The 72,089-nt window shown below is 39.3% G+C and overlaps 1 protein-coding gene and 2 pseudogenes across 1 annotated transcript; 1 reads left to right on the top strand and 2 right to left on the bottom strand.

Moving 5' to 3' along the window:
• Positions 1-757: 757 nt before the first annotated feature.
• Positions 758-1,716, bottom strand: LOC116480018 (heterogeneous nuclear ribonucleoprotein A1-like; annotated as a pseudogene).
• A 36,724-nt stretch (positions 1,717-38,440) lies between these two features.
• On the bottom strand, positions 38,441-38,684 carry LOC116481061 (V-type proton ATPase subunit e 1-like; annotated as a pseudogene).
• Positions 38,685-41,369: 2,685 nt separating this feature from the next.
• FAM98A (family with sequence similarity 98 member A) lies at positions 41,370-57,380 on the top strand. The gene is made up of 8 exons (XM_032172654.2): positions 41,370-41,536; positions 45,547-45,695; positions 48,840-48,974; positions 52,532-52,716; positions 53,728-53,808; positions 54,370-54,486; positions 55,347-55,514; positions 55,600-57,380. The coding sequence occupies exons 1-8, from the start codon at positions 41,484-41,486 to the stop codon at positions 56,263-56,265; spliced, it is 1,554 nt and encodes a 517-aa protein (XP_032028545.1). The 5' UTR covers positions 41,370-41,483; the 3' UTR covers positions 56,266-57,380.
• Positions 57,381-72,089: the final 14,709 nt, after the last annotated feature.

The raw sequence follows: 72,089 nt of genomic DNA, 5'->3' as shown, positions 1-72,089 counted from the left end.
AAAAAAAAAGAAAACGAAAAATTCACGGAGTTCTAAAAGAAGCATAGATGAAAGATATGGGTTGGGTTGGTACCAGTAAGGATGATTTCAGCTGCAAATAATAGAAAACCTATTTTTAGCTGGCTTTAACAATAATTGAATTATTGATTCAATTATTCAATTGATTTATTGTCTTACATATCAAGTAGTCTTGAGGAATGACATTTCCAGGGCGATTAAGTCAGTAACTCAATGTTAATTTCAAAGTTCCAATTATTTCCATCTTTCTGTTCTTCCATTTCAGCCCTTTGGCCTTTCTCTTAGGCGTGTCCCCTCATGATCACAAGAGGGCTGCCATAGCTCTACATGTCACCTCCTCACCAATAACATCCACAAACTAGAAAAGAGATATTTTTCTTAGGCTCCCTCAAAAAGGAAAACAGACACATTTATTCAGTGCCATGATCAGACTGTTACATTTAGCAATCAACAGCATGGATGCAAATAGAAAAAAAATCTTCATTAAAACCCTTTGTTGGAATGCTTTACACTTTCCACAGAACAGAAACTAAAATAACTTGTTATACAATTAGTCACAAATACAGTCCTCAAGTTTTTTGCCCACACACATGAGTATCTGTCGAAAACATGTCTTCTTTGTAGCAGCTAGGTCCTGCCACCACTGCATTTGGCTGAGTTCACAATCTGTTGTAACTTGTAGCTTCCCTGTCACTTCTCTAGCTCTCCTCTCCTGCTAAGCTTTGTTTCCTGGCAGTAATTAAAATTTTCTGACACTGCCATAGCTACTACTGCTACCAGAATGGCCATATCCACCTTGGTTTCATGGTTTGGCACATTATTGGCCTCCACCACCATAGGGGCCAGAGTTTCTGCTTGCAAAGTTTCCTCCCTTCATGGGTCCAAAATTTGAAGACTGATTGTTATAATTGCCAAATCACTGTAGCTTTTACCACCTCCAAAATTGCTTCCATCATTACCAAATCCATTATAGCCATCCCCACTGCTGCCATATCCAACACCACCAGGGCTGCCACCAAAGCCACCACAACCACTGAAGTTTCCTACATGACCAAATTTGTCATTCCCACCAAAACCATCTCCACAACCACCACAAAAGTTTCCAAAACCACTTTGACCTCTTTGGCTGGATGAAGCACTAGCCATCTCTTGCTTTGAAAGGGCTTTCCTAACTTAACAGCTGTGGCCATTCACAGTATGGTATTTTTGAATGACAATCTTATCTACAGACTCCTGGTTGTCAAAGGTTGCAAAGGCAAAGCGCCTTTTCTTGCCACTGCCTCGGTCAGTCATGATTTCAGTCACTTCAATTTTTCCATACTACTCAAAATAATTTCTTAGGTGATTTCTTCAGTGCCTTCTTTAATGCTGCCAGCATATATCTTTTTCACAGTTAAGTGGGCACCTGGTCTTTGAGAATCTTCTCTTGAGACAGCTCTTTGGTTCCACAACTCTTCCATCCACCTTGTGTGGCCTTGCATTTATGGCTGCATCCACCTCCTCCACAGTGGCATATGTGACAAACCCAAAGCCCCTGGAGCACTTGGTGTTTGGATCTCTCATGACCACGCAGTCCATGAGCATTCCCCATTGCTCAGAATGGCTCCTCAGGCTCTCATCAGTTGTTTCAAAGCTCAGCTGTCCAATGAAGAGCTTCTGCAGCTGTTCAGGCTCTTTTGGAGACTCTGACTTTGACATGAGGGCAGTGGAAAGAGAGACTTTAATGATGCTTCCTTGGTGGCGTCCACAAGCAGAAAGCTAAGCTTCCTTTTTAAGGTAAGAAACACTTTCCCAGAATCTCCCAGCAGATTTCCCTGTGTTAGTAATTAGAATTACATCACATGATTATTTCTAACACAGTCACTGGCAAGGGAAACAGAATTATTACAATTGGCTTAAATCAGTCAAGATTCAACCCCTAGGTCCAGGAAGAGGCCCCTGCTACTTCCGACGCATGGCACCACTAAAAATATCAGTGTTGTTAAGTGGAAAGAAGAGAGGATATGGGGAGGCAGCTGAGGTCTGCCATGGTGTGAAACAAGGAAGAGGCCCTAGATAAGGCAATCCTTGAGCTAAATTTTAACATGCTAGTAGAGATATGCCAGATTAAGTGAACATATGAAGGAGTGGCTTGAAGAGCAGGCAAGGCAGAGAGAGGGGCATTCTAGACAAGGAGACAACATGAACAGAAGCATAAAGGCTAAGGAGAGAGTGAAAAACTATAAGCTATTTGCTGAGTTATAAAATGATAAAAGATGAGATTATTGAGCTAGCAAGTCGAGTCAGCTAGGTTTGTCTGTCTGCAAGCACAATTGTATGAAACTAGAAGAGATAGGTCAAACCTTCTTTGGATTTCTGTCAGTCAGATTTTCAACAAATGGCCAGTTTCCCTAAGAGATCAAACCGAAAAATTTAAAAACTCACAAGTTCAGATAATAGCTTTAAACCAACTCTCCTGTTTTTCCAAAGCAACTCCTTTTACCCATCTAGTAGCCAAATTTCCACATTCTCCCTCTCTTTCTCTCCTTTAGGCAGCACAGTTCTGTAAGACAGGGGCCAGATCTTTCAATAACCTGTGGACACTGGACTGACCACTTCATGGAGTGGCTTGGGATAAAGTGGAAGGTCTTGCCATAAGACATCCCAGTATGTGTGAGCCTCTTTTCCTTGAAAGCTTTTTTCGTGTAAGCTTTTCTGGCATACCTGTATGTTCTCTTACTTTCACTGAATATTTTTGACTGGGAAATTGGAAATAGCTTAGAGAAATTGAAAAGGGAGACATGAGGCTGCCTACTAGTAGAATCAAGGCCCTTTCCTAATTGACTTTCTCCTCCTGCTGGGCAACCTTTGGACTCATGGTGCTCTTATGGAATCATACCTGCCCTAAAATTCATGACTTCAAGAGTGATCTCCAGCTGCCCTCCCCACAACACCTATGTAATGGAATAATTTGGGCTTTGACTGTAATCACAAATTCTCTCCCTCTATTGGGACCCACTATGGTCTGAATGTATCTCCAAAAATTCATGTTGAAACTTCATTGCCAAAAGAGGTAGGGCTGGCCAGGCATGGTGGCTCATGCCTGTAATCCCAACACTTTGGGAGGATGAGGTGGGCAGATCACTTGAGGTCAGGAATTCAAGGCCAGCCTGGCCAACATGGCAAAACCCCGTCTCCACTAAAAATACAAAAATTAGCCAGGGGCGGTGTGGGTGCCCGTAATTCCAGCTACTCGGGGGGCTGAGGCAAGAGAATCACTTGAACTTGGGAGGCGGAGGTTGCAGTGAGCTGAGATGGTGCCACTGCACTCCAGCCTGGGTGACAGAGCAAGACTCCATCAAGAAAAAAGAAAAGAGGTGGGGCCTCTAGGGGGTGATTAAGGCATGACAGCAGAGCCCTCATGGATCGTATTAGGGCCCTTATTTTTAAAAACTTGAGGAAGTGGATTTGCTGTCTTCCATTCTTCCACCATGTAAGGACAGCTAAACAGGGTCATCTATGAGGAATGAGCCCTCACCAGACACCAAACCTGCTAGCGCCTTGATGTTAGACTTCCCAGTCTCCAGGACTGTCAGAAAATAAATTTCTGTTCTTTGTAAATTACCCAGTGTCAGGCATTTTGTTCTAGAAGCACAAATAGACTAAGACAGGACCATAGCTATGAACACCATTCCATAAACTGCCTGATAGCAAACTGCGTGATTCTTACATCAGGATCTATGAAGACAGAGTGCAGTTAGGGTCCACAAATGCATACCCTCTGTGTTCCTGCTCCTGAACCTGGGGAGGAGTCTCTAACCAACTGTAGATGGTGAAAGGTCTGTTTAATATTGAGTCTACATGTCACCTTATCATCTTATATAGGTTCAATGCTCCACAAAGCCAAAAACTATTTATCAGACATGGTATGAAAAAGATCAATTTTCTGTTCTATACTAGTTAGGCAGTCCCATCTGTAGGGATAAAAGGAATGAAGGGCCTGGGAATAGGCCATGTTATTACACAAGGTGCTCAAATAAAAGGAACTTGGTTTATGAAGTGCTGACAAGAAGGGACCGAGTAGCACCAAGACAGAAGAACTCTTTTCTGGTTGGGGTGATCAGGAATCACTGTTTTGGCTATGGTAAGGATGACAAATCTTGGGATTCTGAGCCAAAACGCCATTTACACCAATAATAATAATATGCTGAAACTAGTTAATACTATATTCCAAGTCACTCCAGGCATCTAAATAATAGGAAAGATCGATTTTTAAAATTATTTCCAAATTCCCCACAAGAGAAGTAAAAACCTATAATCACTGAAAATTTCTAATTTAATAAGAACAGAAAGCAGATGAAAACACGTTTATAGCTCATGTCTGCCAAAGAGAATTAACTACCATGCACTTTAAAACTCTTCTTTCACTGGGAGATTAGGTGCAATAAAGCCCAGCACATCTTGTCTCAACCATGAAATAAAATGATCATCTGCTTATCTATCATTTACTTCACACAGAGGGCTCACACCAATAAAACTGAAATTTTATAGAGCTATGAAGGAAGACAAAATCCATAAAACGTTCCATACACTTTTATAGCTTAAAGATGTCTCTCAGAAAGGTGAACCACATATTTACAAACAAGCCTACCTCATTGTCCTTTCTTTCTTCAGACTGCCTTTTTTTCACAGTACAGTAATTCCCCAGGTATTCGGAGGTCAGATTCCAGCAGCTCTTTAGGTATCTGAGCATGATCATTGTGATTGGAATTTTCTTATTAGGAGGAAAATATTCTCAGCAGTGTTGTCTAATGTCTGCTGAGTAGAGGCAGCCCTGAGCTGAGAGTAGGTAAAATTGCCACCCCGAGGGAAACTCTTTGAATCTGCTGTGATTCTGGAGGCTGCCCGATTCAAAACAATAAAAATAAATGTGCTATAAACGTGTTTTAAATTGCCAAACCCCTTACTCACTGAAGCAGGAGAAAAAGAGATAGGACCAGAGATCATAAGCAAGAGTTGGGAGGTTTTTCTTCCCAAACAGACAAGCAGGCTCTCTTCTGGAATCAGCACACACTTCAGGGCCTTCTTTTGCTGAATCTTTGATCTTTTGGCCTCTGAACTGTGTCTGTTCAATTCGATGGAAATGTATTTAACAACACTATAATCCAGGCATTGGAGAGATAATGAGGCCCCTCAGGAGCTTATTGAATGGAAGAGAAACAGACAAGCAAACAGATGATTCCAATGCTGTCTATTATGAGTCAAATACAAGCAGGCACCAGCTGTGGTGGAGGATGGGGATGAGGTTAACCCTGTTAGAGAGTGAAGAGGTTGTGGAGATATTATGGAAGGGTTCTCAGAAGAGCTGATGCTTCAACATAATTGAATTGATGTATTATGATTTGTTAAATACTAACATTTCATATCTATTAATGAGATTAAAATATATATAGACTACTTAATTTAAAAAAACATAATGCCTGTTTTCTCATAAAATCATATAAGAAAATACTACATACAAGAAACCACACACTTTGACCCTATTGTCACCATGGACAGGTCTCCGATTACTTCTTTTTTTGTTGTTGTTTTTGTTTTTGTTTTTGAGACAGAGTCTTGCTCTGTCGCCCGGGCTGGAGTGCAGTGGCACAATCTCGGCTCACTGCAAGCTCCGCCTCCCGGGTTCACGCCATTCTCCTGCCTCAGCCTCTCCGAGTAGCTGGGACTACAGGCGCCCACCACCACGCCCGGCTAATTTTTTGTATTTTTAGTAGAGAGGGGTTTTCATCGTGGTCTCGATTTCCTGACCTCGTGATCCGCCCGCCTTGGCCTCCCAAAGTGCTGGGATTATAAGCGTGAGCCACCGCGCCCAGCCTCTGATTACTTCTTTTACCCCTTCAAAGGATTCCTGCCCTGGAGGGGAGAGAGATCAGAAAATGCGATTAGAATAATGTGGGAGATAAAATAAAACAAAGTTCCAGGTAACAAGAAGAAAAGAAGCAGAATATACTTTTTTGTGACTTCAGACTTTCCATCTGCAGCAACATAAGCTGGAGAAAGAAAGATGATTTCACTTAAAACCAACATGAAATATTTGACTATGACATGGAACTGGAAAGCATCTTTGGTTATCTGAAAATGATGAGAAAAGCTAGGGGAATGGCATTAAATTTTATATAAGGGCAAGGAAAGGACTAGCTGCTGACTGGGTACAGCAGCTCATGTCTGTAATTCCGTCACTTTGTGAGGCCGAAGTGGGAGGACGTTTGAGGCCAGGAGTTCCAGATAGGCCTGGTCAACATAATGAGACCCTGTCTTTATTTAAAAATAAAAATTAAAAGAACTAGTGCCACAGAATAATAAAAAGGGAATAGTAAACATGATTAAATTGCCTCATAAACTCCAAAGCAGTGCTTGTTCAACATAAGAAATGCAGGCTAAGTCAAGGAGAAGGAGAAGTTGAAGAAGGGGAAGAGGGAAGAAGAAGGAGGAGGAGGAGCTGGTGGTGGTGGAGGAGGAGGAGGAGGAGAAGGAGAAGAAACAAGACATAATGACACCGTGCTAAGTGAAATAAGCCAGACGCAACTGGAGAAATAGTGTATAATTCCACTTATGTGAGTATGATGGTTAAATATTTTGTTTACCTTTTGTTTCTGTAGAGACGGGTCTCATATTATTGCCCAGGCTGGTCTCAAACTCCTGGCCTCAAGCAATCCTTCTGCCTCAGCCTCCTGAGTCACAGGGATTATAGGATGAGGATGATTAATTGTATATGTTGACATCAGTTCTTCCCTGGGTCTCCAGCCTGCTGGCCTTGCCATTCCTGAAAATAAATCAATCTCTCTCTCAATCAATCTCTGTCTCTATATGTGTATGTGTGTGTGTATAATGTATGTATATGCACACATACACACACACATGCACACACACACACACACACACATACACACATCCTATTGGTTCTGTTTCTCTAGAAAACCCTAACTACTATAATGAGGTACCTAGAGTGGTCAAAATCAAGGAAAAAGAATGTTAAATAGTGATTGCCAATGGCTAGGGGAAGGGGGAATACAGAGTTATTGTTTAATGGTCAGAGTTTCAGTTTTGCAAAACGGAAAGAGTTCTGGGGATGCATAGTAGTGATGGCAGCGCAACAATATTAATGTACTTAATGCCACTGAACTGTACACTTAAAAATGGTTAAGGCAGTAAATTTTATATTACATGCAGTTTACCACAGTTTAAAAAACAAACAAAACACACACACACACACACACACACACACACAAACAGGTGAGAGGACATTGTTACACTTAAGTACATGAAGCCAGAGACTGGAAAAGACTACCAAAAGCAGAACAGGGAATGAGAAAAGACCCACAACCCAGTCATATAATTATGAAATTCCACAACACCAAGGTTACAGAGGAGGGTGTGAAAGCTTTCAGGAAGAAAAAAACATAAACATGTAAAAGGTCATTTATAAAGGTTTGAAAAAACACAGAAAGAAAACAGAGAAACAGAGAGATTTAGTATCCATGAAACACGGATCCAAAGGTGTGACAAAGAATATTCCCGGAGGATAGCTGTACAACAGGCCAAGAATGCCCACTTTCACGACTGTTATTCAACAAAATACTGGAAGTCCTAGCTAGAGCAATCAGACAAGAGAAAGAAAGAAAGGGCATCCAAATTGGAAAGGAAGAAGTCAAATGATCCTTGTTTACAAAGAACATAATCTTATATTTGGAAAAACCTAAGGACTCCACAAAAAAACTTAGAACTATAAATAAATTCAGTAAAGTTACAAGATACAAAATCAACATACAAAAATCAGTATCATTTCTATATGCCAACAGTGAACGATCTGAAAAAGAACCAAAAAAGCAATCTCATTTATAATAACCACAAATAAAATTAATACCCAGGAAGCAACCAAAGAAATGAAAGATTTCTACAATGAAATTCATAAAACATTGATGAAATAAATTGAGGAGGACACAAAAAAATGAAAGATATTCTATGTTCATGGATTGGAAGAATCAATATTGTTAAAATGTCCATACCACCCAAAGCAATCTACAGATTCAATATAATCCCTATCAAAATACCTATGAGATTCTCCACAGAAATAGAAAAAACAATCCTAAATTCTAGCCAGGGACCCGGCCATCTCCTTCCAGCACTTCCCGCCCCCTCTCGTATCATTTTTACCACAAAAAAAATGCAAAAAGAAAATGTGCACAAATTCAGATTACTATTATAACATAAGAATATAATAATCTAATTTTCAAAAGCATATCATAAAAGGAAATTACATAGAAACTACTCTAACAGTAGTCTACATGTAGTGAAACATAAGCAAGTAGAGCTAGTATGGAATCACAGAAAAAACACTGACATGGGGAGTTCTGGTTCCAGCTTTGAGTCTGCATCTGAGTGATCTTGGACACGTCAATGACCTCTTATGGGTTCCATTTTCTTCCACTGAATCACTAAGGAGTTGTGCTAGATCAGCACTTGCCCAAGAATGATGAAACGTGAGCCCCACAAAATTATATATTGGGAGGAAAAATGAATTTGTGGTCCAATCATCTTGGGAAGCAAAACATTGCCTGACACTACACTCTATATTAGCATTTTAAATGCTATATGGATATGTGAAATATTATAATAAATAAAACTTTATGTGTTTAACCTGCCTCATAAATCTATTGGGTCAGGTTTTCTCCTCATCATTTTTTTCCTTTGAACCAACTGGCAGTTCTCTGAATCATTGTTTCGTGGAAAACATAGGTTATTAGTTCGTTCTAGCACTGCTATAAAGTTCCTGAAACTGGATAATTTATTTTTTTTAAAAAGGTTTAATTGGCTCACCATTCTGTGGGCTATACAGGCTTCTGCTTCTGGGGAGGCCTTAGGAAACTTATGATCATGGCAGAAGGCAAAGGGGAATCTGGCATGTCTAATATGGCAGGGGCAAGAGGAAAACAGAGTGAAGGGGAAGGTGCTACACACTTTCAAACAACCATATCTCATGAGTACTCTAACACAGGACAGCACTAGAGGGATGGTGCTTAAGCATTAGACACCACCCCCCACCGATTCAATCACCTCCCAGGCACCTCTTTCAACACTGGGGATTACAATTCAACATGAGATTTGGGTAGGGACAGAGAGCCAAAGCATATCAATAGGGAAACACTAACCTAAAATAATTTCTAAGATAAACATTCTAAGATTCTTTCATTATACAAGACTCCACAGCAATACCCATATAATGGCCCTTGGATCAAACAGTGATAGATTTGGGAAATGCATATATTTACATCATTTATTTCCATGATTCCTTTTTTCAGTGCTATGAAATAACTTCACAAGAAGTCATTTAATATTAGATTATGAATGTCATTTCAGAAATAAAATTATCATAAAGTGAAATGATAGTTTCAAAGCATAGCTTGGATCTAGAATTATTTCCACTTAGAAATAATTCTAAAATAGAATTATTATATCTACAACTTTTTGTATGACATAAACTACATAACAGATAAATGTCTTCTTATCTTCTTATAAAATGAATAAACACACACAGAGACACTGACTCAACCCACCCTTACTAAGCAAATAGCAAATCTTCCTCTTTTGACAGAAGCTAATCTGGACAAGGAAAACGCAATGTATTATTTCATAACTATAAACTAATTTTCTTATGAATTTATGAAAAGAGCTGGTGAGAGCCTCTGTATGTCAATGCTACAACACGCAAAACACTTCTCCTTAGGAGCAGAGAAGAAAGAACCTGATTAAAATGCAGTTGATAAGAACTGTCCATCGTACATCATACAGAGCAGAGAGGAGCTCTCGCTTTAATGCCCTGGCAAACCGTGGGAGCAGATGCTGTCACTGGCTCAGGGGAGTCATCGAGGAAACATTAATATAAAAGAGCAGTTTTGCAGGAATGTTTAGAGGCCTTGTTGTAGCAGAGGGAGAATGGGTCTTCAAAGCATATCTACCAAGATAAGACACGAGGGAGAAGTCTGGATTTATAACAGTCATCAGCCATGGAAGAAGCCGGAGACCTTGACATCATTAGCAACAACTCTTTGTAGATTTTTCCTCTGTGGGAAGTATTTATAGGTGAATTTTCAGTCATTATTCCCAGTTCTTCCAATTAAGGTTACATGAAAAATCTAACCTGCCAGTATTAACATTCTGTGGAGGCTTGTCTTCCTGAAATCAGCACCATAGCCAAGGTAGAAAAAAAAAGTATTTCTGTCTAGGCCAATTTAAAAATAAATTGCCATCTGCCATCAGCAGGGAAACTTCACTGGCCACATAACAAAGACACTATTCCAAGGCCATTGTTGAGTATCTGCTGCAGTATAGAATTAAAAAACTAAGTGTCCCCATAGGTTATGGACCCATAGTTATTTAAACAAAATACAGATATTTTCTACTTCATTAGGGCTTAGTCAACTAATCTTTAGTCTTCTCTAGATTCATAGGCACACAGTTTACTTGAAAATGATATTTTCTCTAAATTTTATCTTTCTAGTTAAAAGTAACAATAATGTAATCCAGTCTTCAGTAGACATTAGAATAAACCAATCTGGGCTGGGCATGGTGGCTCCCACCTGTAATCTCAGCACCTTGGGAGGCAGAGGTGGGCAGATCATCTGAGGTCAGGAGTATGAGACCAACCTGGCCAACATGGTGAAACCCCATATCTACTAAAAATACAAAAAATTAGCTGGGCATGGTGGCACAGGCCTGTAGTTCCAGTTACTCGGGAGGCTGAGGCAGGAGAATCACTTGAACCCAGGAGGCAGGGGTTGCAGCAAGCCAAGATCACACCACTGCACTCCAGCCTGGGCAACAGAGTGAGACTCCATCTCAAAAAAAGAAAAAAAAAAAAAGGATAAACCTATCTGATGAGCCATCATGCAGCCATAAACATGTCAAGCAGGAAAGAAAATTGTTAAGATTTTAGCAAGTAAACACTTAAATCTAAAGATCAGAAAAATTAAAAGCATGAAGCCAAGATTTCTTCATGTGAGTTAATTGCATTTGCCCATCTTATACCAATGTACCACATGGGCTACCAGTGCTCTCTCCCATCCCATGCTAGGAGGCACCATGGAACTGACCAATGAGAGACACCTGTCAAGGTACATTGACATAAGAATTTATTCCTGCTATTGGCTAAGGCTTCAAAGTAAAGGGAATTCCAAGATCACAAAGCTCGTTTGTCCATGATCTAATTGGAATGAGCATATATGTAGGGTTAAAATTACTTGTGGTTAGCTATCTAGGGAGATTGGGGGTATTTAGATTTTTTACATTGAATTTTAAAGTGAATTGTATGTCAAAAGAAATAGGAGATAAACTATTTTCTGTACATTTTTAGAATTTGTTGTATTTTATAATGTTCAAATAATTTGGTCCTTTGTGAAGGGGACCAAAATATGACACTTCAAAATATGCCATTGTGTCATAAAAATTATTTTGAGATGAAGGTATTTTAGCTCTGGAAATCCTTTATCTGCCCAAAAGTAGAGCCTCCCAAAAGAACTAATTGTCATAAATCCTCTCTCCAGAAGCAACTCTAATCTCAGAGACTAGGAGTGAGTTTGACACCACATCTAAACAGACATTAACACAAGATTCAGATCTCCTATCTATTCTCCATAGAGCTCATTTATGCTTCTAAAAAGTTATTTGTTTTCCCATAGCACCTTTCTATTCCTCCCCTTTATCTATTAAAATGGTATATAAGCCCCAAATTCTAACCACCCCTTTGAGTTACTCAGCACTGAATACTCTCATGTGTATGTACTTTGCAAGAATAAATAAACTGGGTTTTTTTCTCTTGGTAATCTGTCTTTTGTCAATTTCATTCACAAGCCCCCAGTTACTAACCCTGAATGAGTAAAGGAAAAGTTTTTTCCTCTTCTATAGTTCTCAGACAGAGGCCTAATTTGTTTTGGTACACACAGAGCTTTCTACTCAACAATATGAACACAAACAGATCTAAAAACCCATAACTTCTTTCGTATGTCCAGGCCTCAAATCCTTCCTTCTATTGGCCTTATTATTGGTAACATATGGCCTTCAATAGGTGTTTAGAGTCTCCAATTTAAAAAATTTAAAAATTTATATAAATTTTTAAAATAATTGAATTTATAATGGATTTATGATCATTTATGATCATAAACCATCAATCCATTTATGATGGATTTATTATGAATTTATGATCTTGGAATTCCCTTTACTTTGAAGCCTCAGCCAATAGCAGGAATAAATTCTTATGTCAATGTACCTTGACAGGTGTCTCTCATTGGTCACTTCCATGGTGCCTCCTAGCATGGGATGGGAGAGAGGACTGGTAGCCCATGTGGTACATTGGTATAAGATGGGAAAATGCAATTAACTCGCATGAAGAAATCTTGGCTTCATTTTATTCATAAATTGAAAAAAAAATTTTTTTAAATCATAGCTGCCTCTGGTGCCAAAGTTGAGGCACAATTTACCTAGGAATAGATTGTCTTGTTATGTGAGCTATCTCTTGAATGATAGCTCATTTAGTGATGCAGGTATAAGGCAGACAGACATACAGTCATTGTCCTGGGAGAAGATGTAACAGAATCCTGTGGGCGTGATAAAGGAGCCTCCACCTAAGACCCCTTTGAACGCACTACTCAAAAGGAGAAATTGACCACTTTGCTTAAGGATCCCAAGACCCAAAGGGGTCGGGGGAGGTGTGGATACTGAAGCCTCATTTGACCCAGGTGGACCTGGGTGGCTTAGACAGTGGTCCACTAGTTTAAAAAGATGTCATGAGCCTCAAAGTGGAAGAACTGCAAGGAAACAGGGAGTTTTGGCTGGTAGCATGGGCTCAACTGAAAGGCAAAGCGTGGAGGTTGACCCTGGTACAGGGTGGACCTGAGTCTGGAGCCCCTGTAGATCTGTCAGGCGAAGGGGTTGAGCACGTAAATGTAACGTTGGAGCCCAACTCCAGGTCATTAATAGCAGCTTTTGCCAGGATCTGTGCCATGAAAGGTATCAGTGAAATAACGGACAAAAGTTCATCCGGCTGTCCAAGATATTCAGTAGCGTAACTGAGTGACAGCATCCAAAGCAACCATTGACTAATGGGCTGGTTGGACTTCCCACCTTGCACTCTGCCTGATGTGTGGAAGCACTCAAGCTTCAGTCCAAAGATTCTTGGGCAACTGGGAAGAGCAGAAGAAAATCAAAGTGGGAGATATTTAAGTTCTTGCCAAGTAAGGTGTGTGGAGATCAAAATATGAAGTAAGTTTTCCCCGAAGCTGGTGAAACAGATCATATCAAATACACAAAGGAAATCATTTAAGTAATTTGAGCTTAAAAGTATATCTCCCAATTGTTTATTTAAATGAGATTGTTAATCATTTTTAAATGATGAAGTCTAGCAGTCATACAACTCCCCCCTCCATTCACACCAGAAGGGGAAAAGGTTAACTGATTTAAGAAAAACAACTCATAAATATATTTTTTCTTTTTAGGAATATAGAGATGTCAATTTCAACATGATTATCAGAACAAAAAAAAAAAAAAGTAAGAAAACTAATCAGAATTACATGTTTCTCTTTGAAGGTTATTTTCATGGGATATAGCGCCATTTTCTAAAGTCTCTGCGATTTTACAAGTTCTCTTTGTTTAAGTTTTGCTTTCAAGGGCAGATTAATATAAGCAAGAAACAAGTTAGAAACAGTTATAAATATTCACAGAAATCTCTTTTATTGCACAGAAAAGCAAGATTAGGAGTCTAATGAATGTTTCTAGTGCTTTATCAAATTAGATTATTCAAATGCTTTCAATGATACAGAAAGCACTCTCACCCAAAAGCTGCAAAACAGAGAAGATATCTCTTTTTCTTCATCCTGAGCCTCTTTCCTTAAATAGAAATATTTGTACTCACTAGAAATGTAAGCAAAAAGAAGGTTGTAGAGGTCAATTTTGTTATTAAAAAGGGGGTAAGAAATGAATGAAGTTTTACTTGGTAACAGTGAAATAAAGGGAATATAGTGTATGGGAGAAAAAAAAACTTTTCCTCTACCTCCTTAGGTTTAGTAACTGAGATCTGTAAATTAAACTGACAAAATACAAGTTAACAGGAGAAAAGGTATACAAATTTTATTGATGTTAATATTTTTATATGCACAGGGGCTTCACAGAAAAGAAGTGAAAACCCAAAGAAGGAGTTAAGACTCAAGGTTTATATACCATTTTAGCCAAGGGCAATAATTATGGAGAAATGATGAGTCAAAGGAAAAGAGGTTTGGGCTTCCAGGGCCAATACATGTGGAAAAGTGACTAGGAAATATATGGGGGAGACTAGAAGAAGATAGGGGTTATTTTAGTAAGATTCGTTTATGCAGACTCATCTCAGTGCCAGCTGTCTCATCTTCAATGATAAGGGCTGCTCCCTTCAACCTGGTACAAGAGATGGGGGACATTTATGCCCCGCTTTTAGGCAGTAAAAGGGAGGGCAGAGAGTTCTTGTGTTTGCTGTATCTCAACTGCCTTCAGCTCAAAATCAATATGCCAAAGTGTTATTATATTTAGGGTGGCTTACTCTGATACCTTTCAATACCATTAATCTTTCAATTTACTAGGTTAGAAATTTTAAAATTACCTTAGGTGACATGCAAATTGGATAACCCATAAAAATATGGGTACATGGCCTCTAAGTATTTTGAGTGAAAGATCATAGGCAGAGACAGAGAATCCGCTACTAGGATTTTATTTCATTAGTACTACCCAAGTTATTGTTGTTTTTTGACTTTTATATGAAGAAAAAGATTATAAGAGAAAGTTGTGGATATAATTAACCTTTATTAGTTCTGCATAATAATCAGAACTATCACAAAAACTCTGCAAATACCACAACCTTGTGCAAAAAAAAAATTCTGCAGGCCGGGCGCATTGGCTCATGCCTGTAATCCCAGCACTTTGGGAGGCCAAAGCAGGTGGATCACCTGAGGTCAAGAGTTAGAGACCAGCCTGGCCAACATGGTGAAACCCCGTGTCTACTAAAAATACAAAAATTAGCTGGGCGTGGTGGTGGGCACCTGTAATCCCAGTGCCACTTGGGAGACTGGGGCAGGAGAGTCGCTTGAACCTGGGGGGCAGAGGTTGCAGCAAGCTGAGATTGCACGATTGCACTCCAGCCTGGCAACAAGAGCAAAACTCCATCTCACAAAAAAAAAAAAAAAATACTTCTGCAAGGACATCTGCCCAGCAACTGCCTGCCAACTTCAGACTGGCCCTGCCCTTGTTATTGATCATTGTAACCAATAATCAATGTTAATTATCACAAAACAATCATTTAACCATTCTCACTTTTCCTTTAAAACTTTATCTTCCTTTACCTCCCTGAATATGCATATAGTTTCGTGTAGCACACATATTCCCATTACAATGCCCGTTCCTAAATGAGTATCATTTTCTTTTTTCTTTTTTTTTTTTTGAGATGGAGTCTCGCTCTGTCGCCCAGGCTAGAGTGCAGTGGCCCTATCTGGGCTCACTGCAAGCTCTGCCTCCCGGGTTCACACCATTCTCCTGCCTCAGCCTCCCAAGTAGCTAGGACTACAGGCACTCGCCCCACGCCTGGCCAATTTTTTTTTTTTTGTATTTTTAGTAGAGAATTTTTAGTAGAGATGAGGTTTCACCGTGTTAGCCAGGATGGTCTCGATCTCCTGAACTCATGATCTGCCCACCTCGGCCTCCCAAAGTACTGGGTTTACAAGCCTGAGCCACCGCGCCCGGCCAATATCATTTTCTTTTAGAGAGTCTTTCTATGTATGTTATTTAGGATGACACCCCCATTATCAACACTCCCCACCAGAGTAGCACATTTATTACAACTGATGAACCTACTTAAAGAACTTTTTAATTGGCACATTTTTTTAACAAGTAATTGGCCAACTGAATGATCCATGTTATTTGAGAGGAATAACTCTTACTATAAATTTCTATTTTAGGAAGGCTTAGTAATGGCACCCCGAGTAAATATAAAACAATAACTCTGGCCAGGCATGGTGGCTCACACCTGTAATCCCAGCACTTTGGGAGGCTGAGGAGGGCAGATCATGAGGTCAGGAGATCAAGACCATCCTGCCTAACACGGTGAAACCCTATCTCTACTAAAAATACAAAAACAAAATTAGCCAAGCATGGTGGGCTGTGCCTGTAGTCCCAGCTACTCGGGAGGCTGAGGCGGGAGAATGGCGTGAACCTGGGAGGTGGTGGTTGCAGTGAGCCAAGATCGTGCCACTGCACTCCAGCCTGGGTGATAGAGTGAGACTCCATCTCAAAAAAACAAACAAACAAAACAAAAACCAATAACTCATTGAGCTTCAATTTCTTAACTGTAAAAAGGAGCCATGTTTTTCTTACTCATATGCACAGCTTATAGAAAAGAGTTATAAGCTTTTTTTTAACATATCTGGAAAATAATAAAAACTAACATTTACTGAGAGCTTACTATATGCCAGGCACTGTTCTAAATACACTGCATAGATTGCCTCATTCAATCCTCAAAACAGCACTATGAAGTAGATTCTATTATGGCAGCAATTGTACAGATGAGGAGGCTGAGGCATGAAACAATCTTCTAAATTTCCTAAAATTACACAGATAATAGATGAGACAGCCAGGGAGTCTGTTGCTAGAACCTAGTCTTTTAACTACTCTATCTACTCTATTATATGTAAAAAGAGAACAGTTAATACTACTTTGCTTTTAGGAACTTCACATGTAGAAATAAAGAAAAGTCATATTTTGCATACTGCTGTTAATTGTGGTTTAGAGCTTGGTACATACTTAGTAAAAAGTATAATGTTGAAATTCCTGGTATTTAATTCCTTTATTAATTAAACATCTATTGAACACTAACATTGTGCCTGACCCTGTTCTAAGTATTTAGAATGGTGAACAGGCACTTGAAATTATAAGCTATCAGGGAAGTAAAAATTAAAACCACAAAGAGATAAAATCATGACCACCTACCAGAATGGCAAACATGAAGAAGACAATCATGAGAGTTGACAAGGATGTAGAACAACTGGAATTTTCATTTACTCCTAGTAGGGGTGCAAAATGCTACAACTTCTTTAGGAAATTCAGTAGTCAAAAAATTAAACAGGGCCAGGTATGGTGGCTCAAACCTGTAATCCCAGCACTTTGAGGCAGGAGGATCGCTTGAGTCCAAGAGTTTGAGATCAGCCTAAGCAACACAGGGAGACACTATCTCTACAAAAATTTTTAAAAATGGCTGGGCATGGCAGTGTGCATCTATAGTCCCAGCTACTTGGGAAGCTGAGGTGGGAAGATTGCTTGTGCCCAGGAGATCAAGCAGTGAGCTGTGATGGTGCTACTGACCGCACTTCAGCCTAGGTGACAGAGTGAAACCCTGTCTCAAAAAAAAAAAAAAAAATTAAACATAGCCTATGACCTTATAGCCCTACTTATAGGTAATTATCTAAAAGAAATGAAGATATAGAAATAATAGATATAGATCCACCCACAAAGACTTATACAAAAATATTAATAGTATAGCATACATACCAAAAAGTGCACAAGTCATAAGTGTAAAGATGGATGCATTTTTAGAGAATGACAATGTAAACAACACTAAGATCAAGAGAAGGAACAATACAACCATTCTCAGAAATCCCATATTTCTTCCCTTCTCAATTACTAGCCCCCCAATGGTTACCTATCTTGACTTCAATGATGATAAACTAGTTTTGCCTGTTTTTAATGATTACATAAATGGAATCATACACTATGTACTCTTTTGTATCTTGCTTTTGTTATTCAACTTTATGTTTGCGAAACTCATCAATATTGCTGTGTGAAGTTGTGGTTTGTTCATTCTCATTTATGTAGAGTATTATTCCAATGTGTAGGTGCATATTTGGCCATTTTCCAGAATAACTGTTCACAGAGCAGAGGGAATACTCACGACTGTGAGATACAGAGTCTGAGCTGACACAGGTATTAAGGGAACCAAAATACCATCATGCCTACCACACTTTAGCATGGGAGCATATGGAGACCAAAGAATAAAGGAAGTTATAAATCAAGTCCATCCCACCGTTAGTCACATAGACACACTCTCTGCTCTTTTCTCCAGCCCCTAAGTATATGATAGCCACCCCTAAGGATGGTTATACTCAGTAGCTGAAAAAAATGCCTCCCATTGGCTCTCTGACCATTAAACAACAGCCTTTCTGGTGGGAAAGGCACAGAAGAAGCCTCTGAAACTGGCACCTTGACCTTTGGCTTCACCCTCTGGGAGGTTCTTCCTTTTCTGTCACCCTCCTTGGCCACACTTGAAGTGGAATTGTATAGAAGCTTCTCCTTGAGTACCAAGAAGCTTTCTCAGGCTACTTCCTGCCCATAGCAGGTTGACGACCCAGGATCATTGTTAGGTCTCAGTTAGTCATGGGCTTCTGGTTGACCATGTGGTTCTTTTGCCAGATCACTCCTTTATTTTTTTAATTTTTTATGTATTTCACTTTTTTTTTTTTTTTGAGATGGAGTTATTCTTGTTGCCCAGGCTGGAGTGCAATGGCACTATCTCAGCTCACTGCAACGTCTGCCTCCCAGGTTCAAGCGAGTCTCCTGCCTCAGCCTCCCAAGTAGCTGGAACTACAGGCGCACACCACCACGCCCGGCTAATTTTGTATTTTCAGTAGACACAGGGTTTCACCACGTTGGCCAGGCTGGTCTCAAACTCCTAACCTCAGGTGATCTGCCCACCTTGGCCTCCCAAAGTGCTGGGATTACAGGCATAAGCCACAGCCCGTGGCCTATGTATTTATTTTTATTAGAGACAGGGTCTTGTCCTATCACCCAGGCTGGAGTACAGTGACACAATCTTGGCTCACTGCAGCCTCGACCTTCTGGGCTAAAGCAATCCTCCCACATCAGCCTCCCAAGTAGCTAGAACTACAGGGGTACCCACCACGGACAGCTTTTTTTGTGGGGGTGGGGGTCTTCCTATGTTGCCCAGGCTTGTCTCAAATTCCTGGGCTCAAGTAATTCTCCTGGAGGGATTGCTCAAAGTCGGATTAAAAGTGTGAGCCACCATGCCCAGCTTATCAACTCCTTTAAACAAGCCCCTTATGTTCTGACTCCTGTCAGTTCTGTGTCCCTAGGTTTTATTTTTCTCCTTAGACAGGGTACTCAGAATGCCTATGTATTTGCTTTTTTGTGTGTGTGTGTGTGGCGGAGTCTTGCTCTGTCACCCAGGCTGGAGTGCAGTGGCGCCATCTCGGCTCACTGCAAGCTCTGCCTCCCAGGTTCATGCCATTTTCCTCCCTCAGCCTCTCGAGTAGCTGGGACTACAGGCGCCTGCCACCATGCCTGGCTAATTTTTTGTATTTTTAGTAGAGACGGAGTTTCACCGTGTTCGCCAGGATGGTCTTGATCTCCTGACCTCGTGATCTGCCCGCCTCGGCCTCCCAAAGTGCTGGGATTACAGGCGTGAGCCACCGCACCTGGCCCCATATTTGCTTTCTTACATTCAAAATGCTCTCTCACAAATTAATTGTGCATACCTGCTGTTTATAAGGCTGCACAGGGATTGCCTCACATTTAATCTCTTTTTTCTGAGTCACTAAAGGTATTTATTTACTGGGCTGGACAAATCTGGCCGGATGCTTACTCTGAAACATCTTATTTCATTCAGTTGTTTTAATGTCAGCGAGTTTGACCCTTGACACAAAGCTTAGTTTTAATCATCTTTTGTTATTCGAAAGCCTTCTTAGTATTAGCTTTTTCTAGTTGAAGTTGAAAAGCCATCGCTTCTTCCAAGAATAAGTCCCTGAATTTCATAATTTTCTGTCTTCCTTTTCATTCCTGATTCCAAGCGTAGTAATTATTTTCTGAGTTCATCTCTTTCTAATAATGTCTGGCAAATACATCCAATAGAAACCCACATAAGCTTCTAATATTCTATTTTTCCGTCTTGTCGTCTAAAGCTAAACTTTATTAGATACACGATACTTCTCCGAAGTTTTTGCAGGAGATAGTTTTATCCACTGTTTCACCACTGCATATCATGGATTACCATCCTTCCAGCCTCTAAACCTTATCCATACCCTAATATTTTGGATCCTCTACACTGCCAACCTTTATAAAATATCATTTTATGATATTAAGTCCCACCCTTATGGAGGTAACTCACAGATTTACAGACCTTGCCACTCAATTCCAGACTTTTATCCAATGGCTTTTTTTTTTTCTTTGAGACAGGGTCTTGCCCTGTCACTCAGCCTGGAGTGCCATGGTGCGATCTTGGCTCAGTGCAACCTCCACCTCCCGGGTCCATTCTCCCACCTCAGCCTCTTGAGTAGCTGAGACTACAGGTGTGTGCCACCACACCCAGCTAATCTTTGCATTTTTTGTGGAGATAGGGCTTCTTCATGTTTCCCAAGCTGGTCTCAAACTCCTGGGCTCAAGCAATCCACCTGCCTTAGCCTCCCAAAGTGCTTGGATTACAGGCATGAGTCACCGTACCTGGCCCCAGTTGGTTATTTGATAGCTCCATTTGAATTTCTCAAAGAAATGTTTCAAAATGCGTCCACATATCCAAAATTCATCTCATGATCTAGTTCCACAAATCTGTTCCATGGCTCCATGTAGCAACTGAAAGGCATCACCCTCCATTCAGTCACATAAAAGTCATCCTAGGGGGTCATTCTTCACACTCAATCTTGCTCAGTTATCATATCCAAGTGATGTCAGTGTCACCATGATGTTGTACAAGCTTATCAATGGCAAAATAGTGACCTAGAAGAATCTTTAGACTTTAAATGTATAAAAGGATTAAATACAAACCTTAATTGTGATCCTGTAGTACATAGTATTTTTTAATGTGAAAAAGAAATGTGCATGCATGTCATGCAGTTTTTTTGTTTCCCCAAAATCTGTTATTATATTGATAGAGTATCTTATGATCAATTGTACAACCAATTCAATGCAATCAAAGAAGTATTTTTACATACAGAAAACCCCCTTGATAAAAAAACAATAAACAACAATAATGCACACACAAAAAGTGAGAATCAGAAACTATGGATTCGGGTGTTGAAAACCGCCCAATTGTCCCATAGAAATGATATTTAAGGCTTCTTGAATAAACATAGAAATTGATCCTCCTGGTGCTTAAAACTTGAAACTTACATTTGTCACATCTGAGTTCCTTCCTCAGGAACTGAAACCCATCAGCTCTCCAGATCCAGACAGTGAGGCACCAGATTCTTCACTCATCACGATTGCTTCCTAACCCTCTCTAATTCCTTCCCCTATGTAGCTACATCACTTCCTCCACTATATAAAGGCCCCAAATTTTAGTCAGTCAGAGAGACAGATTTGAGAATGATCTTCCTTCTCCTTGGCTGCAGCAACCAATTAAAGCCTTCTTCCCTGTCAATACTTGTTGTCTCAGTGATTGGCTTTCTGTGTGGCAAGTAATGGGACCTTGATTGAACCCCTGGCATTTCAATAACAGTATCAGTTCATCACCTCTCATGGACTGAAGCAGGTCAGTTCACACAAATCAGAAACTCTCTTTCCTAAGTAACTATACTGCCCAAGACATATTAGCCTGATGAACAATTACAGATGGTGAATTACCCCAAACAAATTATCAGTCTTCAGACAGTCCTCATTAGTGAATCCTGAAGTCAATCTGTTCCCATCTCTTAGCATGGCTCCTGACATCACTTCTGGAGTAAATGTGGTGCCCATCCTACCGACATTTTCATCCATAGTTTTCCCATTTCCGAGGCCACTACAATAACATGAGCCTTTTCTCCCTGATTATCACCTCCCCCTATCCCCCCCTCCAGGCCTTTGGGTCATTAAAGGCTTCCTTGTAGTCTAAATGTCTGTCATACACTTATAGTGGTAATTCTTTTTTCCCTATAGTTCTTTATCCTCAATTTTCCTTCTTTATGAATCAGGCCTGGTTTTCCTTTGAACTAGGCTGAAAGTCCACTTAAATGTCATTGCCTTATAATATGCTCAGAATCCTTCCTCTGTAAAAATAAGCCATTTAAAATTTAAGCTGTTGGAACTTTAAAACATCTGAGCCTTAAGGGAATGTGATTATAGTACCTGAGTCAACATAAGCAGGCAGCTGTCACCTAGGCCAATGTGATTTTTATTTCTCTGTTATAGATTAACTTTTTTCATTACCTACATTGTTTTGTAAAAGACAGTAATTAACTGAAGGGCACCAGAGAAGACCCCTATTGATCTTCATTATAGATTATCTTTTCTTCTTCTTTTCTTACACAAAGACTTCATGAATATCACATTGTCTAAGATGGAGGGTTAAACACACTCCTTTAAATTAGAAAGGAAAAAAAAACAAACAGTACAGAAAAGAAAACAAACTGTAACTAATTAAATTGTTGTAGTGAGGGTAGGTGTTGACCCCAAGGGGAGGAGAGTAGAACTGCTTTGCAACTGTCCAAGCATACTCACGCAGGCCTGGCTGGGGTTTCAAGGCTTGCGTGACAAAGATGTTAGTGTTGTTCTCTATACTAATGCCTTTCAGTACAGCATTTAAGTGGACAGTGTCCTATAAGGTAAATAATGAGTTCTAGGATAAAAAGTGCAATTCCCATTTTTAAAAGTAAAGATTTCAAAACATTATTTAGGGACTTGTAGCCCACAAAAAAATTAGGATTTAATCTAAATTGCAGAAAAAAAGAAAAACTTAAGAACATCTAACAACAGGTATACTATAGTTTTTCAAACATGATTTTTCTCTCTCCAGTTTTTCATTTTTACTAAAGAAAAAAAATCATGGTAAGACCAATTTGCTTTATTATACTTGGCCTGATTATTTGTATAAGTGCAGCAAGAATAATTATTTTTCATATAGGCTTTTTAAACTGGCTTTGATGGAACTCTGTTCCATAAGGAATTTCAGATAAGACTGTTTTAAGCTGAGCACAGCTCAGGGTTTGTATACTCAAATACCTACAAGTTGGTTAAATTCTTCTGAAAGTCCCAAGATAATCTGGGGCTCCTGGGCCTGTTAGAAAGTGACATTCTTTACTTACCACAAGTCAGCACAAAACCACCTTTGCAAAATTATGACTGAGACAGTGAAAGAGACCTAACTTAACCAACTGCGTCTTGCTTCTAACTCCAAGCTATCCTTGTTTATTCCTGAACTTAGGCTGAACTAACTTTGGGAAAAACTTATAGTTTATAGTTTAAACAAAGATGGTAATAGCCCTTTCCCAAAGCAAACCTCCTTCTTGCCTGGGGACTACATTGCCTTTGTAGGACTAACATTAACCACAAGATTAGAAATTATGGTTTAGGAGTCATGCAGCTGGAGGCTATAAGATTCTGACTGTCCCTAAACAGCTCCTAAGATCAGTGCTTGAGACGTTTTTCAGACCTTGCCCTTGATGGATCAGCTGGCACCACCCAGATCAACAAACCAGCTGATCTGATCTTGTGGCTCCAACCCAGAAACTGACTCAGCACAAGAAGACAGCTTTGATTCCCTGTGATTTCACTTCTGACCAATAACCACTCTTGGCTCACTGGCTTCCCCCCACCCACCAAGTTATCCTTAAATGCTCAGGGGGACTGATTTGAGTAATAATAAAACTCCAGTCTCCTGCACAGCTGGCTCTGCATGAATTATTCTTTCTCTATTGAAATTCCCCTGTCTTGATGAAGTGACTCTGTCTAGGCAGTGGGCAAGGTGAACCCCTTGGGTGGTTACAAGGATTCCTGTACAGGGACTGTGTAGACAAGATATGAGGCCAGTTTTCCCAAGGGGCGTTTATTGGCTCTATAAGTCAAGTTTGATTCCTTAAAGGAAAGCATGCCATTCCAGTAAAAGCCTTGGTGAAACAACCAGTTTCTTCAAAAGAAAACATTCTTAATGCACTTATGCAAATAACTATATTGCCATAAGTTAAGAATACTCACAAATAGTTTCCAAATTCTGGAGAAATCAGATAGAGAGAAACAAATATGCTCCAAATTTTATTCACAGGAGTATGTTTTACTCAATTGTCAAAAGCAGTAAATAGCTCAAAAGAAAAGTGTTCTTGGCTCTGGAAAACAAAAAGGATCAGCAATGTTTTAGGCAAAAAGTCAAAAAGAAAAGATTACTTCAGTTTTTTATTAGTTTAGTCCATTCAATTAACTCGTGTTGTGTTTGATATTCATGATCACTTCAGCTATCCATGACAGTCCTGAAAGTTTCTTATTTTATTCTAACGTCATAATCTCCAAAGTTATCAGAAACTTGCATTCAAGAGCACCTGCAAAAGTTCTATACCTAATTATAAAACCATCTTCTAAAGAGAACCAAAATGAGACAACAATTGTCTGTGGATGACAAAAACATTTTAGGGCAGCCACAAAGACACAATTGACAAGGAAATTTATTACCTCTGTGGCACAAAAGAATTTAACATAACAATTATAATTATTACTGATAACATATCCTGAGGCATACCAGAATTATAGGAATCTTATACAATTCTGAAACAGATACTAATAACACATATGTATGAACATAACCCAAAATTAAACAACATTTTATATTTGACATTTTCCTGCATGATTTTAATATATTAAATAAGATGAATATGTCTTTTTGGACTTAGGGGACATAATTATTATTATTATGTTAATAACTTAGAATTTGATCTTGGAAGGTTTGTCAAATATCAAAGGTTTAAAACACTGGATATCACAAAATAGAATTCAAGATCACCATAAGTCATTTATTTAGCAAAAACGATAACTCAAAAGTTTTAAAAGAGACAACCCTTTACTCTGCTAGATGGGAGACTCAGTTTTCCAAACAACAAGACCCAATAAGATAGCATAAAGCTAACTGAATCTGTCTCTTCTCTCTCCAATTCCCACATTTTTTGTAATTTACTTAAAAGGCGAACAAAAATCTTTCAGCATTTCTTAGTATTACATAAAAATCTTTTTTTAAAAAAAAAAAGAAGAAATCAACTTTTATGTTTACCTTAGTGCATCTTAAATGCAAAAGCTAGTTTTAAAAACATATTTTATAATCTATCCAGTTTTAATTAGTTTGACCATAAGGTAAGATTTTTGTAAACTTTTTTTAGAATGCTTTACAATTTTTTTATTAACCAGCAAATTAATTTTCTAAGAAAACCCTGTTATTTGGACACATGGGCCCAGATTCTGGCCCCGCATCAGTGTGCTTTTATTCTAATGTTTAACCTATGGAAAAAAAATTAGTCACCATTATATCTTAGCCAACTAGCTTATATCCACAGAAGTTTTTTTAAAACAGCAGTCCTCCATGAGCCCTCTTTAATTCTCTTAAGCCTTAAGTTTTGTTCCATTACTCTTTTAGGGTAAGAAATCTATAAAACCCTCTGACAAAATTACTTTTCCTTTAACAAAAACCATGTTCTCCTGCCGTCTTATAATTTTTTTTTTTACCAAAAATACATTTTACTTTTCTTATACACCCTGTATGTATAACTGGTTTTCTTAGTAGTCTTAATTACATGTTACAATGTTAACTCTTAGCAAATTTTATTTTTGGTGAAATAACCTGATAAGTAAGCAATTTTACTCCACATGTCCCCAGGCCTTATCTAGAATTTAATGCTTCAAAGTAGATAAATTGAACAATTTTCAAAAGTCAAAGAAGCAGTTTATGACTTTAAAGCATTTAGCAAATTTGGTATTTGACCTTAATTTAGACCAAATGTCCAAATTTCGAAGACATTTTTATTTTACCAATCATCTTTAAAGCTGTCTTTATTTCCAAATGATTACTAAAGTCACGTGAACAAAAAGGCATCGTTCTAAAGTTTCTATTTTTCTGAAAAAATATTATTTAAGCGCTTATTTTTCTAAGCCAATTAATCAGATTTCTTCTATATAAACATCACACACACGACACGTATAAATACACAGACACACAGACAGAAGATCCAGCAGTTGTAAGATCTTCCTTTTGCCAGTTTCTTAATTGGATTACTGACTTCAGGGTGGAGCCCTTGGAGGAACAGAACCAGGAAAGCTTGCAGTTTCTAGGACCTAATAAGCAGGCACAGCAGGAAGGCAAAAACAAATCCCCAAAATTAAGGGTGCCATTTTATACTGGATCATGGATCCCCAAAAAGGAGGGGAATATTATGGGAGAAGATAGTGTGCTTCTACCATGCATTTTATTGCAAGGCAACTCAAAGACAGTCAGCCCATTTTGTAATCACCCCATCCCCCATGGGAATCTTATCTCTCAGTTGGGGGGATTGGGATGTTTCCATATCTTTCAGGTGGTCAAGAGCATGCTTCTCTGATCCAAGTGTGCAAAGAGCCAAGTATTTCTCCATAACTGCCTCAGCTATCCCTTAAAGTATATTTTCTACCTAGTCATTACACACCAAGGCTAAAATGCAAAGTAATTTGATACCCCCAAATGTCAAAATCATCAGCTAACGCAATGCAAAGTAATTTTTGATACCCCCAAAAGTCAAAACCATCAGCTAACACAGTGCAAGAGAACAGAGCCTTAGATTTTGAGAGAGATTTATTTTCTTTCAACTCCTGGGGTTCCATGGGAAAACAGAAGTTTTTCCCAGAATGGGGTCCATAGTACCTCCCGTTTTTCCCCAGGCAGCCCAGGCTGTTAGTAATTATCTTATGTTTTCTCATGTGGGCATCAACAGTGGCAAGAAGACAAAATGAAGAAAAACAGGTTAGTTGACTGATAAGAAAAACATTTTTTCCCTTTTTTTAGAAGAAAAACATGATTCAAGAAAAGAAAAAAAAGTCTTTTAAATATATATAGCTTGAATATCCATTTTTAGTTAAGCCAATTTTAACCACAGAGTTCTTTTGTTAAAAAATTCTTTTTTAAATCTCTTATTACCAGACTCTAGCCAGGACAGCCAATATTTCTGGCCTTTGAATTCTATCCCAGGTAACCTCCCACATGAAATAGTAAGTCTTAACTAAGGTTATAACTTAACCATTAACGCATAAGGTGTTTTAAAGAGATGGTAAGCAGTTTCTTTTTTTTTTTTTCCTTTTTTCTCTTTTTTTTTTTAAACAAGATTTAGAATCTTCCCAACGTTAGTTCAGAGAAAGGAAAATTCAAGACAGGAAATCAGAAGCTATCCATGGGGAGAGGGAGGGAACCTCAATACATGGTAAAGTTACACAAATAACAAACCAGAAAGGAATCATTCGGAAGCCAAGAATTGAAGCTGGGCCACCGTTGTCAAAAGATAAAGCCTTAGCTACTAAACTACACAGCATTGAGCAGTTTCCATTGTTTTTCCCAGAAGAAGTCTAGAGCAGCCAATTTCAAGCTTGCAAGGACTTTTAACTGCTCAAGGTAATTTTTAGGGCTGTGACATGAACCCCAAAATTCCTGTCCTCTGGATGGTAGAGACCAGGATAAAGTATCCCCACATGGTCACAAGGTTAACTTCTTAAGGACACAAAACAAGACAGAAATTTCATCTGGTATTGGTTTCAGGGACTCGCAGCAAAGTTTGTAATGGACCAGCCTGCCAGGCTGGCTTAAAAAGCTGGCTTACAGGGGTCCTAAGCCCACTTTCTATCCTGTGATACCCTCCTCTCCATTACAGAAAGACAAATTCTTAGCACAACGTGCACCAGATTTGCTATAGCCTATGACCAGTCTCGCAAATCCATTTTTTACTATTAATCAAACCCTTGCAGAGGAGACACAGTGATGTTTATCATTTACCATCACCCGACATGCAGAGAAAGAGAGAGAAAGAGAGGCAGGCCAGAAACGACTGATAGGAATTTCTTACCCTTTTTGCTGGTATACCAGGTTTCTAGGTCCCCTTTCTCTGCAGCTTCCAGAAGAATGGAGAGGCTTTTGATGGCCCTGTTCACCGTGCCATAGCTGTCAGCGACCAAGCCCCATTACAAAAGAAAATCATCCTTTTCTGTTCTATGAAACCATCAGCAAAAGCTTCTCAATTATGCAAGATGCTGCCCAATGAGCTGCATAGGGAACCAAATTAACATTTTCCATCCCAGCAGAAGCAAAATACACATAACACAACGGACACTGGTCACCTCGCTCAGCACCCAACATCAACCTGGCCAGGCTGAAACTTTTTCCCATTGGTCCCTGTTGTCTTTGATCCACTCAAGGTGGGGAGGGGTGACCTCCATTTGGGAATACAATGGGTTGTCTCTGGGCAAGATGAAGAGCAGTTACCCTCAATCAGGCCTGTTAAACTTCTTTCAGGACTCACTGAATGTGGCCAGATAGATAAGGAGGGTTCTCTGAGTTAGGCCTGCTAGACTTCCATCAGCAATTCCTTCAGAGATATCCTCCACATATACAAACACACACACAAAGACGAGATGGACAGAAGGCCTTCCAAATCAAGATCCCTAACCAAGAATTCCAGAGTATACCTTCCCAACTATCCTCCTATTCTCCATGTGAGAAATCTCCCGGAAATCTTCCTGATTGACCAGAAGTCTCCCGAACCAATACCCTTCCTATTATTTAGGGAGAGCCAACCAAGGCCTCTCAGGAGCCAAACCAGGACAGACACCCTATGGTGGAGCAACAGACACCCTGTGCAATGAGGCTACAGACAGACACTCCACCATGGGGCGAGAGAACCAGTCAGGAGAAGGAAGGAGGCATTGGCAGTGCCTAGGATGCTCACCAACCCAGACACCCTGCAATGGGCCTACAGAGAGACACCCTGTGAAGGGGATACAGTTATGGGACGTCTCCCCAGGACTATTTCTCTATTGCATTTAGATCCTTGCATGTTGGGTTGGCAGCACCCCACCAGTAGAAACAGTACCAGAGTTAGCCCCCGGTGCAAGAGAACTAGGTGGCTGCTTGGGCTGGCCTCTGAATCCATCGCTGGAGAGGGGCTACTGAACCATGGACAGAGCCACAAGGGCAATTCCAAACTAGCCCCCAGTTTGTAACTGCCCAGTGGGTTCACCTTGCCTGCGGTCTAGACACTGGCAATTTATCAAGACAGGGGAACTGCAATAGAGAAAGAGTAATTCACGCAGAGCTGACTGTGCAGGACACAGGAGTTTTGTTATTATTTAAATCGGTCTCCCCAAAAACTCTGGGATCAGGGTTTAAAAGGATAATTTGGTGGGTAGAGGGCCAATGAATTGGGAGTGCTGATTGGTTGGCTCGGGGATGAAGTCATAGGGAGTCAAAGCTGTTCTCTTATGCTGAGTTGAGAGACAGGACTAGCTGGATTTCCTAGGCCGACTAAGAATTCTTAAGCCTAGCCGAGGAAGGTGACCGCACCTACCTTTAAAACACAGGGCTTGTAACTCAGCTCACACCTGACCAATAAGGTAGTAAACAGGGCTCACTAAAATACAAATTAGGCTAAAAGCAGGAGGTAAAGAAATAGTCAAATCATATATCACCTGAGAGCACAGGGGGAGGGACAATGATCGGGATATAAACCCAGGCATTGGAGCAGGGAGGGGCAACCCCCTTTAGGTCCCCTCCCATTGTATGGGAGCACTGTTTTCACTCTATTAAATCTTGCAACTGCACACTCTTCTGGTCCATGTTTGTTAGGGCTCAAGCTGAGCTTTCACTCACCATCCACCACTGCTGTTCGCTGCTGTCGCAGACCCGCCGTTGACTTCCACCCCTCCGGATCCAGCAGGGTGTCCGCTGCGCTCCTGATCCAGTGAGGCGCCCATTGCCACTCCCGATCGGTCTAAAGGTTCGCCATTGTTCCTTTGCGGCTAAGTGCCCAGGTTCATCCTAATCGAGCTGAACACTAGTTGCTGGGTTCCACGGTTCTCTTCCATGACCCACAGCTTCTAATAGAGCTATAACACTCACCACATGGCCCAAGGTTCCATTCCTCGGAATCTGTGAGGCCAAGAATCCCAGATCAGAGAATGAAAGGCCTACCCCATCTTGGGAGCAGCCGCCACCATCTTGGGAGTGGCCCCCACCATCTTGGGAGCTTGAAGAACAAAGACCATCCCACAACAGAGTCAGTTCCTAGGTGGGGGCCACAGAACTGGTTGGCAGGTCCAGGTGGGACCATCTGGTTGTTAGAAATGCAAAACCTTGAAAAGACATTTCAAAAGGCGATATTAGGTTCACAACAGTGATGTTACCTTTAAGAGTAATTGGGGAAGTTGTGAATCTTATGGCCTCTGGAAAAATGGCTGGTAATATTTAGAATTCCAGCCCCTCTCATTCTACCTTGGTGGCTGGTGGCCTTTCGTTCATTTTACAAGAACAGTTTAGCTTTTGGGAAGGGCTATTGCCAAGACCAGTTCGGTTGGGGAGACCCTAACCCAGAGGCGTTAGAGGAATTAAAGACACACACACAGAAATATAGAGGTGTGAAGTGGGAAATCAGGGGTCTCACAGCCTTCAGAGCTGAGAGCCCGGAACAGAGATTTACTCACGTATTTATTAATAGCAAGCCAGTCATTAGCATTGTTTCTATAGGTATTTGATTAACTAAAAGTATCCCTTGTGGGAAATGAAGGGATGGGCCAGAATAAAGGGATGGGTTTGGCAAGTTCTCTGCAGCAGGAGCATGTCCTTAAGGCACAGATCATTCACGCTATTGTTTGTGGTTTAAGAACACCTTTAAGCGGTTTTCTGCCCCAGGTGGGCCAGGTGTTCCTTGCCCTCAATCCGGTAAACCCACAACATTCCAGCATGGGCGTTATGGCCATCATAAACATGTCACAGTGCTGCAGATATTTTGTTTATGGCCAGTTTTGGGGCCATGGCCAGATTTTGGGGAGCCTGTTCCCAATAGGCTATTACTTAAACTATAAACTAAATTCCTTCCCAAGGCTAGTTGGGCCTACACCCAGGAATGGACAAGGACAGTTTAAAGGTTACAAGCAAGATGGAGTTGGTTAGGTCTGATGTCTCTCACTGTCATAATTTTCTTAGTTATAATTTTGCAAAGGCAGTTTCAAAACTGTTTCAGGGGTGCGTGTGTGTGTGTGTGTGTGTGTGTGTGTGTGTGTGTGTGTGTATGTTCCTAAGTGTACTGAGATATGATGTAAAATGAGTTTCTTATTGATTGGCATGAGCTTTTTAAACAATGTAAGAATTGGTCTAGATCAGTCGTTCCTAAATTATGGTCCCTGGCCTGGCAGCATTAGAAATACCTGGGACCTAGTGATCATTAGAATTGCAAATTTGGGGGCTTTATCCTGGACCTACTTAACAGGGACAGGGCCTGGAAATCTATGTTTTAAAAAACATCCAGGAAACTCTGATGCACACCAATGTTAGAAAACCACTGGAATCTAGGTAATTTAGCCTTTCTCAATCACAGGAGAGAATGGAGCTTTAGAGAAAATTATTTCAGTGACTCTCGTCATTTCTCCCAAGTAGAAAGGTGGCATTTTAGAAGATACTGGGAAATAAGTTAGTTATTACATATAATGGATGCCTTAGGGCAGGAGGGCTTAATTCTCTCTTAGGAGTGGTTGAGAAGGGAAAAATCTAGAATTATCCCCCAAGGTTTTCTTCAGAGTAAATTTGCATGATGTCAACAAAAGTAGTCAAACTCTGTAAAATATTTGAAGAGATTTATTCTGAGCCAAATAGGAGTGACCATGGCCTATGATACTGAGAACATGAGATCCTGAGAACATGTGCCCAAGGTGGTTGGGGTGCAGCTTGATGTTATACATTTTAGGGAGACATGATACTTCCATCAAATACATTTAAGATACACATTGGTTTGGTCCACAAAGGTGGGACAACTTGAAGGGGGAATGGGGGGTGGTAGGGGTGCTTCCAGGTTATAGGTGGATTTAAAATTTTTCTGGTTGACAATTGGTTGAGTTTATCTAAAGACCTGGGATCAATATAGAAAGGAAATATTGGAGTTAAGGTAATGGATTGTGGAGACCAAAGTTCTTATTAGGCAGATGAAGCCTTCAGGTAGCAGGCTTCAGAGAGAATAGATTGTAAATGCTTCTTATTAGACTTAAGGTCTGTGTTGATGTTAAAGCTGGAGGGTATAATGAGGCATGTCCAACCCCTGCTTCCCATCATGGCATGAACCAGTCTCTCAGGTTAAATTTTAAGAGCACCCTGGCCGAGGAGGAAGCTCATTCAGATGGCTGGGAGGTCTTAGAATTTTATTTTTGGTTTATAGAGACTTAACCCAAGTTTTCCAAAACATAAAGTAATCTAACCAAGGATTTGAAAAAAAAATCATTTTGGCTTAAAATGTACTTTCTTATCTCTATTGTGATTACAAACAATGATCCTATTGTGATAATGAAGAATTTAAATATATAACTGTTACTAAGAGTTGCAAATTATGATTTGCTGAGGACATTAGAAATCAGCCTCTAGTTCATTTATCTAATCATAATGGTCATATTTGCAAACTCTCTCTAGGACAGTGATTCACAGCCGCTATTCTGATTTAACCCTGTTTTGTTCCCAGTACACTCCTAATCAGTAGCATCTCTCATCACAATGCTCTGATTCTCATGGGGACTGGGGGGCTGTAGAGCATGAAAAGTCTCATTGAGGATTCTAATGCACCCCCTCCCCCACATAGACACCAAAAAGAATCTCTGCACTAGGATAAAATACAAAGTTGCTAAGAACAATCTAAGTCAGCAGAGAATATATCATCCTCCCAGAATAGCTAAGTTTTAAATAGGCATTGACTGAGTTCCAGGATGATCCAAGAGCTCAGAGCATAATTCATTATTGTATACTTATTTATTTGCTGCAAACAACCACTGTTCTTTCAGAAGAGAGCAAAATCTGGTTATGAAAAAAGGAAACTTTTCTTGTCGATCAATTAATCAATATTTTTTATGGCTGCTGGATAGGCATCAATGTCTTAGGCACTATGTAGGACATGGGTGGGTTGAAACCATCTTTGCAAAAATTGTGTCAGTGAGAAAATTATGGCAGTGGGGGAGATCTGATCTAGCCAACTCCCCTCCTGCCTTTAGCCTTCAGGCAATCTAGTTGCCTTTAATTATTACTAGACTAGCTTTGGGAGACATTTAGTTTATGGTTTAAATGATAATAGCCCTTCCCCAAAACTCAAGTGCCTTTGTAAAGCTAATGAGAGGCCACCAGGCTAGGAGGAGGAGAGGAGCCTGAATTCTGCTAAGGTGTAGACATAAATGATTGCCAGTCTTTATTCTGGAGGTACCAAGATATACAACTTCCCCAATTACTCTTGCAAATAACGTATCTATTGTAGAATCTAAGATTGGCCTTTTGAGATATCTTTTCAGGTTTTTACATGTCTGACATCTACGCCTTTGGCTCCAACCTGGACCTGCCCACCGCTCCTGTGGCCCCACCCAGAAGGGTTTCAGCATGCATAAGGATCATTTCCAACAACCCTGTGATTGCATCCACCATCCAATCAGCAGCCATCCCCACCACTTCCCCTAGACTATCTTTGAAAAGCCCTAGTCCCCGAAATCCCAGCTCTCATGAATTCAACTCCATCGTGATGTCCCTGCCTTGATAAGTCACCTCCACCTGGCAGCAGGCAAGAAGAACCCATTAGGTGGTTACAGTTTTACAACCACTGGAGAGAAAAGATCACAACACATGAAATAAGCAACGTAAAAATAAAACACTAATAAATGATAAATTATGAAAGACTACTTATAAAACTATCTGAAGTGGTATTAAGAAATACAGATTCCAGCCAGGCACGGTGGCTCACACCTGTAATCCCCAACACTTTGGGAGGCTAGGGCGGGCCGATCACTTGGGCCCAGAAGTTCAAGACCAGCCTGGGCACAAGGTGAGACCCCCATCTCTACCAAAAAAAAAAAAAATTAGCTGGGCATGGTAGCGTGCACCTGTGGTCCCAGCTACTCGAGAGGCCTGAGGTGGAAGGATCACTTGAGCCTGGGAGGCAGAGGTTGCAGTGAGCTGAGATTGCCCCACTGTACTCCAGCCTGGGCGACAGAGTCAGACTCTGTCTCAGAAAAAAAAAAAGAAAGAGAGAGAGAAAGAAAAAACGAAAAGAAAAGAAATACAGAAACCCCACCCCATAACTGCTGTGCTATGTCAGAATGCCATAATATCAGAAATGCTGACATGGACTCATCAGAGGCAGGGCCCGGGAATCTGCATTTAAGTCTGCCAGGTTGTTATGCTACTCAATCAAATTGAGCACCACTACCTCAGAAACGCAGAAGACAGGAAAATTAATTTTAACCAGTACTATCAGGAAACACCTTTTTTTGTGGAGCAGTGAAGCTGAGATGGGGCCTGAGTGAAACTACCTTTGCAGAATTATAAATAATGAGCGAAATCTAACAGGGCTAACTCCATCTTGCTTCTAATCTCACAGGCTAAATTTTTTTTTATTTATTTTAGCACAGAGGCCAAGATAACTATGAGAGGAATTTAGTTTATAGTTAAACTTGGAGGCAAGGGAAACTAACTCCCCCCTGCCTCTGCCTTATCCTACCATGCCCACACACACTATCCAGAGATTGAAGCCACATTCTTAAGACACGGGTAAAATTATGGTGGGGGCTTGAACTTTGCTAAAGAATAGGCATAGTTAGGCCAGGCGCGGTGGCTCATGCCTGTAATTCCAGCACTTTGGGAGGCCGAGGCGGGTGGATCACGAGGTCAGGAGATCAAGACCATCCTGGCTAACACAATAAAACCCCATCTCTACTAAAAATACAAAAAATTAGCCGGGCGTGGTGGCGGGCGCCTGTAGTCCCAGCTACTCAGGAGGCTGAGGCAGGAGAATGGCGTGAACCTGGGAGGCGGAGCTTGCAGTGAGCCGAGATCGTGCCACTGCACTCCAGCCTGGGCGACAGAGTGAGACTCCATCTAAAAAAAAAAAAAAAGAAGAAAAATTGGCATAAACAACGACCTGCCATTGCTTAATGTGTTTTCCTACAAGTTGCTAACTGACCCAGAGTCACATAACTGGGGCCACAACAATTATAACTTCCTCTACTACTCCTATAGATAACCTTACTATTATGAAACCTAAAGAACTGGGTCACTGAGATATTTTTTAGATTCAGCATTTCAATACCACCTGGTCCTGAGAACCGACTAAGCTGCATGAAGACAGTTACAGACACTGTTGTGATTTCACCCCAGCCAATCAATTGTTTCAGGTCCCCAGCCCCCTGTCAGTCAAAGTACCCTTTAAAACCTTAGCCTCTGAATTATCAGGGAGACGGATTTGAGAAATTTCTCCCTGTTATTGCTTGGCCAGACCTACAATTACTAAACTCTTTCTTTGCTGCAATACCGGTTCTCACTGGTTCTTTTAGGGCAGCAGGCAAGAACTAGTCGGCCTGTGACATGAGGACAGGGTAAGATGTGAACCAAGTAGCTGACAGAGCAGAGGGTTGATGTGTGTGCTCACCTGAAGCTGCCTGTGCCAAAATGCTAAGGAAGGCTTGGGAGGAGAGAATGAGTGCCCAAGGCAGTTAGAGAAGGCTTCTCCCAAACTGAGTCTCGAAGACTGAGCAGGAGGAATCTGCCAGGCAGAGAATGAGGGAAACAGGATTCCAGGCAAAATTTGTACAAAAGTATAGAGGCAGGAAAGGGCAAATTATGTTAAGTGACTAGGAGGAGTTCCATGAGACTGGAGTAGGCAGAGAAAGGAGGAGAGGCCCATGGGAGACAGGGTAGAAAAAGTGATAGACCTGCTTAAGAAGTAAAGGACTAAACAAGATTGGAAATCCCAAACCATAATGCAGGGCAAATAAATGCCTGGATGTTCACACATATGACATAATATGTGACTTACAGGGTCCAGAAAACAGAGGGAACTGGTAGATCCATACCCCATGTTGAAGGGGCAACCTGCTCAACCCAAGCCTATGGGCAATGAGGTTCCAGTGCTGCCAAATCAGCAGACGTTTTCTCCCGAGAAAAGCCAGACACTCAGATTTTTAAAATAAAATCTCCAAACTTTTAAATGTAAGCTCAGTTCTTTAACTTATTAATCAGGCCAAACAAAATACAACGCTTGGTCTAGTGTGAAGGCTAGTTTATTACCTCTAGGCTACAGTCTAATAAGCTCTTACTGCATCCAAATTAGATGGGTTTCTATCTGGTTCACTGTGTGCCTGATTGCAGAACATGGCAACTAGGCTGAAGCTTTGTTGGGAGAACAACAGAAATCAAATTTGGAGCTTTTATTCTGGAAAGATCTGGATATATCTCTGTGTGTGTTTTTGTATATATATACACATTTGTGTGTGTGAGTATATATATATATATACACATACCACTTCCTTTGTTTAGTTTAAACACAGGCAAGATGTTGTTCTCAAACTTTGTAATATTCTCTAAAAATTGCCAGGGCTCAGAAACTATACTAACATAGCCAGATGAATGATTTGAAAAACAGCATTCTTTAGTAATATAAAGTATTTGAGACCATACATGATTTAATTCTACATGCTAACTTAAAAAAAAAAAAAAGAGTTGTGCTTTCACTGTGCAAGCTGAAAAGGACTTTATCTAGTAACATATACAAACTTGCATTTCTGAGCAACACCAGTAAATCTATGGTCTTTCTATTTTCTCCTTGCTGGAGGGTCATTCTAAAGATAAATTCATTAAAAATGGAAAATGCTGCTATTTTTCAGACAGTGTTCTTTTATTTTTGATAGAAAAGTTATTTGTTTTAGATGCCTATTTAATCATCTCTTAGAAACCAATCCATAACAAATCTTATATTTGAGCTTATACCTACCTCTTTTCCATGACAAAAAATTACTTCTATAGATGCTAGAAGTAACTTTCTTAAGGATGTCAGCTGCATAAATTTTTAATTACTATATAATTAAAAACCTTCTAATAATTTTTAAGGTTATGACTTATAAAACATGTTCCTCTGGAAACGGAAATCAGTTTTCAATTTTCCATTTACATTTCTTTTACAAGTGAAAAAAATAATTTGTCTTTATTCTTTTCAAGAAGAGCCAGAAAAGGCTGATCTTTAAGATCACTCACTGTTTCTACTCTCCAGGAAAGGCAGTGTGGTATGGATCCCCCCCTCCCCAAAAGCTATCTGCATCATAATCGTTGGAACATGACAGTATGGAAAAAGGGACTTTGTAGATGTAGTTAAATTGAAGATCTTGAGGTTGGGAGATTATTCCGGATTATCTGGCACAAGGATGGGGGTCCTTGTAAGTAAAAGAGGGAGGCAGGAAGGTAAGAGGGCATGACTACCATGTAGCAGGGGTCGGAGTGGTATTGCTGGTCTTGATGAAGGAGGGGAGTCACAAGCCAAGGAAGGTGGGTGGCCTCTAGAAACCAGAACAGGGAAGAAAACAGATTCTCTCCTAGAGATTCCAGAAGAAATGCAAACCTGCCCATTTTTGCCAGGTGAGACCCATTTCAGGTGTCTGACCTCCAGAGCTGTAAGATAATAAATCTGTCTTGTTTTAAGCCTCTAAATTTGTGGTAATTTGTAGCAGCAACAGTAAGAATACGGACAGTAACCAGACTCCCTCAAAGATGGGACACTAGAACAGCTTTATTTTATATTTTATTTTATCTATAGAAAACAGAAAAGTGATTTATTCCAAAAGATGGCAGAAATGAGAAATTCATACTGAAAATATAGCTTGGGCCGGATGCAGTGGCTTATGACCGGGTGCAGTGGCCAAGGTGGGCAGATTGCTTGAGCCCAAGATTTTGAGACCAGCCTGGGCAACATGGCAAAACCGTCTCTACCAAAAAATTAAAAAACTTAGCCAGGCATGGTGGCCAGCGGCTCTAGTCCCAGCTACTTGGGAGGCTGAGGCAGGAGGATCACTTGAGCCCAGGAGGTTGAGGCTACGAGATCACCACTGCACTTCAGCGTGAGCGACAGAGCCAAACTCTGTTTAAAAAGGAAGAAAGAAAAAAAAAAAGAACACATAATTTGGTGTAATTCTGTTGGGAGAGCTCTTTCCTCTGAACGTCCTCTCCTACTGACTGCCCCACTGGAGTCTTGTCAGGCAGCACTTTCTAAATAGTTCACTGATTCCCATGTTATGAGAAGGCAGGAGGCATCTACAAATCCACAAATTCGAAGGACAGAAGAACACATTTCTCAGAAGAAAAGCATCTTCTCTCTCAGAAGGGTGCATTATCATTTTGAGGAGCTGGCACAGTTTAGGTTAAGTAGGCACATACTTCATTAAAGCATAAAAAAGTTGAAGAAAAAAATGCTGCATTGTGTTAGACATTCAAATGCGGTGTGAATGTTTAAGGCAGCTGATGCCCAAAATAAGCAAGTCAAGAAAAGTGGTGTGGTTTGGATTTTGCATCTAGAAGGAATTCTTTTCTCATGACTGTTAAGACTGAGCACTGTAAAGTCTGTCTTCCTCAAGGCCAATGACACTTCAGATACCAGATGATTTCATGTTTCAACTGCAGTCTGAAGGAGGGTTGAGTTGGCCAGGATTGCAATCAGCCAAAAGAGATAGCAACAAACTGAACAGGTCACCGACATGGTAATGATAACTCCCTAGTTAGGACCTTTAGGGATGAACCAAGGCATGAAGAAACCAATGAAGTCCCAAAACATGCTCATTGCAACGAGAGGTATGGTGAGACCCTGATATGCCATGCTTACCGCTGGTCTCCCAGCCCCTGCCCCTCTGCCTCACTTGGGTCCCACCTGGAAGTCATTTTTAATTAATTTTTTTTTTTTTTTTTAACAGAGACAGGGTCTTGCTATGTTGCTCAAGCTGGTCTTGACTCTCTGGTTTCAAGTAATCCTCCTGCCTCAGCCTCCCAAAGTGCTGGGATTGTAGGTCTGAACTACCGTGCCAGATCCTAGAAGGGTTTTAAATTGGTATTTTATATTCTTTTTTAAGAAAGACTCTAGAATCAAAGTCATCAGTAAAAGGGCGTGTGCTGGCACTTGTGGGTGTGCCTTCTCACAAGAGTACCCTTAAGTAATTATTCAGCCTCTAGGTGAACACCTTCTAGACAGGAAGCTCATCATCTCTCAACGATACCTAACTCACTTTAAGACTACTCTTAAAGTGTTAGAAAATTCTTTCTTATACTGATCTGATACAAAAACCATAGCTTCCTCACTTCCAAATCATTGTTCCTTTCATTCTAGCAAACTCAGTTTCAAAGAGGTCTTCAGATATCAGGTTCCATTATAAACATAAATAATTTCTAAATAAAATGCAAAATATTCCTAGTAGATCCCATTAAAATGATGACAATTTTTTTCTTTCTTTCTGAGCCTGCCTGGTAGGGAACACAATTTCGTTTAAGTAGTATTTAAAAGCTTTTTTTAATTGCAGAGAAAGCCATTGTAGAATTACTTTAAACCATAATATATAAAAATTTCGTATCAGCAATCCTTCATTTAAGCTAACGATGTGAATTAGAAAGAGAATACTATTCCTGCAAAAGCTGGATTTTTTTAAAAAAAGAAAGGGAATACTAATACTTTTAGAGAAGTCATCACTCGTTCATTCACTAATATTGAACACAATATTATATTCAATATTAGTTCAATATTGAACACAGCTTCCATCAAAAGTGAGTCAAGAATGAAACCCTTTTTCTTTCAAAATTGATTTTTGTATTAGGCATGACTTTTTGTTTAGCACCTTCAACAACCCTATGAGGAAAATAATTATTCCATTATTATAAGGTAATTATGTACAATATATACAAGTTGAAACAAATTCAACTAGCTAAATTTTCCTCTTTTCTCATCCTGCGTATGAATCCTTATTTGACTAGTCAAATAAGAAGGAATATGGATTTAGATATGCCTCAATCTCAAAATCTAGTTCCATACTTAACAGGCATTAAGATCGCTGGAGATTATTAAGCCACTCAGCCTTAGTGTCCTCATCTGTAGAATGTGACTAATATTCACACAGCCTTATGGTGACTGCATCATAATGGGCCATATCAAGTGCACATGGTAAGTGCAGAAAACCTACCCCCACTTCGGATGATGCAAAATAAGGAAACTGAAAAAGGTACTACTGGCCGGGCGCGGTGGCTCACACCTGTAATCCCAGCACTTTGGGAGGCTGAGGCGGGCAGACCACAAGGTCAGGAGATCGAGACCATCCTGGCTAACATGGTGAAACCCTGTCTGTACTAAAAATACAGAAAATTAGCTGGGTGTGGTGGCGAACGCCTGTGGTCCCAGCTACTTGGGAGGCTGAGGCAGAAGAATGGCATGAACCCAGGAGGCAGAGCTTGCAGTGAGCCGAGATCGCGCCACTGCACTCCAGCCTGAGCGACAGAGCAAGACTCCGTCTCAAAAAAAAAAAAAGAAAAAAGAAAAAGAAAAAGGTACTACTAAGGATAGAAACATCTATCCATCAGACAAAAAAATGCTTGAGAACTACAGAATAATCAACAGGTATCAATATGAAAACTCTTTAATTAAATGCCTACACGATTTAACAGTACGCCAACTTATGGTTAAATATAGTTTTCTAAATACACCATCACTTTGAAAACATTTCTCATTTTTCAATAATTTCTAAGCACACACTCAGTAACTGCCAAGATATCATAACACATCGTGAACTCAATGTTTCATCCGGGCAAATAATGTCAAAAGTAATGACAGTACAGTCAAAAAGTTTATTCACTGTCTAAACTACATGGATTTAAAAATATTCTATTTGCTATGGAGTGAAGCTCCCCTTCTCCTTAAAATAACATGCTTAGTATCTGGGAAGGGCTTTAGATGTCAGGTAGAGAATGCATGGGGGAAAACGACCCAACTTTCTGAACATCCATAGTCTGCGGAAAGTTGGCTCATCCCTAACGCTGAAATAAAGCTACTGCAGCCACAAGGAAATCAAATGGCACGCTATCTGCCGTCTGCACTTGGCCCCTCTACCCGCGCCCTGAAGACGGGAGTGCAAGAATTCTCCCTTTCTCCATGACCCGCAAGCTAAGGCTAGCACGTGCCGGCACCCTACGAAGAGCCACCCGATCTGGGATGCAGAGACTCGGTTTCACAGCCGACTCCACCCGAGTCCCGAGACTCTCCAAGCTCCTTCCCGGCGCGCCGCGCCCCCTACATTCGCACATGCGTACACCCAATAAAGAGAGCCGAGAGCGCTCCCCTTCGCGTGGTCCCCACGCCCAGCTGCCACGCAGCCTGTCCTCTTGCCCTTCTTTGGGCGGCTGGCGTCACTATCCGGTAACGCGCATGTGCAAAACTGCGGGCCCTGCAATTCTTTAGTAGGCAGGGGTGGGGCAGTCGGTGGGACCAAGTTTCTTGCGCACGCTCCGGACATGCGCAGTGAGGGAGCTGAGGCGCCAGCTGTCGATTTGGAAGTTCCGGGGAAGTCGCGCATGCGCGAGTGTACGCGTTGCCGGCGAAGAGGGGAGCCTGACGACTCGGAAATTTGAATACCACAGCAGCATGGAGTGTGACCTCATGGAGACTGACATCTTGGAGTCGTTGGAAGATCTAGGGTAAGACTGTCAGGGCACGGGTCTCCCAAGCCCCACGCTGCCGGCCCCCTGGGAACACCTCCTGCGCCCCAGTCTGAGACACCTGCCTCTCCACGCCGCACCCCGTGGCTCCTGGCTGTCGCTTCCCTTTGGCCCCGGCACCCCTAATGCCACGTCCACTGTCTGCACTGCTAGCTCGGGGTCCTCCAATCCCAACACCCCTAGGCCTGCCCAGTGCTCCCTGCAGGCGAGCTACCCGCAGCGTTTGTCAGTCATGCGTGTCATTGGGCTCTGGTTCTCGCCACCCCCACTCCCCGAGCTTCTCTCCTCTCTTCATCCTCCTGCCCTACCCCTTAACCCCTCAACTCTAAAGGTTGCCAAAGTTGGTTTTTTTGTTTGTTTGTTTTGTTTTTTTGAAGGACATAAAGATGTTACTCTTTATTTTACTCATATCCATGTCCATGTTGATTCTGCACCAATATTGTCATTACATTAGGTATACTCTAATCTGTCCCCGCCCCCCCCCCTATCACCCAACAGCTGATTCTGCTTTCCTACTTGTTCTCCAAATTTCCTACTCCCATCTTGAGCCCCTCCTCCTACCCCACCCCACTTCTCTCAAAATTTCTCCTTTGCCCAGTCATCTCTGCATGCACCCAGGCTTCGCTAAGCCACTTGTATGGGCGCTGCATCTGTTCCGCTAGCCAGCTCACTTGTGCATCTAACCTATCACCACGTCCCTGGGAACCACCAGCAGTTTGCTTTGACTCTGTGATACTCTGCGTCGTTGAGCCCCATTAGACCAGGGTCGTCTTCACCCACGAAGAACCTGCATATTTGTTTTGCATTTTGTCTCTCCTTCTCCTGATAGTTATTCAACCATAATTCATCAGTATCTAGAAGCTGGAAATAGGGTTTGTTATCTCACTGGGTCACCCAGATCAGTGTACTCTATTAAACTTGAGAAGGTGGACCCTCTTGGACTAAATGTGGTTCCAGAAACATTGCATGATTAGATACTTACCTACAGGTACGGTATCAAAACAAAGTACAGATTTAGCTAGTTGTATTTCTAAGTAACAAGTTCTTTATCAAAACTTTCTCTTCGGTTTTTCCATGACAAGGAAACCTTTGAGAGAAACCTTTCTTTAGGAAAAAACACCTTGAGGATTCCCGAAGTCTGCCTATTTGAATAATTTACTACCCTAGTAGAAATGTTTAGGAACGATGTAGTCGTGCTTATCATCTGTCTTTGTCACAGTGAAATACCATTGTTCTTTTCTTGGAAATTTGCTCTGAATTTTCATAAATATTCCAGACTTTAGGGGGCTTCTTTCTTTCATTAGGGTATATGTTAAAGTCATTCAGCAAAATAGTCTCTTTAGTTGACATCTCAGACTGAATCTCGTTCACACATGAAACCATTCATTCATTAGGACTTTTTAAGGAACAGTTGCTTTGTGGCAGTGTTGGGCACTTAGGGTACAAGGTGAGGTGGAAGAGGGGTTCACAGGATATTGGGAAAATATGCTGTGAGCAGCCCTGAGGAGGGTCCCTTTACTGGGAAAGGAAATGAAGTCCTAGAAGCTTCTTTCTGGAATAAATGACGCTATAGTACTATAGTGGAATGAGTGGAATGAAAGGAAGGGGGTAGACCTTTTAAATGTAGTCTTCCTGCATGGATAGTGGTCACTTAAGAATTGGCCATGGATGCTGTTTCTTCCCATTATTGTCTTTTTTTTTCCCCCACCTTTTTTTAACTTTTTATTCTTTTGGGTACTATACAAGTAATTGTTACCGTAGTAATTGTAATCACATAATACTTGAGATGGAGTGTAATGTAAACCATGGATTTTCTGAAAACTGTTATAAATTTTAACCTTAACTACTTAGTTTGGTGCATTCAAACATTAAAAGTCAGCCTTAATTAATTGAAATGTACTTTTAAAGGATTCACTGAGAAATATTAGAATTAAATGACTACCTTTTCTATTTATTTATTTATTAAGAGATGAGGTCTCGCTCTGGTGACCAGGCTGGTCTCGAACTCCTAGGCCCAAGCGATCCTCCCACCTCAGGCTCCGGAGTAGCTGGGACTACAGGTGTATGCCACTGATCCTGGCAAATGACTATCTTTTATCTCTTACCTGGCACACAGTAGGAATTCAGTAACTACTTGTTGAATAAACTAATGAAGTCTAAATGTGAAACACAAGGAGAAACTTCTAGGCCTAGTCTTTTGATTCCAGTGTCTAATAATATGTAGTTTATAAATCTAGATGCCAAACTACATGTGATCTCGTTTTTTTATGTATGATTTGTGTTCATTCTGTTGCATATACTGTATAAACCTATCATCGTATTTTAAAGGGATTGAGAACTGTCATTTCTCTAACATACCTGTAGTTCTCAACATTATATTATCTTTTTTTTTTTTTTTTTTTTTTTTTGAGACAGAGTCTCACTCTGTCGCCCAGGCTGGAGTGCAGTAGTGCGATCTCAGCTAACTGCAAGCTCTGCCTCCCAGGTTCAAACCATTCGCCTGCCTCAGCCTCCTGAGTAGCTGGGACTACAGGTGCCCGCCACCATGCCTGGCTAATTTTTTTTTTTTTTTTTTTAAATCAGAGATGGGGTTTCATCGTATTAGCCAGGATAGTCTCGATCTCCTGACCTCGTGATCCACCTGCCTCAGCCTCCCAAAGTGCTGAGATTACAGGCGTGAGCCACCACGCCTGGCCTAAACATTATATTATCTTAAGCATATTTATTGTATCATCTTAAGTAAGCATTATTATCAATATTTAAGAGAATATAAAGCAATCTGAATAATATGTATTTAAGATTACTTGGAGTGACAGAAATCTTATATTTTAGAATATTGGTGATTGGAGTTCATTATGACTGTCATTTTTTATGAATGTTTGAACATTTTTAAATTTTTAAAAATTATATTGGAATCACTTACAAAGGATTAGGATTCAGATGCACCAGTTTATTAACTGCCAATATTTATTAAGCTAACGTGACGTTTCTTTGGTACCAGAATGTCTTACTAGTCATAACTGTCATTAAATTTATAAAAATGATATAAATGGTTAACCAGAAAGTTTTTACTTTTAAAGGAAGTCATTAAAAACCTAACTAAGTCTGGGCAACATAGTAAGACCCCATCTCTATAAAAAATAAAAAAAATAGGCCGGGTGCGGTGGCTCACGCTTGTAATCCCAGCACTTTGGGAGGCCGAGGCGGGCGGATCACGAGGTCAGGAGATCGAGACCACGGTGAAACCCCGTCTCTACTAAAAATACAAAAAATTAGCCGGGCGTGGTGGCGGGCACCTGTAGTCCCAGCTACTCGGAGAGGCTGAGGCAGGAGAATGGCGTGAACCCGGGAGGCGGAGCTTGCAGTGAGCCGAGATTGCGCCACTGCACTCCAGCCTGGGCGACAGAGCGAGACTCTGTCTCAAAAAAAAAAATAAAATAAATAAATAAATAAATAAAAATAAAAATAAAAAAAATAGCCAGGTTTGATGGCTTGTACCTTCACTGCACTTCAGCCTAGGTGACAGTTCAAGACCTCATCTCAAAATAAAACCTAATCTAGTTATTTTCTGGAAAATTTTTAGAAAAGATAACCTAAGTTTTATTTCTGAAATAAGTTACAGTATAATTAGCTATTACTTGTTAATTTGCTTTTAATACTCAATTCAATTACAGTAAGAAAATAAACCTTTTTACAATGGAAGCTTTTAGTAAATGTACAGAAGTTGACATAATTTAGTAGTATATGCAATTCTGTTAGATATTCACCTACATTTTGAAAGGTTGAAATGCAGCTACCATTTAGCTGCTTTTTGTAATGGTTCAGTATAGTTTTAAATTTTGTTTATATTTGTCCATTTAAAATAAAGATAAGTACTAACTTATCTTTATTAAATTATTGCTTATATAAATAAGACATAGATATGTTTTATCTGTAATATATTAGGTGTGATTGTATTTTCTTCTGAAATGTAATTTCTTGCTCACTAGTTACAAGGGCCCATTGTTGGAAGATGGAGCGCTCTCTCAGGCAGTCTCTGCTGGAGCTAGTTCCCCCGAGTTTACCAAACTCTGTGCTTGGCTGGTGTCTGAATTAAGAGTGCTCTGTAAACTAGAGGAAAATGTGCAAGCAACTAACAGTAAGTAAACATTCACTTTTAGGTACAAAGTATAAAAATAACATTGAGGTATTGTCAAGTGAACATTATCAATACTAAAGCTGAAAGTTCCAAGTCTTTTGTAAATGTAAAAAGTTTGTAAAGAAGCCAAGATTTTTTTTCCCTCCATTGTTTTTAGAGGTGATTCAGAAGTTGAAATACCAGAATAAAGTCATGTAACTTAAAAATTCGTAGAGGCTGAAAAGACCCTATTACTGGGATACAGAAAAATGGAGACCACAAGCATAGAATATATGAACTTCCTATATTTTGTAGGATGTTAAAAGAAAGATCCTAGATTGATGTCTAGAACTAGATACTGGGATATTTTTCTTTTAGGATTACCAGATTCTAGAAGCATCTATAGCATGTAGAGTAAATGCATTATTCTGTTATGCTTGGGGAGAAAGAGAACACTTTGTTAAGACATTTTGTTTATCATAAGAATGCATCGTTAGATACATCACAGTGAGATCCAGGACAATCAAATTTATGGATCTGAGAGCTGTTCTGCATTTACCAATTTTGTTTTCACTGTTGCACTACCGTTTGTCGACACTGCAAAAGAGGCAAAGGCTTGGAACCTACCACTCTACCATCTGGTTCCTTCCTGCTGTAGGTAAACCTATAATAGGAGACCAAGGAAAATACTTACCTGTTAACTCACCCTTATGGAGAGCTATACATATAATTCCTTTTTTTCCACATAATCACATTTTGAAGAGCTCACCTTCTTGCATGCTAGTGTGTGTGTATGTGTATGTATATATATATATACATTTTTTTTTTTTTTAACTTTAAGTTCCGGGATACATGTGTAGAACATGGAGGTTTGTTACTTAGAGATACGTATGCCATGGTGGTTTGCTACACCTATTGACCTGTCCTCTAAGTTCCCTCCCCTCGCCCTCTAACCCACAACAGACCCTCCCCTCGTGTGTGTTGTTCCCCTCCCTGTGTCCATGTTGTTCTCATTTTTTAACTCCCACTTAGCGGTAGGAACATGTGGTGTTTTTTTTCTGTTCCTGTGTTAGCTTGCGGAGGATGATGGCTTGCATGCTAGTATATTTAATCTGTACGCGTTAGTTGCATTCAGTTCTAATTACTAAGGAGAGTATAGTGTAACAGTAATGATAGCAACAGCTTACATTTATTGCATACTCACTATGTTCTAAACACTTTATATGTGTTAACTCATTAAACTTCAGGGCAACCCTATGAGGCAGGTTTTATTACTGTTACACCTTTAACAAGAAAGCCCAGAGAATTTAAATACATTGCCTGAGGTCATACAACCTGTGGGATTGAAGTCTGGTTTCAACTCCAGAACAGTAGTCAAGTTCTGAGCCGGTGTGCTTGAACACTGTGCTATGCTGCCTCTTGACCAGATGTTTCAGAGACTGTAGGAACCTTTGAAAACACCAGTACTAGGTGATACCTCTTTTTAACCTGGAGCCCCTTTTTCTCAAATGAAACATGATACAGAAGCTAACATGTAAAACAGGTTAGAAGGTATTCTAACAAAGTAGAGACGAGGTACCTTTAGCTCAGCTCTTTCCTCCTCATCCTCCCAGCTGCCTCTAAAAGAGCTCTGTGGAACTCAAGGGTTCACAGATCACAGTTTGCAAAATATTCATGATGTAGGCTTCCTGTATTACAGATTAGAAAATGGACTCAGGTGATCAAGTGACTCTCTCAGAGTTTGTTAATTTCTTCCCCTTTGTGATATTGAATAGAGAACAATCAAAATAATGAGGAAAGAGCTTTGTTTTTCCATTGGTTCACCCAGTGAACTCTATACCTTTTTTTATATGCTGTGGGAATACAAGACTGTAAGTCATGTTTGCTGTCTTCAAATTTTTTCTAATTGAGAATGTTAGGCACAAATTAAACAACTGGAGATAAGTACAGTCCTTTTGTTTGTTTGTTTGTTTTTAGACAAGGTCTCACTCTGTCACCCAGGCTGGAGTGCAGTGGCGTGATCTGGGCTCATTGCAACCTCTGCCTCCCAGGTTCAAGCAATTCTCCAGGTCAGCCTCCTTAGTAGCCGGGACTAGAGGCATGTGCCACGACGACTGGCTAATTTTTGTTATTTTTCTTAGAGACGGGGTTTTGCCATGTTACTCAGGCTGGTCTCGAACTCCTGAACTCAAACCATCCACTCGCCTCGGCCTTCCAAAGTGCTGGAATCACAGGCATGAGCCACCGTGCCCAGCCAAGTACAGTACTTAAATGCTGAACCACTTTGTGGTTCACAGAGAGAGGAAATCAGCAAGTACGAGGGTAAAGTTTCAGCCAAGTACAAGGAAGGTTTCATCAAGGAGCAAGGCCACTGGGCTTTGATGGATGGGTGGGATTTGCTAGAGGGGAAGAGAGTAGAGGGCATATCTGTCACAGGGAATAACTTAAATGAAGGCACAGAGTGGAAATAAGACTGGCTATTCATGGGACAGTGAGGAGACTGGCCTGGCACAAACAGGAAATATTTGTGGAGGGAAAGTAGGTGATTATAGCTGAATATGCTGGGAAGAGCAAACCTAAGCAGCTATGAAGAATCTTTAAAAGTAGACAGAAAAAAATTAGATTAGATGAGGGAGAAATTAGGGAGCCATTAAAGACTCCCAAATAAGAGAATGACTTAATGAACACTGAGAAAGAAAATTTTAGATTGGGTGCAGTGGCTCATGCCTGTAGTAATCCCAGCACTTCGAGATGCCGAGGTGGGAAGATAATTTGAGGCCAGGAGTTTGACACTAACCTAGACGACATAGTGAGACCCAGTCTCTACAAAAAAATTTTCTACGTATTTAGCCAGGCATGGTAGCATACACCTGTAGGCCCAGCTATTCCGGAGAGTTAAACAGGAGGATCCTTCAAGCCCAGGGGTTTGAAGTTACAGTAAGCCCTGATCACACCACTGCACTCCAGCCTGGGCCTCAGAGACCTTATCTCAAAAAAGAAAAAAAAAAGAAGAAACTTTGCAGTAGTGTAAGAAAGGATAAATTAGAAGGGAAAGAAACTCAAGTTATGAAAATCCTGTTAACAATTTCAATTATATATAATAACTGTTATGCTAATGGAAAAATAATCACTATCATTAAATAAGATTATTTTAATTCTTAAAAGGTCCAAGTGAAGCTGAAGAATTCCAGCTTGAGGTGAGTGGGCTACTAGGGGAGATGAATTGCCCGTATCTTTCACTGACATCTGGGGATGTGACCAAGCGCCTTCTCATTCAGAAGAACTGCCTCCTCTTGCTCAGTAAGTTCATGGCTACTAGAATATAGCTATTATTTTCTGTTTATGTTTTCCATGACTAATAAACTGACCATGGTTTTTTGTTTGTTTATTTCATTATGGATGTAATTCAAAATTCATTTTAAAATAAAACTTTCTTAAATTTCCAATTTAGGAGCTGAGGGTAGACGTGTGCACTGGTAGCATTATTGTTTTTGTAACTGATACTCTTTCAGTATTTCAGCCTCAATGGTACTCAGGCCGATGTGCTTCTCCTAATGTGATCACTGGTAGTTTTGGAGTGTTGGTCAAGTGTGTGATCATTAAACTTGCATTTTAGACTAAAAGCACATTTTTAAGTATACTAGGAAGATAGTATGGAAATAATGGAGATTTTGTTTAGAAATTAATTTCTTTGAGGAGAGTAAGCATTTATAATAGTAGATACAGTTAATGGTTAATGTAATTTGAAGTATTTTGTCTTGTTGCTATTTCTTTGTGGTTGGGTAATTGGGGATTTTGGTTTTGTTTGTAAATATTCTGGAATAATACTTGGATTGTTCTGGTACTTATTCTGAGAAATGAATTTTTATGAAAAGTTCTTTCCTTCCATGTTTTTTATATACTACTGTTTTGTCTCTTCACACTGAAAAACAGTAAGTAGATTCACAAATTTTATTGCCTTCTATAAACTTTCCAATAAATACAACCTGTAGTCTTAACTCAATTTATGTAGCATTCTGAAGCACATTTACATTAAGCTTTGGTTAACTGGCTATTATAGTTCTCATTATGATAGACAATTCAGAGGATTTTTAAAATCTTTGTCTTTACAACTCTATTATGGTTTCTGAAAAAATGATACAACTTCAGTTTTTAAGGTTCTGTTAAAAAAAAAAAAGTGTTCATAGCCATTATACTTAGGCACTAAGTTATTCCAGAATCACTTTTGTAACTTCCCCTTTGTCTGTCAAATGATTGTTATTGTGGGAATGTGCACGTAAGGTTAAGTGTTGCTTTAGGTACTGATATTGCTGCTGGTAGTTCTTACATATTCATTTAATATTCTTCATATTGTATAATTTCTGTAACTGATTCAATAGCAGTATACTCAGCTGATTCTTCCTTTATAGCATTGCTTATCCTTACCAGTATTTGGCACTTAGAATATGTTATCTACATAGGAAGATAATAGCTGTGTAGAATGCTTGCTAATGACCCTGAATAGCTAATTTTCCAAAGAGTTCAGAGTTTGGCCTTTTTAGCACTGATACTTACACAAACCACTTTGAATGTAAGTATAAAATGCCTTTCACACTTTTCTGTTTCTTAAACAGACTTCAGTGAACATTATTTTGGACTCAGGGTCATAATTCTAGACTTTATTTTAATGTGCTATCATCACCTCAAAAGCTTTTCAAGAATATACAACTATTTGCTCTTCAATTAAATGACTAAATCATCTAGAGGTCACTCACTTTTTATATTCTTCATACATACATATATACACACTGTTTCCCTCTATCTTTGCTTCTGCCGATTCTCCCTTTCTAAAATATTCTCCCCAGTTTGTAACCTCTCTTTCATTCTAGCATTTACCTACATGTACTCATTTTCGACTTGGTCTGTGTAAATATTTCTCATCTTTCAAAGTATCAATTGTCACATCTGGATGCTATAATTTTACTTTTCCAGCACCCTTACCTCACTAACTTGAATCTTTTATCACATTGTATTTTAGGGGGGAAAACAAACCAGCCTCATTAGAATTGTTGGTAAAATAGAATAGCCTTTGAATGAGTGGCTGAAAAGCTCTCATGTATCAGATTAAGGACTCTGTTTGGCTCTTCACTGGCCTTTTATGGTTCTCAGAGTGTTACCCTTACATAAATTAAGTAAGATATCTGAGTTCCTAATAGATGAAGAACTATTCATCTTTTATTTTTGCATATATTCTTTATTCCTAACTAGATTGTTGGAAGAGATCATCTTTTCGATGTTTTAAAAAATGTTATCTTCAGTGCCTTTCCCAGTGCTTTGAGCATATCGATTACAATTAAAGTTTTTTCACGGTAATTATATTGGTAACCTAATTTTGTGAATACCTGAACTATGTTATCCCAAATTTACAGAACCAATATATTAAATCATATAGTATATGATTTTCTAGAACAAGAGTTGGCAAACTTTTTCTGAAAGGGCCAGATAGTAAATATTTTTGGCTTTGTGGCCCTAAGTTCTCTGTCACAACTACATACCTTTGCTGTTATAGCATGAAAGCAGCCATAGACAATATATAAATGAGTGAGTGTGGCAGTGTTCTAATGAAACCTTACATACAAAAACCGTGGTTGTTGTCTTAACGGTGGGGTTTTACTGTTTTGACGTTTTAACTCATAAATACAGTTTGCTGTGTGGAACACGTTAAGATTTTACAGTGTCAAATCCATTTAGAATGACCTTTCCAGAAACTTAGCTGTATTTATTGTTTTAGAACAGGAGTTGGCAGCCTTTCAGAAATGATTTGCCAAAATTATGGCCTCTATCCTTCTAGCATTACATTTTGGGTATAGGAAATTTGATACACAAGTTGACTTTTTTCTCCTTCTAATAGGACCTGAGGGCCTTGAAAATATCTTTTCCCAAAACTGGTTTCGTTATATTGTCAGAAGAATCTCACTTTGTCACATAACCGGAAATCCTAAGATTCAAATGATTCTTAATCATCCTTTATAAAAATTGAAATGTCCTTGGGAATGTTAAAGGAATGAGATTGAATATTTATACCTTCAACTGAATTACCTGAAGCAGATTGCAGCCCTCATTATACCAGGCTGAAATCAGCACACAAGGGGATGATATTGACACAAAGGGAACCATGCCAAGAACTGCTTTGAAGATTTTATTGTTGTTTTGAAGGGAATGGGGTGAGGAAGGTAGGGGGAAGGGAGTCCTGAGAAGAATATAGATGAAAGAGGGCTCTCTTTGATTAGCCAGAGGGCGACATAAGAATTGGAGACCATGGGAAAGGAACTCTGGGGTGCCTTCCTGCTTCTCCTGTGAGTTAAGCTTTGACTTCTTATAAATGTTGTTTCACACCTCTTCTGGACAGGCTCCTAATTATTGGGAGACAAGAGAGCAAGGTAGTTGTGTCATTGATGCTCACACGTAGTGAGAAGTAAAAAAAAAAAAAAAAAAATTAATTGTCATTAAAAATTGGTCACCTGCCATCTTTTGCAAAATTTTTAACAGATGCCCACCCCTGTTCTGGAGGTTCCTTAATACCAGAATTCAAGAATCCAAATTTTTAGATGTTACTTACCTCGATCCTTCGGTTTCAAAGGAGAATCGCTTATTTTAAAGTTAACATTTAAACATTACATATTGCTTAAATAACTGAATTACATAACCAGTTTATATCTTATTTCATTTGCAGGTAAAAGTGGTTTTTCTTTCTTGTTTTTATCCATTCTTGCAGCTTTAACAGTTACATATCGATAGGTCTATATAGTTGTGACTCCAGACTTATGACTATAACTATAGCTGTATCTCATTTTGAAATCTTATTTTGTTTACTTCAGCATACCTCATCTCAGAACTAGAAGCTGCCAGAATGCTCTGTGTGAATGCTCCTCCAAAAAAAGCTCAAGAAGGAGGCGGTAGTGAGGTCTTTCAAGAGTTGAAAGGCATATGTATTGCTCTAGGAATGTCCAAACCTCCAGCCAATATAACTATGTTCCAATTCTTCAGCGGGATTGAAAAAAAAGTAAGACCTTTAGTACCAAATTGTAGTGTATTAAAGGCATGGTCCTACATTTGTTTGAAATGAAGCAATTAATTTAATTTCTCTTAATGGGAACCTAATGTGCATATATTATTAAGTAATTGTTACGAAATGAGTTTTGGGTTTTAAATCCTAGATGCCTTAAAGATAACTTAGTATTTTAGTATTTTCCTAAAAACATGTTAGCATGTTTCTTTTTCAAAAAGGAAACTTTACACTGGTTTGTAAGCTAAAGTAAGCTAGATATAATGTAAAAAGGATTAAGATTTCAATCCTCTTAAAAATTATTTTATCATTGAACTTTGATACAGTCAATTTAAGTTCTTTATCATTAAATGTTACCACCCTCCTCCCCATTGACTGGACAGAAAAGGATATCAATATTTTTGTTTTTTAAACCAGTCACTTCAAACCTCATGCTTTAATTGACAAAATAGATTTGTTGACTGCTAACATAATCTAGTATGTGAAAAGAAATTAGAATTATTTTTATACCACACATTATCAGTTAAGATTTTCTATATAATTAATTAGGAACAAGTGATTTTAACAAAAATGAGTAGAAGAGAACGGTATTTGTTACAACACAGTTATTCCCTATATGCTTATCTGCTGGACTCTTAAGAATTGGTACATTTGCATTGTGGGGTAGACCAGCACCACGATGCACAAATTTGGCTGAACTCTACAGGGGAGCAGCAGTGTATCCATAGTCCATATTTTCCTGTGTGTTCATTCATCCATTCAGCAAATGTTCATTGAGTGCCTACTGTTGTCAGGCACTGTTCTAGGTGCAATGAAGGACTTCTGTAGGCGTGAGGAGTGGGACCAGTGAGTGTCTTTATCTTGTGGGTCTTTTACATTTGCATTTCAAAACATCCTCCACCTTTGCCTCTGTCAGGAACTTCTTTTGATGGCAAGATATGGGAATTGGGAAGATGAGGATGTTTTACTTTTAGAGTTTTTATTCATTTATTTATGTTTTTGTGTCAGTTAAAGGAAACATTAGCAAAAGTTCCACCTAATCATGTGGGAAAGCCTTTACTGAAGAAGCCAATGGGACCAGCCCACTGGGTGAGTAGTAATCATCTTGAGTAAACTTTGTAAAGAACTATAGAGTTTATGATTTTCATGTCAACACTTACATTTTCTGCTTTTTAAATTATGTTTTCTTATACATAGTTTTCTAGTTGAACACCCTTAGAATCATTTTGTGACTCTCAGGATTTCTGCAGAATAATTTTATTTGTGTAAGATTAGAAGCACTTTTCTCATACTTTGTAAATATTTCACACAGCTGATAAAAGTAAACTGAAATTGAGTATGGTGCATGTTTCTCGTTGCCAAATGGATTGCCTTCAAGCCAAAAACTTCATTGGGCTGAGCTTCACACAGTAAATTATGGGAAAGATAAATAAGAATTGTGTCCTTCACATACTCTTCATTATGTTTTGAGAATCAGCTTTTTGTCACCTATCATTTCATTAATTGTTAGTGTATTATATGGAATAAGAACTTTTGACTGTTAAATGGCCGGGATCTCAGTTATGAATGACACAGACATAGTTTTTGCCCTTTTGTGACAGAGGATCAAGCAGATTTAAATTCTAACTAGTCTTTTTAATTTCGCTTCAGGAAAAGATAGAAGCAATTAACCAAGCCATAGCCAATGAATATGAAGTCCGGAGAAAGCTGCTAATAAAACGTTTGGATGTGACTGTACAATCCTTTGGCTGGTCTGACAGAGCTAAGGTACACATTAAATAATTTAAAAGAGCAGACTATTTTTGACATGATCCCTGAACATCTAAACAATTTAGATATTTGGCAACTATGGGAGAAATACATAGAAGACACACATAGGGATTTTTCCTTAGTGAGTTATTGAGTAGTGGCTCTTTCAACTATTCAGCAATGATGAAAATATTTATTTTTCAATTTTCTATTTTTTAACAAATCTGAATTTTACAGTTCTTACTGGAGAGAGAAATTCTTATTGTGAGAGAAATGGAGTTATTCTGAAAATTACTAAAATAATAAATAGATTTCAAATTACTTGTTTAAACAATTTAATTTGCTAATAGAAGTTAGAAATATTGGATTTAGTATGATTTATAGACAATTGGAGAATTTGGTAAGACTTAAGTTTTTTTTTCAGCTAAATGAGACAATCCAGGTAAAGACCTTGGTCATTCAGCAGATATTTATTACCTCATGGAAACCAAAGATAGGAAAATTAAAAAAGCAAAATTGTTGAAATAGCTTTATATTCTTATATTTAAATAGAGAAAATGAGTATGTTTGATCTGAGACCAGTGATGGGGGAACCTTTTTGTTATGTTGGCCTCATAACCCTAAAGGGACACCCTCCCACTCCACCCCTGCCCCCACAGTCCCTGTCACTCCTTGTTGTGTCAACAAGTCTGGCAGCTGTACTTTTAAGGTAGTTCTTGACTATGTAGGAGCAATAGTGAGTATATAACTTTTCCTACCATCTAGAGCCTGGTAAATATCATTATCAGATATTTTGGAGACCTTTAACTTATTTAATATGTGTTTCTTATGTCATTTTGAAAACTGACGTTTCTCTTTGAACACTTTTCTTTCAACAGAGCCAGACAGAAAAATTAGCCAAGGTTTACCAGCCGAAACGTTCGGTCTTATCCCCTAAAAGTACTATTTCTGTTGCCCATCTTTTGGCTGCAAGGCAGGACTTGTCAAAGATTTTAAGGACAAGCAGCGGCTCTATAAGAGAAAAGACTGCCTGTGCCATCAATAAGGTGATTAGAGTACCTTTAATTTTTTCCAAATGCATTTATTTCTGTTCATAAAATAAAAGTTTAAAATATCTTTCCTATTCTGTAGGTGTTGATGGGCAGGGTGCCCGACAGAGGTGGTAGACCCAATGAAATCGAACCTCCACCCCCAGAGATGCCACCGTGGCAGAAGAGGCAAGATGGCCCCCAGCAGCAAACAGGAGGCCGAGGAGGAGGGAGAGGTGGCTATGAACATTCCTCATACGGAGGACGAGGAGGTCATGAACAAGGAGGCGGGAGAGGTGGACGTGGTGGCTATGACCATGGTGGCCGAGGGGGAGGAAGAGGAAATAAGCATCAAGGAGGCTGGACAGATGGAGGGAGTGGCGGAGGAGGTGGCTACCAAGATGGTGGTTATCGAGATTCAGGTTTCCAGCCAGGTGGCTATCATGGTGGCCACAGCAGTGGTGGCTATCAAGGCGGAGGTTATGGTGGCTTCCAAACATCTTCATATACAGGAAGTGGATACCAGGGTGGTGGCTACCAGCAGGACAATAGATACCAAGATGGCGGGCACCATGGTGATCGTGGCGGTGGTCGTGGAGGGCGAGGTGGTCGTGGAGGCCGAGGTGGTCGTGCAGGCCAGGGAGGAGGCTGGGGAGGAAGAGGGAGCCAGAATTACCATCAAGGGGGTCAATTTGAACAGCATTTCCAGCATGGAGGTTATCAGTATAATCATTCTGGATTTGGACAGGGAAGACATTATACTAGTTGAGGCTACCGAACCTTACATTTTGCTAGAGCTCAAGTAATAGAAACTTAGTTTCAGAATCCTGAATTCAGCACCTATTTTGAATTAATGTGAGACCACAGGTGGCAGGCAGATTCCTGCTTGGCATAAGCATTTGTAGGTCTTCATTCAATTCTGTTAGATTTTTTTATTGGACTTACATAATACCGTTTATTTGAGAAACACATAACATCTCTCCTTTCTATGAAAAATTTTTTAAAAGGTGATTAAAATTGCCTTTAATTGACCAGTAGACTAATTCCACAGTCAGAACATGCATACTTTTTTGAAGAAATTACTTGAATAAGTAGTTTTCATGTTTTCAATATGCAGTTTTGAAAATGAGGATTCACCTAGACTTTTTTAGATTTACTACTAGGAAACCTTCCTCATATGAATAACCATTTATATGTGTTTTGCTTAAAGTATTCCAATGCCTATTTTCCAAGCACAGTTCTGCCCCCAGTTGACTTTTATGCCACATGTGCTTCATGATGGAACTTTTAGGTCAGTTCCTATTAAATGAGCTCTTCTGCAGATAGCACATTCAGTAGCCTTATTTTGTTGATGGAATACTGTATCATATGCTCAACTCTGAAAACCTTGAACACGGCCAAAATTCATAAAGATTATAAAAGCAAACTAAGTTGTGAACCTATAGTACATGTAGGCATTTAGTTAAGTATAGCAATTCAAACTGACCTGCATCCATCCAAAACAAATTCCTCCTTGAACCTTATTTTTACTTGAAATTTGCTAGAAGAAATAGCAAACCGAAATTTGTTTTATGCATGAGTTAATACCACTGGCTCAGCAAATACAAGTTAGTTTGCTTTAGGCAGGTAACTTTTTTTGTAATGGAAGAAATGCACTACAAAGTTAAGACAGATTTTTGCTAAGTGCAGGAGGCCCTTTATTATTGCTGCAGAAAACAAAAGCCTGGCTGAGTTGATGTTTTACATTCTCCCTTACTGAAATCTACATGACATGATGCTTCTTGCTGGGTTTTTGTACATGTAAACATTGTCAAGCTGTGAAAGAAAATGGCTGGAGGTGTGCTTTGTGTGAAAGGTGAGCAATAAAGTATCTGTTAAGTTCTCTCTTTGGTTTGAGTTTTATTTTAGCTACTGAATTATTCTGGACTCTGGCGTCAAGCTGATGAGCTAAGGCTTTTGTTCCCAAAGATTCTTGAGTATTTCCTTAAAACCTAATTTTAGTGAAAGGTGACTTTTATCCTAAAACCTTAAATAAATGGAAAAATGGCTCTTTCCAGGTTTTCCTTTTATAATAATATAGCTAGAAACCGTCACTACTCATCTCTGGCCACTGGGTGTAGCTGTTGCTACACATACTAGGCAAAAATGTCTTAAGTTTTTGGGGTTTTTTTGTTATTTGCTTCTCTGTTCTTCCTAAGATTGGGGGACTTTTTTTAAAAAAGGAAGTAACAAAATATAAATGTGTTTATCAAAAGAGAAATTGTATTTCCTTTCTACTAAATTGGGCTTTTTCAAAGAATCAACTCATGTCATGCCATTTAAAATAATCTACTTGCTACTGAGATAAGCACATTCTTCTGATAACTAAAACCATCTTTGAAAACCCACGTTGATCCTTTTAACTTTACCTGTTTATTTTTCAGCTAACATTTACAATTATTTTTAAATGTTCAAATTTGAAGACAATTTCAAGTGTTTTATCATTAAAGTAAATTAAGGTTTTAAGTTGTCTTGAATGTTGTGTTGGTTTCTTTAAATGGTTAAGTAATTACGTTTATATAGGATTTCCTATTAAAATAAAATTGTCAAGGTTTCATATCTTAAATGTATCATATCTTAGGATGTATTTATATTTAGTATTTGCTTTGATCTGTTTTGTAGCCTCAGACTCCACAATATAGCTAATGAATACAGGTTTCATTCTTTTGAAAAATATTTTGATTTATCTTTACGGTTGATAGATTGCTTTTTCGAATATAAGCATGTAAGAACGCAAATGATACTTTTCTCCCTGATAGTTCTGAAGTCTGCAGCTCCTGCTTCAAACTAGATTTTCCCCCAACATTATTATTTTTTTAAAAACTTTTATGTTCGGGGTACGTGTGAAGGTTTGTTATATAGGTAAACTTGTGTCACAGCGGTTTGTTGTACAGACTATTTCATCATCCAGGTATTAAGCCCACTACCCGAAGGTTATCTTTTCTGTTTCTCTACTTCCTCCCACCCTCCACCCTCAAGTAGACCCCCTATCTGTTGTTTCCCTCTTTGTGTTCATGGGTCCTCATCATTTAGCTCCCACTTATAAGTGAGAATATGTGGTATTTGGTTTTCTGTTCCTGTGTTAGTTTGCTAAGGATAATGGCCTCCAGTTGCAGCCATGTTCCTGCAAAAGACAGGATCTCATTCTTTTTTATGGCTATATGGTATTTTATGGTGTGTACATGTACCACATTTTCTTTATCCAGTTGGTCATTGACAGGCATTTAGGTTGATTCCGTGTCTTTCCTATTGTGAATAGTGCTGCAGTGAATATATGCGTGCATGTGTCTTTATGGTAGAATGATTTATATTCCTCTGGCTATATACCCAGTAATGGGATTGCTGGGCCGAATGGTAGTTCTGCTTTTAGCTCTTTGAAGAATCGCCATACTGATTTCCACAATGGTTGAACTAATTTGCACTCCCACCAACAGTGTATAAGTGTTCCTTTTTCTCTGGAACCTTACCAGAGTTTGCTATTCCTCCCCCGCCCCTCCCCATTCTGAAACCATAAAAGAATTGAGTTTTTTCTCTGGAACATAGATCAAGTTCTCTAGAAACAGGATATTTCAAACCACCAGTTAGTTTTATTGTTATGTTAAAGTTCTTAGGTTTTGTATAGAGAGTATCTTTTGATCTTCTACACATTCTTAACCTTAACTTGTAAATAATGATTTACTGGAATAGGGCATATGAGAATTTCTTAGAGAAACAAGCGAAAAATATTAGGAGAGAATTTTTAACATGAAATCTTAAACTGTTATCTTTTAAAACGGATACAGTGAGACAGACAGTACCTTTAGTTAATGTTCTGTTTCCTCCTACTACTAGGAACTAGAATAGGATGTCAGTATTCTCTATGAAAACTATTAAAGAGGTACCACTATCATTTTTATTTCTTGCTCTAGATCCAAACTAATCTAGTGGCCAACTGTGGCAGACATAGAATAGACAAATTCTTGCTGAGGGAAGGCATTTGAATCATTTCTAGATATACTTAATTGATTTCCAAGTGCCCAGATTACCTCCATCCTTAGACTTAAATATTTTTAGGTTGTGCCCATTATATCTTTCTGGATACTTTGTCTATCTATATTACATCCTTTTGAAAATAGATTTTAAATATGTTTATATTATTTAATCATACCCCCGCCTCCCACTTTGGGTAATTTGGATAGCATTTGATCCATTTGTTTTTTAACAGAGAGGGTTACCTAAATAAAATTTAGGTATTTATTTGTATTTTACCTAAATGAAAAAATGAGTTTACCTAAATAAAAAAATACATTCATCACAGAATACTTAGCATTTTATGACTTCTTATTTTCCTGTTTTTCTTGTTTTTCTCATTCCTCATTATCATGGTAATAACTAGAAATGCTTTTTTTCCCTGTGGTTTCCATATTTGTATACACTAATGTATTCCTAGGGTTCAAATCACTGATTCAAACAGGTATGCATGTCAGTGTTTGAACTCACTTTCCCCTTGCACAATTTTAGTCACCTTCACGTGTGGTTGTAAGTCGGAGTAAACATAACTGTTGGTGTGAGAACTTCCACAGTAAATCATTCCCTGCCCACTAAATGTATAAATAAAGAGGCCAGGGGCAGAAATAGGGAAGAAAAAAAATGTTTCCTAGGAATTTGGGTGGGGGAGAATCTTGGGGAGAAAAAATCTCTTAAAATGATCAGTATTTGTTAAATTGAGTTATAATTTTTTTCAAGAAGAAAAAAGGCCTGGCCAGGCACGATGACTTAGCCTGTAATCCCAGCACTTTGGGAGGCCGAGGTGGGCGGATCATCTGAGGTCAGGAGTTCAAGACCAGCCTGGCCAACATGGTGAAACCCCGTCTCTACTAAAAATACAAAACTTAGCTGTGTTTGGCGGCGGGCGCCTGTAATCCCAGCTACTTGGGAGGCTGGGGCAGGAGAATGGCTTGAACCCGGGAGGCAGAGGTTGCAGTGAGCCGCGATTGCACCTCTGCTCTCCAGCCTGGGCAACAGAGGGAAACTCCATCTCAGGAAAAAAAAAAAAAAAAGAAGAAAGGCGTGTAGTTCAGTTCAATAAAAATGAGTCTCTGCTATATTCTAGCACTGTGCTGTGCTGAGGTAGAAAGTCCATGCCTTGAGAAGTGTCTCAGCATGGACTGAGTGACAGAGCCAGAAACATAGGTAACTGTAGCATAAATAATAATGAAAGTTATGTGTGGGTACTAGGAGAGCATGGTGTTTCTGTATTGCTTATATGGCGTGGAAATTGGCAGAAATTGGAAAGATTGCAGGGGTCAGGTAATAGAGGGCTCTCCATGCCGTCCTGAGTAACTTGGAGCTACTTTGTGTACCAATAACACGGCATATTCAAGTTTGGCTCTGTGTAAATTATTGGCTCAAGAGTAGGGGATAGACTCAAGGAGGAGGGCAAAGATTGGAATCAGAAGCATAGAGCTTAAACTAATGTGGTAGATATAGTAAGGATATAGAAGGGGCAGATTTGAGAATTATGTAGGAGGCAAATATTATAGGAGTGTATTAGAACAAGAAATTTAGTATGAACCTTGGTTTTTGGTTGTTTTTTTTTTGGTTTGTGATTGAGTGGATGATGAACTACCAATTGAAATCGAAATTATAAGAAGGGGGAAAGGTGTGCTGGGAGAAAGGACTTCAGTCTGAAACTCCAGAAAATGCCTGGAGACAGAAGTTTAGGAATGATCTACATCCACTGATTTTTGCATTGAAACATTTCTTCAGAAAATTGATTCCAAATTAAACCATCCAAAAAGGGAGGAAAGGGGCAGTGGACCAAGGATGGAATCTTAAGGATTAATCAGTTAAGGGATAGATGGAGCAGGGTCACAGAGTAAGAGGGACACCTAGAGAACAGTGGCGTGGAAGCTTCGGGTTGGTAGTAAGAATGGTAATTTACGACTGTTATTACTGTTTATTGAGAGCAACATGAGTACTATTATTACCCCTCTTTTCACATGTAAAGAGCATGAAGCCAGGATAGTTGAGAAGACTTGCCCATATCCATATAGTTAGTAAGCAGGGGAGCTGGAAGAAACCTAGGGCCATCTGGCTCCAGAGCTCAGTAATGCACAATTCCAGATGCTACAGAGAAATTCAACGAACTAGAGTTGAAAAATAGCCATATGTCTTGCAGCGTTTTTGTGTTGGTGTTTTCTTGTGGCATTTTCAAGAGCAGTTTCAGAATAAAAATGAGACCAGTTTTCTGGAGTTTAATGAAAGAATGAGAAAAGGAACCATAAATTTAGATTATAGTTGACCCCGAACAACAGGTCCACTTATATGAGAAAGTTTTTCAACCAAATGCCGCTGGAAAATACAGTATTCACAGGATGTAAAGACCTCCGTATAGAGAGGGGCTGATATTTCATATATGTAGGTTCCACAGGGCTGACTGTGGACTTGACTATGTGTGCATATTGGTATGTGCATTAGTTCAGGGGTCCTGGAACTAACCTCCTGTATACCAAGGGACCACTGTAGTTCTAGAAGCTTCACTGAGAAAGGACAGAGTAAAATAACAGTATAACATTTAGTGGAATGAAGTGATGTACTCTGAAAGGTTACAAAAAGCCAGGGAAGTCTTAAAGAAAATGTAACTGAAAATCTTTAAGAACCCAAAAGTATCAATAATAGAATTATTTAGGGGTTCAAAGCAAGCATATCTAGTACTCTCTGTCTCTTTATTTATTGGTTTATAAATGAATAAATGCACGAACGACAGGCCTAGACTGGAGTGATCATAGCTTACTGCAGCCTCGACCTCCCAAGCTCAAGTGATCCTCTCACCTCAGCCTTCCGAGTAGCTGGGTCTACAGGTGGGCGCCACCACACCTGGCTAAGTTTTATCGTTTTTCATAAAGCCAGGGCCTCGCCATGTTGCCCAGGCTGGTCTCAAACTCCTGGGCTGATGCGATCCTCCCACCTTGGCCTCCCAATGTGCTGGAATTACAGGTGTGAGCCACAGCGCCTGGCTTCTTACTTTTATTTATGAAGCATTTACAAAATGGTCGAGATAACAGGCTTTTTTTGCAAAATGTATGAAAAGTACTATCAAGTCCTCAGAACAGGTAAGTTTATTCCCAGTTATGCAAAGTTTCCAGCACTTATCAAGGCCTTAGTCAACACCAGCTGTAATATCTCTCAAGGCTTAACTGCTTCAGAATTGTTTCTTTTCCAATAGAAACCAATTTATGTGGTATGGTGTGGAAGATGATCAATCACAAGTTAACTACACGAATGTCTAACTATAGAGAAATTTGCTTCATTCTAACCCTCAATTAGTAGAAATTAGTGAAAAATTTTGTAATGAAACGAACAAAAAGTAAATTACAACCTAAAAGGATGAGGCAGGGCTTTTTAAAAAATCTTATTTATAATGATAATGAAATGTAATAAATTTAAATTTTGTGGTGCCACTCTTTTAAGGTTAACACCTTATCAAGTTATTTAAGTGCTTACTCTGGAAAAAATAATAGAAAGCATTTTTCCCCTAGACACCTACTCTATAACAAACAGGCAATGAAATTTGTACCTATGTTAAAATTTGAGAGCAATGGGTGGATGCAACAAATACTTGCTTAACAATTCATTTCAATTACCAGGAGGCAGTCTGGTACACTAGCTACGTGATGTTGAGCAAGTTATTTAACCCATCATGTTCCAATCTCTAAAGTGAGAGTAATTCCCACCTTCTTAGAAGAGCTGGGAGGATTAAGTGCGATGATCCCTATAAAATACCACAATGTATAGCACATAATATACACTCAGTGTTTATTATCAATACAGAGGTAACTAATATTCAGGAACTTCCTAAGCACAATCTTAGGGAGAAATGTCTTTACTCCTCCTGGTTCAGGTTTGGAACAAATTTGCAGAGAAGGGCATAGCACTCAATGATTTCCCCTTCCTACAACTTCAAAACAGCCTAAGATATCCTGAGTACCCAGACATAAAGAATCTATGATGGGCATTCGGCTCTGCATCTGTTTGCTTTTTTTTTTTAAACTGTACAACATGATGTTCAAATTTGCTTTTGTATTCTAGCTTTTTTTTCTAATAAATTGTTTTCCATAGTATTCAGTGTGTGACTATGGAGAATAGAGCTGCTTTGTAAGAGCATTGTTAAGGACAACAAAGGGACTGAGCTGAAGATTGGGCGACTTTGCTCACTGGCTCATGTTACAGATTTTTTTTTTTTTTTTGAGACAGTCTCGCTCTGTCACCCAGGCTGGAGTGCAGTGGCACTATTTCGGCTCACTGCAACCTCCACCTCCCGGGTTCAAGAGATTCTCCTGCCTCAGCCTCCTGAGTAGCTGGGACTACAGGCACATGCCACCACGCTGGCTAACTTTTCGTGTTTTAGTAGAGACGGGTTTTCACTGTATTGCTAGGATGGTCTTGATCTCCTGGCGTCGTGATCCGCCCGTGTTGGACTCCCAAAGTGCTGGGATTATAGGCGTGAGCCACCACACCTGGCCACAGAATTCTTTTTATGTCCCTTTAGAACATTCCCTCTCATTGGTCACACTTTTATTTTCTCATCAAAAACAAAATAGGCTGGGTGCAGTGGGTCATACTTGTAATCCTCGCACTTTGAGAGGCCAAGGTTGGAGGATCACTTGAGGGCAGGAGTTCAAGACCAGCCCAGCCAACACAGCAAGAGCTCATCTCTAAAAAAAAAAAAAAAAAAATTTTTTTTTTTTTTTTTAATTAGCCAGGCATGGTGGCACATGCCTGTAGGCAGGAGGATCGCTTAGGCCCAGGAGTTTGAGGCTGCAGTGAGCTATGATTGTGCCACTGCACTCCAGCCTTGGCAACAGTGAGAACTTGTCTCTAAGAAATAACACGGCCAGGAGTGGTGGCTCACCTGTAATTCCAGCACTTTGGGAGGCCGAGGCATGCAGATCACCTGAGGTAGGAGTTCGAGACCAGCCTGGGCAACATGACGAAACCCCATCTCTACTAGAGATACAAAAATTAGCCGGGCATGGTGGTGCGCACCTGTAATCACAGCTATTTGGGAGGCTGAAGAAGGAGAATCACTTGAACCCAGGAAGGGAAGGTTGCAGTGAGCCGAGATCAGGCCGCTGCACTCCAGCCTGGGTAACGGTGAGACTCCATCTCAGAAAAATAAAAATAAAAAATAAAAACACAATAAGAAGATAGAATGATGCCTATGATTTAGCGTGTTTTCCAAAATGGAATAAGGAATAGTGCATGAAGTCATTGCAAGAGATATGCTGCTAAGTCAAGTAAATTTAAGCAAGGGAATCGGTTTCTAGATCATCTTCCACAGTTACTTTTTCCCAAAACTAGCTGAGAAAACAACTTTTCCCAATTTACATAAAGAAGGCATTCTAACCCTTTAAATCCTTTTGTATTGTATGTATTTCCCTTAAGGATCAAATTGACCTGTCTGGGGATATTCTGAATTCAGACCAACTAAAACAATATAGGTTAGTTACGTGGGTTGTTTTCAATATAACCAGAATATTTTATGAAAACCAAATCTATTAAGATACACTAGATAAAATAGATAAACTGATATATGACTTCTTTCACATTCAGTGACCTCTATGCAATAAGCTAGTTAAAACCTATGCTATTAAATCATGTCATGAAATATTTATTCCAATCAGTCAATGCTCATTTCATCTTATAGCAAACAATAAACTTATTTAAATTTATGATGAAATATTTTGTATATAAACTTTAAAACAATCAGGTAAGCACAAGGGCTTAAAGACCACTAATGTGGTAAATGCCTTTATGTGTGTCTGAGGGATACTTCATTATAATGCACTGTCCCAGACCAGAGAGGGGTTTCTCTGAATATGGTAAACCAGATCAAACTTTTTCAGACTATAACCTCTACCATTTTCTGTGATAGAACACAACCTTCGAAGTCATTTTAGCTACAGGAAAAATAAGAGTGATGGAAAGAGAATTGTATTAGGAGTTTTTAAAAGCTTCTTGTCTCAGTTCTGCTAATAACTAGTTCTCACTATTTCATTAAGTGAGAATCAAAAGTATAGCTGCACATTCTGCTGTAGTCAGTCCTCACATTTGTCATTGTTACCTTGCCTCCCTTTGTTCCTCTGTGACATAGACCCTAAGGAGGATCCATACCATTCTGTTACTATTATTATTAATAATATTATTTAATCTTTTTTTTTGAGACGGAGTTTCATTCTTGTTGCCCAGGCTGGAGTACACTGGTGCGACCCCGGCTCACTGCAGCCTCCACCTCCCGGGTTCAAGTGATTCTCCTGCCTCAGTCTCCCGAGTAGCTGGGATTACAGGTGCCCGCCACCATGCCTGGCTGTTTGTATTTTTAGTAGAGTCGGGGGTTTCACCATGTTGGCCAGGCTGGTCTTGAACTCCTGACCTCAAGTGATCTGCCCACCTTGGCCTCCAAAAGTCCTGGGATTACAGGCATGAGCCACCACACCCAGCCATATTATTATTTAATTTTTAAGTGGTTATTCATAGTTCAGAATTCAAAATGAAAAAAAAGTTATTCAATGAGCTCATCTTCTCACTTTTGCCCTCAGCCACACAGTTCCCCTCCCAAACACAATAATTTATTAGGTATGTGGTGTTGTCCTCTCTCAGAGATGTTTTAAACATATAAAGGGAATAGATAGATTCATTATTTCCCTTATTTGTATACTGATGATGACATATAATACATAATGTTTTGCATCTTGATTGTTTTTAAAAAATTTATCTTGGAGACTTCCTATCAATTTATATAGAGTTTCTTCTTTGTTGAAAACATCTGAATGGTATTACATTGTATGGATATAACTATTTAACTAGGTCTTTATTGATAGATTTTTGGTTATTTCCAGTTATTTCCAATCCTGAACAATACCCTTGTGAAAAACCTTGTTTACTTGTAATTTCTCTTATGTCCAAGTATAGCTTGAGAGATCACAAGTAAAAGCATGGATTCTGGACACAGACTGCTGGGGTTTGAACCCTGGCTCTACTTATGAGGTGTGTGTCTCTGGGCCTGTTACTTAACTTCTCTGCCTCAGGTTCCTCATCAGTAAGAACTTTAAGGTTAGTGCAGAGATTTGGTGACACACCCTGTGTAAACTACTTAGAACAGTGGCTGACATATGCTGTAACTAGTAGTTACTGCTATTACTACTATTGTTATTGTCATTCTCATTTTCTTTAGGACAAATTCCCATATATGGACTTACTAGGTCAAAAAGAAAGAACGTTCCTAATCTTTATGGATGGCCAAAATGGTCTCCATCAAGGATATACAAATTTACATTCCCAGTAGTGATGTATGAATAGAATGTCTGTTTCTTGCACTTGTTCCAAGAGAGTATTCACATTTTTTTAGTCTGATGAGTGAAACTGTTATCACAGTGTAGTTTTGTTGTTTTGTTTGTTTTTTAACAGAGTCTCACTCTGTCACCAGGTTGGAGTGCAGTGGCGCGATCGGGGCTCACTGCAGCCTCGACCTCCCCAGGCTCAGGTGATCCTGCCACTTCAGCTTCCCAAGTAGCTGTGCGCCACCACACGCGGCTAATTTTGTATTTTTGGTAGAGACGGAGTTTTGCCACCAGCCTGCTGGTCTCGAACTCCTGGACTCAAGCCATCCACCCACCTCAGCCTCCCAAAGCGTTAGGATTATAGGCGTGAGCCACCACTACCAGCCCACAGTGTGGTTTTAAGTTGCACTTCTTCTTTGTGAGGGATGTGACATGGTTTTATGAATCCCTTGGATTTCTTTTGGATTGTCTGTTTAATTCATTTGCTCATTTTATTTGAAACCAGGACATTAGATTTCTTATGAATTTGTAGCTCTTTATCTATTAGGTAAGTTAGCTCTGTGTTAGTGATAGGATTTGAAAATGTTTTAAAATATTTTTGTCTATTTTTCCCTTAACTTTTGGTATAATAAGCCAATCAGACTTTTCATATCGCAGATTTTTGTCAATCTTCTTTCTTATGGCTTTTGGGAAATGTGTCACACTTAGAAAGGGTTCCCCTGTCCAAGACAGTAATTAAAAATAATTTTCATACTGTTCATTTCTATGGTTCTGTCCCTTTCCATTTAAATCACTCATTCATTTGGAATTATCATGGTATAAGTTTTTTTTTTTTTTGAGGTACAAATTCAAATTTATTTTAAGATTGCTACCCAATTGTCTCAAATCATTCATTGAGTAATATTTTCTGAAATGTTATGAGATGCCCACTTTAGCATATGTTTAATTACTATATTGCTGCTTATGTTTCTGGACGTGCTGTTCTATCTATGCAGGCATCTGTAATACACTATTTTACTTGTTGAGACTTTATGTTTTAATATCTGGCAGGGCTAATTAATACTCATTACTCTTGTTCAGATATTTCCTAGCTATTTGTGTCTGGATTTCCTCCATGCATTTTAAAATCAATTTGGTAATGCCAAAAACAAAATCTTCTTAGTGTTTTTGGGGAATCACAGTATTAAATTCAAAGGTTAACTTGAAGAAAACTGAAATCTTCATGATGATTTCTTCCTGAGAACTTGAAGCCTTTCCATTCCTTTCAGTCTTCTTTTGTGTCTCTCAAGAACATTTTAAAATTTTCTTCATATAGCTTGCTTGTTTCTTAAGTTTATTCCTTGATATTTTATCTATTTTTGTCACTGGTCTTTTATGTTTTCTAACTGATTGCTGTCTACATTATGAAAACTATTTGTCTATTAATTTAATGCACAGCTACCTTGTTGATTTTCCTTACTGTTTGTAATAAGTTTTCGTTGATTTTCTTGGGTTTCTAGGTATAGGATTATATTACAGTAATTATTTTGCCTACTTTTAAATACACATCTATTTTCCTGTTTATTTATTTGTAGTATCTACTACCTCAAAAGTAATGTTAGATAATCGTGATGACAAGCCTTGTTATCTTGGACAAGTTCTTAGTATAAATGCTTGCATTATTCCCTCATTAAGAATCTGGGGCGGGGCATGGTAGCTCATGCCTGTAATGCCAGCACTTTGGGAGGCCAAGGCAGGCGGAGCCCAGGAGTTAGAGACCAGGCTGGGCAACATGGCGAAACCCTGTCTCTACCAAAAAAGATACAAAAATTAGCTAGGGCATGGTGGAGGCACCTGTAGTCTCAGTTACTCAGGAAACTGAGGTGGAAGGATTGCTTGAGCCCAGGAGGCAGAGGTTGCAGTCAGCCAAGATCATGCCCACTGCACTAACAGCCTGGGCAACGAAACGACACTCTGTCTGAAAAAAAAAAAAAATTTGTAATGGGTAATGATGGTTTTGGGGTTGAAATAGATATATTTTAATCATATTTAGAAATTTTTATTTTGACGTTCAAGAATTTTTAAATCAAAATATATGTTGAATTCTGTCAAACATTTATTTAGCATTTATTATCATGATCACATAGTTTTATTTTTACATTAGCATACTTATATTCATAAATATATGAATATTGAGCCATTCTTGAATTTCTACTAAGAATTTTTATATTTTTACTGTATTTACAGCATTCTGATTTGCCTTGATATTCAGAAATGAGATTATTCCAGTTCTCTTAATTTGGACAATTCTTACTGGGTTTTGGTATCAATGTTATATTTTCTTTTTGTTGTTGTTATTGTTGTTTTATTTTTTATTTTATTTGTTTCTTCACAGACAGTCCTATTGCAGAATAATGTTATATTCCCTTCATTTAAAAGCTTCTAGAAGTTTTTTCTTTGTGTTTTAAAACAATGTAAGTTACACCGAAATTATCTACACTTTAAGAATTTGGTAAAAATTTTCTGAGCCGGATGATAATTTTGGACAGTAGCTCAACAGCTGTACTTTTTAAAAAAATTCTTAGATCAGTTTTTGTAAATTATATTTTCCTAGACAATTATCCACTTTCGGTTTTTATTTTTTGGCTTGGATTTGAGAAGTTTAGCCATTTATTTGTACTCTTTCTCATCTACGAACGTATTTAAGACTAAAACTTTTTATCTAATTAGCGCTGAGGCTGAATCTTGTAGTTATTCTGAGCAGTAGTTTCATGATAATTTGCTAGTCTTTGACTTCCTGTCTTATTCAAGAGCTCTTTGGAAGAGGTAGGTTTTGTGTTGTTTTGTTTTCATTTCTGAACTTTGACTACTTCATTTTTCTAGTTTTGCTATCACGTTCTAAATTTATAGCATTATAGCATAATTTCCTCTGTATTATTTCCCAGTATTGAAACTTAATTTTTCTCTTGTGGCCTAATCTGTGGTCAATTTTTGTGGCTGTTTCATTGAAGAAGATGGAACAAGAGATATATCTCTGTTTTCGAAGGACAGAGTTCAATATGTACATTTATCAATTGTAGCATCATGGTTTAGAGTACAGACTCTGGAGCCAGATCGATGAGAACCAAATGTCAGACTCACTACTGTGATCTTATGCAAATTACTTCATTTCTCTGTGCCTCAGTTTCTTCATCCGTAAAATGGCTAATGGCTATAATAATAGCATCTATCTCTTAGGGTGTTGAGAGGACTCAGTGCATTAATATGTGCAAAATATTTTGAACAGTGTCTGGAATGGAATAAATACTATATATGTGTTAGCTGTTATAAGTATTTAGATCTACCTTGTTAATTAGTTCTAGAGCAGCATCACTGTCCAATTGAAATATAATACAAGCCACACATTCAATTTTAAGTTTAAAGTAGCCATGTTAAGGAAGTTTTTTAAAAGTGAAATTTTATTTAACCCATTATATCAAACCCATTATTATTACATGTATCAACAGAAAAAATTATTAACAACTTATTTACCTTCTTTGTTTTGTACTAAGAATTTGAAATCTGGCATATTTTGTACTTAACGGCACCTGTCAATTTGGACTAGCCACACTTCAAGTGCTCATTAGCCACATGTAGCCAGTGGCTACTGTGTTGAATGGCACAGGTCTAAGCGCCTTATTTTTTGTGTACTTGGTACTTGGTTATATCATGAGCTGAGTGAGATGTTAATAAATATTTTATACCACTAATATATTTCCGTGTATCTTTGAATCATCTATTCTTTTTGTTCTATAAATGATGATTCTCTATAATTTGGTACAAAGATATTCATAATTATATTTTGATTGTGATCTGTATCTTTTAACATTAAAATGGGCCTACTTTTGTCTCTCTCTTTTTTTTTTTGAGACAGAGTCTCACTCTGTTGCCCACGCTGGAGTGCAGTGGCTGATCTCGGCCCACTGCAAGCTCCGCCTCCCAGGTTCACGCCGTTCTTTTGCCTCAGCCTCCCGAGTAGCTGGGACTACAGGCGCTCACCACTACACCCAGCTAAGTTTTTGTATTTTTAGTAGAGACGGGGTTTCACCATATTAGCCAGGATGGTCTCGATCTCCTGACCTTGTGGTCCACCCACCTCGGCCTCCCAAAGTGCTGAGATTACAGGCATGAGCCACCGCTCCAGGCACACTTTTGTCTCTTTTTGTGCCTTTTTTTTTTTGAGACAGAGTTTTGCTCTTGTTGCCCAGGCTGCAGTACAATGGCACGATCTTGGCTCACTGCAACCTCCACCTCCCGGGCAATTCTCCTGCCTCAGCCTCCCGAGTAGCTGGGATTACAGGCATGCGCCACCTCGCCTGGCTAATTTTGTATTTTTAGTAGAGACAGGGTTTCTCCCTCTTGGTCAGGCTGGTCTCAAACTCCTGACCTCAGGTGATCCGCCTGCCTCAGCCTCCCAACGTGCTGGGATTACAGGCATGAGCCACTGTGCCCAGCCTTTTTTTGTGCCTTTTGCCTTGAATTTAATTTTGTGTGATACTATATTTATATTCAATGTTTTCTTTCTGCTTGCATTTGTTTGGTATATATTTGCCCATTTAAAAAAGTTTTCAGCCACCTGAATCACTTTACAGCAGGTGTCTTGTGCACAGCATAGAATTAGGGTTTTTTGGTGGTGGTGTTATCAGGCTGAGTACCCTTTAAAAAAAAGTGAGTTTAGCCCATTTATATAACAGATGTTTGAACTTAGTTCTCTTATATTAAGTTCTGTTTTCTGTTTTTATAACTTTTAACTTTCATATAGAGTCTCTTTGCTTTGGTTTTTTGCATTTACTCTGATATTTAAGAAGACTTAAAATTTTGCTGTAATGTGGACCTTTATAACGATGTAGAATTGCCTTCACCTTACATTTCTTTAGAAAGAATTACAAAAAAAAAAAAAAAGTGACCTAAAACCTGGAAATAAGGCAGAAGATGGCTGTATGTCCTCGAGTGTCATTCTGCAGCAGTGTCTGACAAGCCTGCCTGAGAGCCATCTGTCTTTCCAGTTCTCAAGTTCAGTACCCAACTAGCATCATCAGCTCCAGCATCACCTGGGAACTTAGAAATGCAAATTCTCAGGCCCCACCCCAGACCAACAGAATCAGAAACTCTGTGAATGAGGCCCAGCAATCTGTGCTTTAACAAACCTTCAGATGACTCTGATGCATGGACAGTGGTTCGCAGCCAGTAGCAATTTTGTCACCTAGGGGACATT

This window comes from Hylobates moloch, unplaced genomic scaffold, assembly GCF_009828535.3.
Source record: "Hylobates moloch isolate HMO894 unplaced genomic scaffold, HMol_V3 SCAFFOLD_13, whole genome shotgun sequence".
In the NCBI taxonomy this organism is placed as follows: domain Eukaryota; kingdom Metazoa; phylum Chordata; class Mammalia; order Primates; family Hylobatidae; genus Hylobates; species Hylobates moloch.
The sequence above is the reverse complement of the archived record's forward strand: the minus strand, read 5'-3'. Positions and strand labels throughout refer to the sequence as shown.

Coding starts and splice junctions, on each gene's coding strand:
- FAM98A (XM_032172654.2), top strand. CDS start 41,484: ATGGAGTGTGACCTCATGGAGACTGACATCTTGGAGTCGTTGGAAGAT. Junction 41,537..45,546: donor GAGTCGTTGGAAGATCTAGG/GTAAGACTGTCA, acceptor CTTGCTCACTAG/TTACAAGGGCCCATTGTTGG. Junction 52,717..53,727: donor TCAGCGGGATTGAAAAAAAA/GTAAGACCTTTA, acceptor TTTTTGTGTCAG/TTAAAGGAAACATTAGCAAA.